The sequence below is a fragment of the Primulina tabacum genome, chromosome 8 (assembly GCF_025594145.1).
Source record: "Primulina tabacum isolate GXHZ01 chromosome 8, ASM2559414v2, whole genome shotgun sequence".
NCBI lineage: Eukaryota > Viridiplantae > Streptophyta > Magnoliopsida > Lamiales > Gesneriaceae > Primulina > Primulina tabacum.
Window position 1 is genome coordinate 38761767 of NC_134557.1, and position 72089 is coordinate 38833855.

Genomic DNA, 72089 nt, shown 5'->3' on the forward strand with positions numbered 1-72089 from the left:
TCAAGGAAATGTGGGCAGTACTTCAGGCAGTGGTGAAATATTATTCAGCGAAGCAGCAACTGTTGCGGAAAGCAGACACAAATTTTGTGACACATGGATTATGGATTCAGGAGCGACGTGGCACATGACGTCTCGGAGAGAATGGTTTGATCTTTATGAACCAGTCTCAGGAGGATCTGTATTCATGGAAAATGATCATGCCTTGGAAATCGCTGGGGTCGGTACTATCAAAATTAAAATGTTTGATGGCACCATTCGCACCATACAGGAGGTACGACATGTGAAGGGACTGACGAAAAATCTTTTGTCCTTGGGGCAATTGGATGATATCGGGTGCAAAACTCGGATCGAGAACGGGATCATGAAAATTGTGAAAGGCGCGCTTGTGGTTATGAAGGTGGAAAAAGTTGCGGCAGATATGTATGTTCTTTTGGGAGAAACACACAAAGAGGCAGAACTAGTTGTTGCATCAATTGATTCAGGAGAAGAATTAACAGTAGTGTTATGGCATAGAAAGCTCGGGCATATGTCAGAACGGGGGTTGAAAATTCTCTCAAAACGGAAGCTGCTGCCGGGACTTACAAAAGTGTCACTACCCTTTTGTGAGCACTGTGTTACCAGTAAACAACACAGATTAAAGTTTGACACTTCTACTGCCAGGAGCAAAAGCATATTGGAGCTGATTCATTCGGATGTTTGGCAAGCACCGGTTGTATCCCTAGGAGGAGCGAGATACTTTGTCTCGTTCAATTATGATTTCTCTAGGAGATGTTGGGTGTATCCAATCAAGAAGAAATCAGATGTTTTCCAAGTCTTCAAAGATTTTAAAGCGCGGGTTGAACTTGATTCTGAAAAGAAAATCAAGTGTTTGAAGACTGACAATGGAGGAGAATATACCAGTTACGAGTTTGATGTATTTTGTCAACATGAGGGCATCAAAAGACAGTTCACGACGGCTTACACACCTCAACAGAATAGAGTGGCGGAGCGAATGAATAGAACCTTGTTGGACAGAACAAGAGCTGTGTTGAGGACTGCGGGTCCAGACAAGTCATTTTGGGCGGAGGCAATCAAAACCGCTTGTTATATTATCAATCGTTCTCCTTCAGTGGCGATTGATCTGAAGACTCCGATGGAGATGTGGACCGGGAAGCCGACAGATTATTCTCATTTGCATACATTTGGAAGTCCTGTGTACGTTCTGTACAATGAGAAAGAAAGATCGAAGTTGGATTCAAAATCCAGAAAATGTATCTTCTTGGGTTATGCTGATGGAGTAAAGGGGTTTCGCTTGTGGGATCCTACTGTTCACAAGCTTGTCATCAGGAGGGATGTTATCTTCGAGGAAGATAAAGTAAAGGGATACAAAGGCACACCGAATTCAGAAACTACTATTTTTCAGGTGGAAAATAAGACGGACGAAAGTCAAGTTTCTTGTGAAGCAATACCAGAGCACGAAGAACAAGAACATGTTGAGTCTGAGGTTTCCAATGTGAGGCAGTCAACTCGAGACAGAAGACCATCAGGTTGGCTTTCAGAATATTTCAATGAAAGCAACATTGCATATTGTCTATTATCAGATGATGGTGAGCCATCGAGTTTCCACGAGGCTACTCAAAGCTCGGATGTATCCTTGTGGATGATAGCAATGCAAGAAGAGTTGGAGGCATTAGACAGAAATAAAACTTGGGATCTTGTTACACTACCACGAGGGAGGAAAGCCATTGGAAACAGATGGGTCTATAAGATCAAGCGTGATAGCACTAACCAAGTGGAGCGGTATCGTCCTAGATTGGTGGGAAAAGGGTATGCTCAGAAAGAAGGCATTGACTTCAATGAGATATTTTCTCCTGTGGTTCGACTTACAACAGTCAGAGTAGTGTTGGCGTTGTGTGCGGTGTTTGACCTACATCTAGAACAGTTAGATGTGAAAACGGCGTTTCTTCATGGAGATCTTGAAGAATAAATCTATATGCTCCAGCCAGAAGGTTTTGCGGAAAAAGGCAAAGAGAACTTGGTTTGCAGGTTGAACAAATCACTGTACGGTCTCAAACAGGCGCCGAGATGTTGGTACAAGAGATTTGATTCCTATATCATGAGCCTTGGATACAACAGATTGAGTGCATACCTTTGTACGTATTTCAAGAGCTCCGGTGATTAATATATCATTTTGCTGTTGTATATGGACGACATGTTGGTAGCAAGCCCCAACAAAGATCAGGTCCAAGGATTGAAGGCACAGTTGGCTAGGAAATTTGATATGAAGGACTTGGGGACAGCAAACAAGATTCTAGGGATGCAAGTTCACCGAGACTGAAGTAACAGAAAGATTTGGCTTTCCCAGAAAAATTATTTGAAGAAAGTCTTGCAACGCTTCAACATGCAAGATAGCAAGCCAATTTCGACCCCTCTTCCTATTAACTTCAAGTTATCCTCCGAAATGTGTCCTAGCAGTGAAGCAGAGAGGATGGAGATGTCTCAAGTACCGTATGCATCAGCAGTGGGAAGTTTGATGTTCGTCATGATCTGTACAAGACCGGACATTGCTCAAGCAGTGGGAGCAGTTAGTCGGTATATGGCGAATCCTGGACGAGAGCATTGGAGCACTGTTAAGAGGATCCTTCGATATATTAAGGGTACCTCGAATGCTGCATTATGTTATGGAGGTTCAGATCTTACACTCAGGGGCTATGTCGATTCAGATTATGCAGGTGATCCTGATAAGAGAAAATCTACTACTGGTTATGTGTTTACACTTGCAGGAGGAGCAGTAAGCTGGGTTTCAAAACTGCAGACAGTTGTGGCGTTATCTACAACAGAGGAAGAATATATGGCAGCTACTCAAGCTTGCAAGGAGGCAATATGGATTAAAAGGTTATTGGAGGAAATCGGACACAAACAAGAGAATGTTCCTTTGTTTTGTGACAGTCAGAGTGCCTTGCACATCGCAAGGAATCCAGCATTTCATTCCAGGACGAAACAAATTGGAGTTCAATTTCACTTTGTACGGGAAGTAGTAGAAGAAGGAAGCGTGGATATGCAGAAGATCCATACAAAAGATAACATAGCTGATTTTCTGACCAAGCCAGTGAACACTGATAAGTTTGAGTGGTGTAGATCCAAAAGTGACCTAGCAGAAACATAAGCAGCATGGACTGCGAGATTGAAAAGATTTGTGGAGATGTGTTTGATTCTCAATCAAATCTCCAAGTGGGAGAAACGTCGGCAATGTTAGTCAAAGAAAGTAGGGACAACAAGTTGCAAACAACAAGTTGCAGAATAAAAAACGTGGTTGCGGAAATTTCACGGAAATTTACGTGAGAAGACGGAAGACGCATTTTATATGCGTCTTCACACGGACAAGGGGCTTTAAAAATAGAGCTCCCCTCTTCATTCTGAAATCATCCCTTCTTCAATTTTTCTCTCATCTTATAAGCATTTGAGTGCTTAGTTCTATATTATTTGTGAGGTGTTTTGTTCTCCTGTATTAAGAGAGTGTGTGTGTCACGCCACGAAACTCGGGATTGACACCGGCGTTGTTTAACAATCACACAATCGAAACAACAAGCCTTTCGTAGCACAGTGTAAACCGAAACCAGTTTATAATTCATAATTTCCATGAAATAAACATTGTCTTTACAAAACCGAAATCTCAAAAAGACGACAGAGTTAATGCGGAAACGTAAACTGCGTAATAATAAACTTAATCTAATTTTTTGAATCATCACCACCCACAGAATTGTTCGGACTCTTCCTCCTCGAGTTCTTCTTCGGATTTCTCTAGGACAGATTGTAAGGGGGTGAGTATTTTGGGAATACTCAGCAAGAGGGGGAATATCGAGCACAATAACAACAACATGCATAAATTTCAGAACACATGACTTTCATACGTACTTCATAAACATGCATAACATTTACGAGCCACTGTGATTTATCCAACTTTCTATGGTTTACTGACGTCAGTCCCTAATTTTTACTCCTCTAAGGGGGCGAGGCCGTATAGCGGTTATATCCCCCACCGCGTAAGGGTACGTCATGGTTGGGATTCCCAGCCATATACAGTCGACTCCTCACAGTGCTTAAAACCGAATGACACAACACAAGAAAAGGAGTAGGAAAGAACATGTACTCGATCGTATTTTCAAAAAAAAAACCGAAAAGATCACATATGCATAACTGAAATTTTAAGATTTAAAAACAGCCCACTTACCGTATGTATTTATGCTAGAAACGTAGGTGTTTGGCTTCAAGAATTGGATCGCTTTTCCTTCTTGCTCGGACGGCGCTTCGGCTTCGATTTCTTGGACGACTTTGAGACGATTTTTGTGCAAAGTTTGGCTATGGAGAGCTGCAGAATTTCGAGATTTCTGCAAGGGGATTTTCGAAATTGTAGGTGCAAGAATGGCTAGGCTTGATGGTGTATTTATAGGTGAGGGAAAAGGGTCTAAATTTGGTACTCACATCCTACCAAAAATCATACCAAATCTCACAATTTTGACTCCAATCTCCCTTGCCAATTCCGAAAATTCATCTACCTAAACTGAGAGATTTAATCCTTGATTCCTTCCTCCTTGCTTGGCTCGAAAATCTAGGTGCAAGGGATGGGATGATTTTTGAGCAATTTAGTTGATTTGCTTCTAATTACCTTGAAAGCTTCCTTGTATTCAAGCATCACACCCATTAGGCATAGGATATCATAATATTTTGAAAATTTGATCACCATCTCATGCTTTAATCCTTTATATTCTTGTAGGATATCTTAATCTTGCAATATTTCCTACCTAATTTTCGAAAATATGCTTGCCTTGATGTATTATTATTGACTTGGCAAAACTATATCCAACGATTGATTCCCAAAGTGCATATCTTATTATTACTATTTTATATAAAGAATCAAATCCTACAAATTTCCTTACAATTTTATTAAATGCATTATTGAAAATTTTCGGTTCTCACATCCCTCCCTCCTTATGAAAAGTTTCGTCCTCGAAACTTGGGTTGGCTTGGTCTCCAAATAAGTAGGGATATTACATTCGTATCTTTTCTTCAACTTCCCAAGTCGCTTCTCGCTCGGTGTGGTTGGACCACTGCACTTTGACGTAGGGAATGATGCGTCGCCTGAGGACTTGTAACTTGGTGTCCACAATTCTGATAGGAACTTCTTCGTATTTCAGTCCTTCTCCCAAGTTTCCTTCGGTCAAGAGTGGTTCTACTTCTAAAACGTGACTTGGGTCTGGAATGTACCTCCTTTGTTGGGACACGTGGAACACGTTGTGGATTCTTGACATGTTTGGTGGCAGTGCCAGCCTGCATGCTAGCGTGCCCACTTTTTCCAAGATTTCAAAGGGTCCAACATACCGAGGGTTCAGCTTCCCGGCCTTATTGAATCGGACAACTCCTCTCATAGGCGAGACTTTCACATAAGCCTTCTCACCCACATTGAACTCTACAGGCCTTCTTTCAAGATCTGCCCAGCTCTTCTGTCGGTCTTGAGCTGCCTTGAGCTTTTCTCGGACGATTTTAACCTTGTCTACTGTCATCTGTACTAGCTCGGGTCCCACTAAGGCTTTCTCTCCCACTTCATCCCAGTAAAGTGGTGACCGACATTTCCTCCCATAAAGAGCTTCGTATGGAGCCATTACAATGCTGCTGTGATAGCTGTTGTTGTAAGAAAACTCAATTAAGGGTAGATGAGTGCTCCAATTGCTACTGAATTCAAGAGCGAATGCTCGCAGCATATCTTCTAAGGTTTGGATGGTTCTCTCCGTTCGCCCATCGGTTTGAGAATGATAGGCCGTACTTAGGGTCACTTTCGTTCCCATGGCCTCCTGAAAGCTCTTCCAAAAGCGCGAGACGAACCTCGGGTCTCTATCAGATAGGATGCTCACTGGCACTCCATGCAGTCTCACAATGTTGTCCATGTACAGCGAAGCCAACTTATCGAGATTGTAATTCATGCGGACGGGTAGGAAGTGTGCAGTCTTCGTGAGTCTGTCTACTATCACCCATATACCGTCATGGCTCTGCCTAGACTTTGGCAATCCTACCACAAAGTCCATGGAAATATGCTCCCACTTCCACTCGGGGATTTCCAGAGGTTGCAGTAATCCTCCAGGTCGCTGGTGTTCTACTTTGACCTGCTGACATACCTGACATCTGGAGACGAATTCAGCTACGTCTCTTTTCATGTCATTCCACCAGAAATTATTCTTGAGATCCCTGTACATTTTCGTACTGCCCGGGTGGATTGAGAATCTTGACTTGTGCGCCTCTGCCATTATCTCTTGTCGAAGGTTATCACTGTCGGGCACACATAGTCTCCCTTTCATCCATAAGATTCCCTTGTCATCAATCTGATGCTCCTAAGACTTCCCTTCTCTGACTTGCTCCTTAATTTTGGTCAGTACCGGGTCTCGATCTTGGTTTAACTTGACGGTCTCATGCAGACATGGCTGGGCCGAGAGGGAAGCTAGAGTCATCTTGCCTAGGCCCTTCCGACTTAGCGCATCAGCCACTTTGTTTGCTTTACCCGGATGATAACTTATGGTCAGGTCATAGTCCTTCAAAAGTTCTATCCATCGTCGTTGCCTCATATTCAGTTCTTTTTGGGTGAACAAGTACTTGAGGCTCTGATGGTCTGTGAAGATTTCACATTTTGCGCCACAGAGGTAGTGCCTCCAAATCTTTAAGGCGAAGACAACCGCTGCAAGTTCCAAATCATGAGTAGGGTAATTATGCTCGTGCGATTTCAACTGCCTTGATGCGTAGGCGATCACTCTTCCCTCCTGCATGAGTACACATCCTAAACCATCCTTAGATGCGTCACTGTAGATAGTGAAATCTTTATTTTCTGCGGGTAGGATTAACACTGGCGTAGATGCGAGTTTCTCTTTCAATGTCTGGAAACTCTTCTCACAACCGTCATCCCAGATGAACTTAGAATTCTTTCGTGTGAGCTTCGTCACTGGCACGGCTATCGAGGAAAACCCTTCGACAACTTCCGGTAGTAACCTGCCAATCCAAGAAAGCTTCTGATATCGGTGGCGTTCTTCGGTCTTGGCCACTCAGTAATCGCCTCTACCTTCCTTGGATCCACTGACACTCCTTCTCTCGAGATTATGTGTCCCAGAAATGACACACTCCTTAGCCAGAATTCACACTTGCTGAACTTAGCATAGAGCTTATTCTCTCTTAAGGTCTGCAGAGCAAGGTGAAGGTGCTCTTCATGGCTCGTCTCGTCAGGAGAATAGACGAGGATATCATCGATGAATACCACTATGAACTGATCCAAGAATGGCTTGAATACTCTGTTCATCAGATCCATGAATGCTGTCGGTGCGTTGGTCAGACCAAAAGGCATCACTGTGAATTCATAATGCTCATACCTGGTTCGAAAGGCTGTCTTGGGGATATCTTCAGCCCTGACCTTCAACTGGTGATAACCTGTCCTCAGATCCAATTTAGAAAAGACGGCGGCTCCTTTAAGCTGATCAAACAGATCGTCTATCCGAGGTGGAGGGTACCTGTTCTTGATTGTGAACTTGTTCAATTCTCTGTAGTCGATGCACAATCTCATACTCTCGTCTTTCTTCTTTACGAAGAGTACTGGAGCTCCCCAGGGGGACACACTTGGTCGAATTTGCCTTTTATCTAGCAATTCTTGGAGTTGTTCCTTTAGCTCCTTGAGTTCGGCTGGTGCCATTCTGTAGTGTGCTTTAGAGATTGGAGCAGCACCGGGAACCAGATTGATCTCGAACTCCACTTCGCGGTCCGGGACCGTCCCAGAGAGTTCTTCTGGAAAAACATCGGGGAACTCTCTCACTGTCGGAATGTCCTCAAGTTTCAGTTCGACTTCTCCTCTTACTGCACTGACCATAGCTAGGTAGATGTCTCCTCCGGATTTCATGGCTCTCCAAGCTTGAGATACGGAAAGTAGTGACTTCCGTTCCTTGGACTTGCCATGATACACGACTTCTTCCTGATCTGGGGTTCGGAGTTTGACTCTCTTTCCCTTACAATCTACCATCGCATTGTTTCTGGCTAACCAATCCATCCCTAAGATGATGTCGAAGTCGACCATGATCAACTGTATCAAGTCGGCACTAAAGGTCTGACCACTAATACTGATTTTACAATATCTGTGAATTTTGTGAGTTTCAATGGCCCTACTTGTAGGTGTGGCTAGACGAAAGGGCTCATTTAATTTTTCGGGCTTACAGCCTAACTTCTTAGCAAATCTTTTAGACATAAAGGAATGGGTAGCACCACAGTCAAATAATGTATAAGCAGGCACTTGCTGAATAAGTATGGTACCTGACATGACTTCATTGGCGTCGTCTGCCTCCTCCTGAGTCATGGCAAAGACCCTGGCATTGGGTTTGTCCTCCTTTGATTTGCTAGGTCCTGCTCCCGCATTTGGCCCAGTTCCTCTGTTCGGCCCTGCTGGTCGGTTGGCGGCGATAGGACACTCTGCAATTCTGTGCCCCGATTTTCCACATCCAAAGCATACACCGCTGGCCCTTCGGCATTCCCCGGAGTGCTTGAAGCCACAAGTTGGGCATGGCTTGAGTCCTTGATGGTTATTGGCGGGGAATTTCCTTGAGGTAGGTCCACCTGACTGATTGGGCCTCTTGAACACTGGTTTTCCCTTGGAAGGCTGGCTGACAGGGGGTCGCTTGTTCCTGTTTTCCCCTTTTCTCCGACAAATATCAGCTTCGGCTCGGATAGCCACACCCATCAGGTCTGAAAAGTTGGCAGTTTGGTAGACTGCTAGAGCTGATTGGATCCTGCTATTCAACCCCTTCTTAAGACGATGCAATTTCAGAACTTCATCCGCCATAATTGCTGGAGCATAAGATCTTAAGGCGTTGAACTGGGAGGTGTATTCCACAACTGACATGTCTGGAGCTTGGCTGAAATTTTCAAACTCACTTAGTTTCTGAAATCTGACCTCGGCTGGATAGTACTGTTTCAGAAAAGCTTCCTTAAAACGTTGCCACGTGATTGGTCCTGCAGTCGTCATGGCTGGCGAGATTGCTTCCCACCACTTGCCTGCTCGATCTTCCAGGAAGGGCACTATTACGTCCACTTTTAGTGCATCCGGGACTTCCAACAGCCGTAATTGAGTCTCCACGCTTTTTAGCCAACTCTGGCTAACTTCAGGGTCGGTAGCGCCACTGAAAGTTGGGCACCTGTTCTTGCGCAGTGACTCATAGTGGTACTTGACTCCGTGCTGCGGTGGAGGTGGTGGTGGTGGTTGATTGGCATTCGGGTTCACTAACCCTTGCAGTGTCGCTGCCACTATCGTGGCTATGGCCATCAGGTCGGCTTGATTAAGACTAAACTGTGGTGGAGGTACGTTGCCTTTTTCGTTGGCATTGCTGTTGTTGTTAGCATAACGAGGGTTGCGGTTTTGTCTTGGTGGTCTACCGGCCATTTCCTACAATTTAAACGCTTCTAAAAATTTGATGTGCATAATAACAGGATTGAATAATTAAGTTATGCTGGAACAACAGAGATAAATAAATAAACATAACTTTATTAATGTAGATGAACAACTGAATGTGACAAATAGTACTGAAAGAAAACAAATCGTACTGACTGAAATAAAATAGCAACAATGGAAAGATAAACTCCTAGTAATAAATAAAGGTAACTAAGAAACTCTAATCATCTATCTCTCCATCTCCTATGGCAGCTATAGGCTCGTCGATCTCTATCGGCTCATCCTCTTCCGGCTCCTCCTCTGGCTCTACCTCTTGAAGTATCTCCACCATATGGGTGAGCTGGGCGTTCTCTTCTGTGAGCTGTGTCACCTGTGACTTAAGTCCCTGAATTTCCGCCTCAGCCACTTCCATCTCGTCGTTCCAATGCTGCTGATACTGCAGATGATATTGTTTTTTTTGCTTGAGTTGGTCCTTAAGAGCTTCCACATGTTGGGTCAGACGTTGGCTCACATATGCGAGGCTGTTCATGGCCTCACACGAATTCTCCGCCTCCTCTTACCCTTGGCATTCTGCTGCTTCTCTTTCCCCAGCTCCTTGTGATAGCGTTTCGCATCCTCTCGTAGCTTCCCATGCTGATACTTGCACTGCTCTATGACATCTCTTAGATCCATGTTATCACCCCTAACTAGCTCGCCCTGATAGATAGACTGGTTAAGGCGGACCTGAATCTCCTCTTTCTCCGCGGCTAAGGTTTCGACCTCACTCCTCCTCTCACTCAATCTGGCTCTAAGTCGCCAGATCTGACGGGACTGATAGTGAAGAGCAAGCTCCTTCAGACGAATGGCAGCTTGGGCATGGGTGCAGGGTCGCATGGGGGTAGATGGAGCCATTTCCTGAAACCAAAAATGGAAATGCTCAGAATCCGAAATAGACAATATATAACAAAGGACAATATAAAATATATATAAATTTTTCGAAATTTAAATAAATATATTTTTTTCCAAAAATGGAAAGTTTGGAATTAGACATATGGGTTCGAAGCATATGTCGAGAGGATTCCAGAAAAATCGACGGAATCGAATTCTGAATTTCCTACGAGAAGTTATAGGGTCTACGAATATTTCCTAAAACGGCAAAAACGACGTTTCGGAGGTCTAAACGGAGGAATTTCGCGATTTCAGCTCCTACCTCACGACTTTAGGGTGGTGACTATCGATCGTTGGACCGTTTCGGAGGGAATAGCGTTGGCCTCGAGCAAAAATTCCACTGACTATTTTTTTTTTTTGAAAATCGATTTTTTTTCCCACTCGGATTATGAACCTGGCGGCTGTGATACCACTTAAATGTCACGCCCCGAAACTCGGGATTGACATCGGCGTTGTTTAATAATCACACAATCGAAACAACAAACCTTTCGTAGCACAGTGTAAACCGAAACCAGTTTATAATTCATAATTTCCATGAAATAAACATTGTCTTTACAAAACCGTAATCTCAAAAAGACGACAGAGTTAATGCGAAAACGTAAACTGCGTAATAATAAACTTAAACTTAATCTAATTTCTTGAATCATCACCACCCCCAGAATTGTTCGGACTCTTCCTCCTCGAGTTCTTCTTCGGATTTCTCTGGGACAGATTGTAAGGGGGGTGAGTATTTTTGGAATACTCAGCAAGCGGGGGAATATCGAGTACAATAACAACACCATGCATAAATTTCAAAACACATGACTTTCATACGTACTTCATAAACATGCATAACATTTACGAGCCACTGTGATTTATCCAACTTTCTATGGTTTACTGACGTCAGTCCCTAATTTTTACTCCTATAAGGGGGCGAGGCCGTATAGCGGTTATATCCCCCACCGCGTAAGGGTACGTCATGGTTGGGATTCCCAGCCATATACAGTCGACTCCTCACAGTGCTTAAAACCGAATGACACAACACAAGAAAAGGAGTAGGAAAGAACATGTACTCGATCGTATTTTCAAAAAAAAACCGAAAAGATCACATATGCATAACCGAAATTTTAAGATTTAAAAACAGTCCACTTACCGTATGTATTTATGCTAGAAACGTAGGTGTTTGGCTTCGAGAATTGGATCGCTTTTCCTTCTTGCTCGGACGGCGCTTCGGCTTCGATTTCTTGGACGACTTTGAGACGATTTTTGTGCAGAGTTTGGCTATGGAGAGCTGCTGAATTTCGAGATTTCAGCAAGGGGATTTTCGAAATTGTAGGTGCAAGAATGGGTAGGCTTGATGGTGTATTTATAGGTGAGGGAAAAAGGTTTAAATTTGATACTCACATCTTACCCTTAAATCATACCAAATCTCACAATTTTGACTCCAATCTCCCTTGCTAATTCCGAAAATTCATCTACCTAAATTGAGAGATTTAATCCTTGATTCATTCCTCATTGCTTGGCTCGAAAATCTAGATGCAAGGGATGGAATGATTTTTGAGCAATTTAGTTGATTTGCTTCTAATTACCTTGAAAGCTTCCTTGTATTCAAGCATCACACCCATTAGGCATAGGATATCATAATATTTCGAAAATTTGATCACCATCTCATGCTTTAATCCTTTAGATTCTTGTAGGATATCTCAATCTTGCAATATTTCTTACCTAATTTTCGAAAATATGCTTGCCTTGATGTATTATTATTGACTTGGCAAAACTATATCCAACGATTGATTCCCAAAGTGCATATCTTATTATTACTATTTTATACAAAGAATCGAATCCTACAAATTTCCTTACAATTTTATTAAATGCATTATTGAAAATTTTCGGTTCTCACAGTGTGTTCTCTTTGGAAACACAGTGAGTGAATTGTACACCACAAAATATTATAGTGAAATTCTTTTTATCTTGTCCGTGGTTTTTACCCTAATAATTTCTAGGGGTTTTCCACGTAAATCTCGATGTCCAGTTTATTCTTTATTTTCGGGTTTTATTATCTCAAATTCCGCACATGGGACCAACAAAATTTTCATTGATTGATCCGACATATTTCAGAAATCATGTGAAATATTTGTAAAAGATTCAATTATGTCTAAAAAAATTTGCAAAAGATAATATACTTGAATCGAATCTGTAAGGAATCTGGCAAATTCTTGACCGTAAAAAAAACAAAATTATTGACTTGCATCGATACATCAAGTAAACACAATCAACTTGTCTTGTCTTTTTCTTTTCTTCAGAAAGTCGAAGGGGCTCAGAAATTAGTATGGCTTTGAGATAATTGTCAAGTTGTCATATCTTTCGCGTAGAGATGGATTTGCACTTGGAAGACACTCCGATCACAATCAACATCGATGCACAAGTCGAATGTTTCAGCCCTCCTCGTCCAAGTCCTAGGCTGCCTCTCCTCTCCATTCTTTTCTGAATTTTTTTATTTTTTTTTTACGTGAATGTGGTTGGGGAGAGGTTTTTCTCCTTTTATTCCGATTTTAAAAGTGCTAATTTAACTTAAAAATGTTAATTCCCTCACTTTAAAAGTGCTAAAGTCGAAATAAAAATTGTTATTTTATCCTAAAAAATGTCGCAAGTTTTGAATAAATTCTGACTTTAAAAAAAGTGCTAATTAACTTTTAACATTACATTAAAAAAATTCTAAACAACTCTCAAAAGTGAAGTTTTAATTAAAAATCAAAGTGTCGGAGCTTTAACCCCCATGAAATAATAAAATCAACTATTTTTTTTCCACAAAAATATTACAATGATCGATTTATTTCAAGTATTTTTCTCGTAAATTTCTAGCATGCAACTTTCATTGTATGCGTCTATCTTCATCCGATAATCTATCTCAAATCAATCTCGCCTAAAAAGTTGCATATTTGACTAATCTCTTAGCTTCTTCCATTTCTTTTTCTTTTTTTGCCCTTTTGTGAAGTCAAATTTGACTGGGCAATTAACGTTCCAAGAAGTTTCAAATATCGGCCGCCTCCAAGAAATGCAGCATTTAGTCGAGTTTTAGTCTATATATCGCCTTTAATTTGTAGATAAAACTTGAGGGAGATCAAGGACCAAACGGTTTTGGAACCCAAAAAAATTGTGATTTTTCTGTTAAAGGTACATCTTTCTTTTTTTGCCAAATTTTCTTTTAAAATTCATAAGTACAATTTCAAGGTAAAAACTTGTGTGAGACTGTCTCACTGGTCGTATTTTGTGAGACGGATCTCTTATTTGGGTCATCCATGAAAAAATATTATTTTTTATGCAAAAATTATTACTTTTTATTGTGAATATCGGTAGGGTTGACCCTTCTTACAGATAAAAATTCGTGAGACCGTCTCACAAGAGACATACTCCAATTTCAATACATGACAAATAAGAGGTATGGGTATATATTTAGGCTCAAAATAACCCATTTATAGAAAAATTTGAAAATGTTGGAAATCGAGAATTAAGGTATGTATAATTGAAAAACACAAAAAAATTCATAAAACGTTTTCACGAATTAATTTAGTGATATAAATCTTTTATTTGAGTCACTCGTAGATTTTTTTACTTCACATATCAAAATTATTACTTATGATTTTAAATATAGACAAAATTTGATTGTCTCGTCTCACAAGAGACCTAGCAATAGACAAAATATTATTCGAGAGTGGATGATGTTATTATATAAGTGTAATTTTTTGTTTGTTGCAATTGAATTTGAAACTTGAAAATTGTTCCAAATATTTTGAATGTTAGTGTAATATGTACGATGTTATTTTTATATGACAAAAATTTGTGTGAGACGATCTCACGGATCGGTGGTATTTGTGAGACGGGTCTCTTATTTGGGTCATCAATGAAAAAATATTATTTTTTATGCTAAGAGTATTACTTTTTATTTTGAATATTTGTAGGATTGACTCGTCTCACATATTGAAATCCGTGAAACGGTGTCACACTCTTTTATGTATGAATGCGTCATCATGTATACAACGGAAAGATGACTGGATTTTGCAAATTCTTAGTTGGAATTAAAGTAAATGCACTGCGCCTAGTGTACGGGACCCACTCCAACCTTCATTATACAAAACAAAATAGTTCCCACAAGCCCTTCGATAACGTCTCTCTAATTCTCTCTGCTCACTTTCGAACCCCGCTGAGCCCGAGGAAGGAGCAATCCTTTGACGGAGGGAGAAACTAAGCCGAGGTCATGAGTTACTACAACCAGAATCAACCCCCGGTTGGTGTTCCTCCCCCACAAGGTTAGGGAAAAGATGATCCGATCTTCGATTTTTCTTTCTTTTTCCTGTTGGATGGAAGAATTTTTACTTGATTTTCTTAAGTGGGTTTTTTATTTACAGGATATCCACCGGAGGGGTATCCGAAGGATGCGTATCCGCCGGCGGGTTACCCTCCGCAAGGCTATCCACCCCAGCAGGGCTACCCGCCCCAGGGGTATCCGCCACAGTACGCACCTCAGTACGGTGCGCCTCCTCCTGATCAGAAGCAATCCGGCAGTGCCGGGTTCATGGAAGGATGGTACGTAAATGGATCCGATCGTGTCAATTTTGTTCAGATTTGCTCAATTTAATTTAATTTAATTTTTTTCGTGAGCGTTCCATTGACTGGCGTATTTGCCTTGTGTTCAGATCTGGGTGATTTGGGGTTTTTATTTTAGGTTATTTTCTATAATTTTTTGGGTTTTTCGATGAGTTGACCACTGGGTCTCTTCCAGGCTGTCAAAGGCTCCGATGACAATTAGGCTCTCTTTTTCAGGGATTATAATATATAAATTATTATAGTTGGATATGTGGATATCATATTGCCCCATTTTTTAAATTTATTATTATTATTTGCTTAGTCTATCTATTATTTTAAAAAAATTATAAAATTAAATTTTAGTTCATAAGATTTACAGTTTGAAATCCAATCTCAAATTTTAACTACAAAAATTTATATGAGGATTAATTAAATATATTGCTTTGGTGAAATGTATTTTTCATGCATAACTTTCTTTGATTTTTTTTATAGTACTATGCATAGGATAATGTTTAGAACTAAGTAGGATAATGTTTGTGAACTGAGAAGTTTGTGTATCGAAATTTTTGGAAAATAAAGGTTAAATATCTTGATTTCCCCTATTTTTTTAGGAGCAAAAACTTGTGTTTTGTAAGATAAATCTCTTATTTAGGTCATCCATGAAAAAATATTATTTTTATGTTAAAAGTATTATTTTTTATTTATTGTGAATATCAATAGGGTTGACCCGTCTCACATATAAAGATTCGTGAGACCCGTCTCAGATTGGTGAGACCGTTTCACAAGAGGTCTACTCTTTTTTAAGAGCATACTCACGAAATTGATGATTTTGGTAATTCCACGCGAGTCTGGACTTTTGTTCATTTTTCGTCATAACAGTATCTCGGTGTTTGCGGCGATATGGAAATGTGAATAAATTGAAATATTATTGGTGCAGTTTGGCTGCTCTGTGCTGCTGTTGTCTGCTGGACGCATGCTTCTGATGAAGAAAGGAAGGAACATTGTAAAATGGATATCTCTTCCCCATGAGTCTTCCATTTGAGGGTTGCTAATGCTTGTCATTTGTGTGTGAAGGTTGCCCTTTGAAAATAATATTGGACTGGTTTCTTGAAATTCCACTCTCCTTTTTATTATGCTTTTTGTTGCTAAATTTCTTGGCTGGTTTTGGCTTTTGAGTATATAGTACATCAGCTCAATGTGTTTTCATGCTATTTATCTCTTCATACACTCCACGAAGTTTAATTTTGGAAATGATGACAAAAATAAATTTTACCGGTTACAAGGAACTTATTGAAAACTGGATCGAAAGAAAAATATTGTATCATTAGGAATAATTTCATAATTTCTATCAAACTACAATGTATTTGAAAGCATTGATTTAAAATCTAGTCAAAAACTTGTGTGAGACGGTCTTATGGGTCGTATTTTGTGAGACATATTTTTTATTTGGGTCATCCATGAAAAAGTATTATTTTTTATGCTAAGAGTATTATTTTTTATTGTGAATATCGGTAGGGTTGATCCGTCTCACAGATAAATTATCCATTATTTTGTTACTTTGATTGCTCACTACTCGTTAGTTTCCAGAGGAATTTGAAGTTGGAGTGGATATGGAATGGGTGGCTTCAATTTTAATTTCTTTCAAATAAAATTTGGAATTTATAAATTACCTGACCAATTTTGTTTAATTATAATGGATATGCATTGTGACGGGGAATATTCCAAATAATTGGGCACATGTTCCACGAAAAATTTGTGATTATTACGAATTTTAAGTTAAATTTATAATATATAATTCAATAATAGTTAAATCATTAATTTCACAAAATAAAACAAACAAAACGTGGACGAGTAACACTTGGCATGAAAGCCCCAAGAATTTTCACATGGCAAGTTGCGAGTTTTCACGTGAACTCGATGTTTGTTTTTTTGGTACACAATTGACTTTTTTTTTCTTTTGTTCATAAAAAAATATTATGATTACCACCAATTGATGTGATATTCGAAATTCTTTCTATACTACATTGAATATTAATTAATTAACTAATTAAATAATAGCAAAAACTTGTGTGACACAGTTTCATGTGTCGTATTTTGTGATACAGATCTCTTATTTGGGTATCAATGAAAAAGTATTACTTTTTATGCTAAGGGTATTACTTTTTATTGTGAATATTGGTTGATCTGTCTCACAAATAAAGATTCGTGAGTCCGTCTCACAAATAAAGATTCGTGAGTCCGTCTCACAAGAGATATACTCTTAATTAATATCCTCAAAATAAATGTAGAAAATATATCGATTAATGTGTTCCAACAGATTCGAATATCTCCGAGATCTTTAATACTCCGATTAGATCTATGATCTCGAGAAATTTATTTTTGACATTTTTCGGTTAATCCTAGTGAGTTTTTATCTTTATTGATACTGTTATAATTATGAGTAAGATAATTATTATTATTATTGATGATCTTATTAAGATTTAAATTTTAATGGAGTATATAAAAAAATTGATTGTCTTAGTCCAATTTTTAAGAAATATAATATAACAATGGTGTGTGAATAAAAAGCGACGGAGAAAGGGTTGTAAATAACATTATAAAACAAATATATATTCAGGCTCTTTATCAATAGATGAGGGCATTTGGTCTAGTGGTATGATTCTCGCTTTGGGTGCGAGAGGTCCCGAGTTCGATTCTCGGAATGCCCCGACTTTTGTTGGATTTTAAAATCAGGCAAAAAATTTAAAATCGAACAATTATTACCATTTATCAGTCCAAACATGATAATTTTCTTACATAATTTGCAAATTACAATAAAATGTAGCTTAAAAAATGTACATAAAATTTAATATAAAATATTAGGGAAGACTAACGAACTTCAAACTAAAATAAATCCATGCCAATCCAATAGTAAAAACACCCAATTAGCCAAATACAAAAATAAAAATAAAAAATTATAGTGTCACACGACCTTCCAATGAAAAATATTATTTTATATGTAAAAAAATATTACTTATTATTGTAAACTAGTATTTCACACGTGCGATGGACGCACATTTATTTTATGAAATTAACGATGAAAATTAGTAAGTATTAACATTTGAATAAATAATTAAAATACAAATAAATTAAATATATTATACAGTGTATAATTAATATAAAAAACTAATTTATAAATTTTGATTTTTTTAAAATACAACGTTCGTCGTTGAATATTTTTAGTTGTTATCAATAACACATATCAAAATTTTAAGACCCTTGGGAATCACGAATCAGGATACAGCAGCATAAAACTGACAATGAATTAAAACCCTACAAAATATAGAAATAGTAAATATTTGTACTTTATAACAATAATCAGCCCTTTTACAATTAAAGATGTTGCAAGCTAAAATCTCAATTGTTTTTATATGCAGGTAAATAGGAATAACAAACTAATCGAAGTTTCAGCGTCCAATAAATTTTCGAAGGGTCGATCTCTCGGATGACACTAAACAGATAAGCCATTTTTATTTTGTCTAAAGTGAGGGATGCAAGATATTAAAAATTATTTCTTTCGAAAGAATGTCGTACTTATTTATATTTTCGAATTCAAATTATATTCAGCACAACCTAGTTGGTATGAGTTGTATGATGGAACCAATATATTAAATCAGGTTATGGAACCGAGATCAAACCTTTGAATGCTTTTTTTTAGACTCATCTATCAAAAAATATTATTTTTTATGCAAAAAATATTACTTATTATTGTAAATATAGACATGATTGACCCGTCTAACAGATAAAAATTCATAAGATCATTCAGTTCTCATTCAACGCTAGTTTTATTTCACTTTGAAACTAAAATAAAAATTTATTTTAAAAATAAAACTTTTAAAATTTAACCACTACGTACGTAAGATATCCAAATAAATAACTTGGTCTCTAAAACAAATCATTAGTGTCAAAATATTCATTATCCATATTACTCTTATTTTTACTTGAAATTAAAATTCTGACGATCCATTTTCAATCAAAAAACTAAAAACAATGGTGGTCCATCGATCATTACCTAAATTTTGGAGGATCCACATATCTTACTATTTATTAAGTTTTGGTATAATATAGTCAAAACACTTATTGTCATGACCTGTTGTTGTTTTTTATAAAAAAAATATATTTCAAAATTACACTTTAATCTCTCATGAATTTTCATAATTATATTATAATCCTAATTTAAATATAATCAAATCAAATTACAGTATATAAATTTCAAATTAGAGTATGAAACGTCATTAATTTTTACAATTATGATAGTAGTTATATTTGAATATAGCGATCTACAAAGTGTTATTTTATGTAATTAATGATTAAATTTAGTAAATATTAGCGTTTCAATAATTATTAAAATTATTGATATAATATAATGAATATATTTAAATTTTAAATATTATAAAAAAATAATGTATACAAAATGTTTATATCTTTTGAGATAACAATTAAATTATGATAATAATTTTTTGCTGCTAGATTGACTTTTTTATCTTGTCCGAGTGCAAATTTTACAAATAAAAAATAGAAAAACATATCTAATATATATATATATATATATATATATATCTATATATATATATATTATTGTGTCTATCAAAATTTTAAATAATAAATAAACATTTTTCAAAAGGTTAAAATTTTTGTCATTTATTAAATAGATAAATTTTGATTAAAAATTTTATTTGTTTTTTAGAACATGTTAAAGATATTTATATTGAAGTTCTAATTACAATACATAATAATAATAATAATAATAATAATAATAATAATAGTTATTTATAGTCAATATACTAAAATTCACTATGACACTTTTTTTAAAAGTTGGAAAACATAATATTATGTAAAAATATATATTTTATTTAATATGATAGAGAATTTTGAGGACTAAATATAGAAAAGTACCACTCAAAATTATAACAGAAATTAAATCCTCAATTAAACGAAATAATATAATCAATTGTAGAGATTTAAACGTAGTTTATAGTTTCAAGAGACATCAAATGAAAATTTGAAAATTTTGAATTTTAAAAAAAATTGGAAAGATTTCACATTTAATTACGTATTTATTTTTAAATATTTTATTATGATATATGAATACATTAATACTAATAAATAATTTTTTTTACAACAATTATTTTTCCTCGAACTTTCAAAATATTGAAAAGCTCTGTTTTTATATAAACTAGCCACCGAGGCACACGCGTTGCGTCTGTAATGAATATATAAGACAGATATATTAAACCTTCATGAGTTTACAACACCATGACTGTCAAAAAATTTGTACTTGATCCATAAAAAGCAAGGTATTCCAAAGCTTAAATAAATATGCCAAAATCAATTTGTTACCTCACATGATATAAGTGTTGATCATAAAAAAAATCATATTTTTTGAAGCCTTAATATCATCTAATGTGAACTTCAACATAAAATAAATAGACAAATAGTCAAAAAATTGTCTAAAAAATATGAGAATATCATTAAAATTTCAGATTTTGACATCAGAACTCTGCTAGATCTTTCAAATTTGAGTTTAAAATCTACCAACCAAAATGTAAATTTGTCTGTAAAAATTATAATAAAAAAATGTTTAAGAAGCCCTAATATAATGATTTAGTGAATCTGTTGAGAATATGTGAGAGATTACTTCATAAGATCTTGAAGCTCATAAAAATATATTATCTCACCTGCAAGATCAAAACGAACAAACGAATTTGATATAACCACTAATATAAAGTAACATAATAAATCATAGACCATAAACTAATTCATTGTTAAAAACAAACAAGATGGGGGTGAATAGATCTGATCCGTTGAATTGACTATGTCATTTATACAAATACTTTGTTTGCAACCAATATCCTTCAATTTTTGAGAAAAAAACACAAAGGCAATTCAAAATCAGCAAAAAAATTCAACTTAAACCAACAATCAAAAAATCATAGAAAGTATAGTAGCAATGCCAAAAATGGTTATTCGGGAGGAGTGATAAAGATAGATGATGAGAAATAGATAATCATGGGCAGAGATAAAAACATGGACATAATACATGATTTCACATATAGCTGAACGTTGTTGAAAAGAGATAATGAAATTTATTAACATCCCTCAAATTCTAACGTTGAAACATGTAGCATGTACTTAATGATTATTGTAATTATTTGTACATAATGTTTTTTTTTAAAAAAAAGAAAAAATAGACTTGACATACTCACAATCAATTATTATCTATTAGGTAGGAGTATGTCTTTGAAAATCATGTTTCTTGAATTGAGTACGCCATTTCTTCAAATACTTTGTTCACAACCTGTTAAGAAAAGATTATTCTCAAGAATTTTGGTGTATGACAAAAACAAGTATTCAGCTGCGGTTCGTATATCAGATATGCAGCAATCCAACCGCTCAGAGCTCAAAGCAGTTTCAACCGCTCACTTCAGACCGTTATCAGAACCGGTCATTAAAGAGAACTAGTTATTACTCAAAGACATTCTCTGACCGGCTTAAATACATTCAAGTATTACACCGCTTTGAAGTCAACATATTCTTACATCAGTTCCAAGATTGATCTACATTTAATTATCTTTCCCAGAAAAAGGAAGACCAAGGATAGACCTAAATTTCTGTTGCCCAAAACAGTTTCCTTAAAAGGAACTCCTCAAGAAAAGCGCTTCAGACTTACGCTGAGCAAAAAAAATTTTTAAATGCATCAATAAATGCTCATTAAGGCGACAGCGACACATCTATTCAGGAGGATCAGGTTTACGTTAATTGTCCTTCTCGACCGTTAAGTCATTCGGCTATATCAACAGAGAAGAAGGCAAGTCAGAGACAAGCAAGCATTACTAATCTCTCTCACAGCTGAAAAACTTTTAGCTTGTATACTTGAAGATCTCAGAGCGCTCAAAAGGATTCATACATTCTCTTCGCTCTATCAGCACGCCTTGAACAGAAATACATTCGATCATCTCAGGATCTTTTTTTTTTGTGCTACTCAAACAAAATCACTTTTACATATCAGTAACATGTTGGTTATTTGATTAAATCGTGGTGTCTGGTGAACTAAGTGTTCTTAATATCCAGAAGTGTAAAGTGATCACTAAAAGTTCCAATACAGGCAGTATGATAAGTCCTGGTTGAAGTGGGCTGTTGCAAATATTTTGTAAAGTCAAATTCTTTTAGTGGAAGAGTCCACAAGTAAGAAATCGGCTGAGCAATTAAGCAATGAATCCATGTCCCTCTTTGTTAAGAAATTCAGTAAATTTATGCGCAAAAATCAGTCTCAAATAAATAAACCTTATTTCAAAAAAGATCATACTGAGGATGGTCAGGCCTGTTTTAACTGTGGAAAGAAGGGACATTTTATTGCAGATTGCAACAGGCCAAGGAAGGACGAAAAGAAAAAGGGTGACAGAAGAAGATCTAAAGACAACAAGAAATTCATCAAAAAGAAGAATCAGCGAGTTTTAGTTGCAGAAGAAGACAAAAGCAAGTGGGCTGAATCAGAATCAGAGAAATCCATCTCTGAAGAATCTACAAGTGAAAGCGAAGATGAGACAGTAGAATGTCTCATGGCCAAAGAAGATCAAGAATCTACAGATGAGATGGTATTTGATTTTAACTCTGAAGAATTTACACGAGAAGATCTTGTCACTGCACTACACGACATGGTAAATGAGTTTAAAGGACTATCACAGCAATTCGATGAAGCCAAAGCAGAAAAACAAGACTTGAAAAGCAAGTTGACTCTCTCTAACTGATCGCAGCAAAAAGAGGTTGACAGCTTAAAAGTAAAGTTAAGTCTGCTAGCGGCCAAGAATGATGATCTGCGAAGATTGTTCCATGCCACGTTAAAAGAAAACAAACGGTTGATGAATACTGTCAACACATGGAACAACTCCTCTACTTCTCTTAACAGGATGCACGAAATGCAAAAACCAGCCGGAGACAGAACCGGGCTAGGTTATAGCATAAATGAATGCAACACCTCAGAAGCTTCAACTCAACCATTACTAGAGAAAGACAGTTTAAAATCAATTAAATTTGTCAGATCTAGTACGGTATATGAACATGATAAGCCTGAAGTTCAGGGCACTAAAAATGTGAATCTTGAGAACAATGGTAGGCGGCGTGGTTTGGGTTATGTCGAAGTTCAGAGTGATAAATCCAACCGGTATTGGCACAAACCCAGGCCAAATTCAACTGTTCACAGCGGTTCTCACAGAAGGTCAAGTTCAACTGGATATCACTCAAAAACTAGACTTAACCGTTACTACAACAGCCGACCTGTTCAAAAGAGGTACAGATTGACTGACAGTGACCAAAGGCCGAAACAACATGTATCGCACACACCATCTGATTATGCACCTAATCATGCTCACCTTGGGACACGCCATGAAAAATCCTTTAGGATAATTCAGGTATGGATTCCTAAGGGTCTAATCAATTCAGGACCTAAATAGAAAAGAGTACCAATTTTCTTATTTCAATAATTTCAGGTATTAAAGAAGAAGAACTTGGAAGAATCAACCTGGTTTCTGGATAGCGGATGCTCTAGACACATGACTGAAAATAAAGATCTTTTATCAGAAGTAGTCAACTTCAGAGGACCGACAATCACCTTTGGTGACAATTCTAAAGGTAAAGCTGTGGGTAAAGGTAAGATTATCCACGACAAAATTATTATTAGAGATGTACTTCTTGTGGAAAATCTGTGTTATAACCTGATAAGCATAAGTCAGTTCTGTGACAATGGTTACACCGTGGAATTTCAAAAACATATATGCACTGTCAAAACCACCGCAGGTAATATCATGTTAACTGGTCACAGAGAGCAAAATACATACAAAGTTAAATGGAATGATGAATGTCTCATTGCACCTAATTGTTTCATTGCATTAAATGGAAACAAAAATTGGCTTTGGCATAAGCGTCTCAATCATCTAAATTTCAAATCCATTGCTACTATTAGTAAGCTTAATTTGGTATCAGGATTGCCTAACATTGACACTGCCAAAGATAGAATATGCAATGGGTGTCAACTAGGTAAACAGGTCCACTCAACATTCAAAAACAAGGGAAGAAACTCATCAGCAAGGTGTCTGGAACTTCTTCATATGGATTTGTTTGGACCTATACCGGTAATGAGCTTAGGGGGAAGGAAATACACCCTTGTGGTAATTGATGATTTCTCCAGATTTACATGGGTATCTTTCCTAAGCTCCAAAGATCAAACCGCTGGTCAATTAATCAAGCTGCTCAAAAGACTTCAAAATGAGAAAGGGGTAGCATTTGACAGAATCAGGAGTGACAGAGGAACTGAATTTATGAACCAATACCTGTCATCTTATCTTGAAGATCATGGCATAAAGCATGAGTTGTCAACTGCAAGATCTCCTCAACAAAACGGAGTGACTAAAAGGAGAAACCGCACACTGAAAGAAGCAGCTAGAACCATGCTAGCTGAATCAAGTATCTCACAACGATTTTGGGCTAAAGCTATCAACACAGCTTGTTATACTCAAAACCGGTTCATGATCAATAAGAATCATGAAAATACTCCATATGAAATCTGGACAGGCAAACAGCCTGAAGTCGGATATTTTCGCATATTTGGTTATAAGTGTTTCATTCACATAAATGGTAAGACACATCTTACTGCATTTGATGCAAAAGCTGAAAATGGAATATTTCTGGGATATTCAGCAGTTAACAAAGCATACATAGTTTACAATCAAAAAATTCTCACTGTTGAAGAATCCATACATGTTGTGTTTGATTAATCATCTATATGTCATGATTATAGTAATAGTAGCATGCATGATTTAATAAATAATCTTGAAGCTGCTAACCTTGAAGCTAGCAGTGACGATGAGATAAATCTAAGAAGAACATGTGAAATCATCTCCAAAGAAAATCCAACCGGACAAGAACAAAGTCAACAGATGAATGAACCGGAAGACAATCATCAACCGCCGAATGCACAAATGGAAGAAGAAGCACCGGAACAAGAAGAAGACACTAATCAACCAACTGAGCCAAATCCATATGGACCGTGTCTCCGGTGGAAAAAGGATCATCCACTCGAGCTGGTCATCGGTAACCCTACTGCTCCTCTTAGAACAAGAAATCAAATGATAAATGAATTTATGCATGCTGCTTTTGTCTCCCAGTTAGAACCTAAGAAGATTGATGATGCATTGCTAGACACAAATTGGATAGAGGCTATGCAAGAAGAACTTAATCAGTTTGAAATAAATAGAGTTTGGCATTTAGTCCCTCGACCTAATAATATTCATGTAATTGGAACTAGGTGGGTTTATAGAAACAAGATGAATGAAAGTGGCTTAATCATTAGAAACAATGCTCGATTAGTAGCTCAAGTGTATAGACAGGAGGAAGGAATAGATTTTGATGAATCATTTGCTCCCGTTGCTAGGTTAGAAGCTATTAGAATATTTCTAGCTTTTGCAGCATGTAAGGATTTCAAAGTATATCAAATGGATGTCAAATCTGCATTCTTGAATGTTTTGTTAAATGAGGAAGTTCATGTAGAACAACCACCCGGTTTTGTTAACCACGCTTTCCCTGATCATGTTTACAAACTCAACAAAGCTCTATATGGACTGAAGCAAGCCCCGAGAGCATGGTATGATACTCTAACCAAATTCTTGATTGAACATTGTTTTTCTATTGGAACGGTCGATAAAACCCTGTTTAAATTCTCAAAAAACAAGCATTCACTTTTCGTTCAAATATATGTAGACGATATCATTTTTGGATCAACTAACCCTAAGCTATGTGAAAGATTCTCCAAGATGATGCAAGAATAGTTTGAAATGAATATGATGGGGGAATTGAATTACTTTTTAGGGCTGCAAGTCAAGCAGTCAGAAAATGGTATATTCATTAATCAAGCCAAATACACTCAAGATATGCTAAAGAAATTCGGCATGGAAAATTGCTCCCAAGCTACCACCCAATGAGCTATTCAATCAAACTGGACAAAGACGAAAGGGGAATCTCTGTGGATGCGAAAATGTACAGAGGGTTAATTGGTTCCTTATTATATTTGACCGCAAGCCGACAGGATATTATGTTTGCTGTATGTCTATGTGCATGGTTTCAAGCTAAACCTATGCAATCTCATTTTACCGCTTCTAAACGTATACTTAAATATTTGAAAGGTATTGCTAATGTGGGTCTTTGGTGTCCCAAAGATTCAAGTTTTAATCTTGTAGGTTATTCAGACGCAAATTATGCTGGATGCAAGATTGATCGAAAAAGCACGAGCGGCTCATGTCAATTTTTGGGTGATAGACTAATATCATGGACCAGAAAGAAACAAACGTCAATTTCTAAATCAACTGCTGAAGCTGAATACTTAGCGGCTGGAAATTGTTGCGGTCAGATGCTATGAATACATCAGCAATTAAAATATTATGGAATTCAAGCTACTGAATCTCCTATATTCTGCGACAACACTAGCGCAATAGCTATCACATACAACTCTGTCATGCACTCTCGGACCAAACACATTGATATCAGACACCATTTTATCTGAGAACATGTCTTGAAAAAGGAAATACGTCTGGAATATGTTCATACGGATCAACAGACGGCCGATATTTTCACAAAACCACTACCCAAGGCTAAGTTATCTCATTTTTGTAGGTTTGATTGACTTATCGTGATAAGGATATTTCTTTTTTTTGTTCGGTTTGTTTTGCAGGAAATAAAACGAGAATGTAAAGAAAAATTCAGTAACATAAAATAAAAAATATTTTATTAAAACAGCTTGCATCGTAGATCCCTTATTTCCTCGTCTACCGCCATCGACCATGTGCGCAACCAAGAGGTCAGCTCACCGATGGAGGTACATAAAAAGTCATCTGAGGAAGCAATCTTCCTCAGAATCCTCTGCTCTTCTAAGAGCATGAGGAGGTAAACACCATCATCAGAGAAGACGTATGATGCGTCAGCTACATAAATGAGTCGCTGATATTTCATCAGGAGTGACGTTTCCTTGTCAGTAAGGCCCCGTCCTCCATCAATGGAGGACCAAAGCCCTTCAATCTTTGTCCAGACTGCCAGCGTCTTCTCCAACACGATCTCTTCAAAAGTTGCCTTTCGGGAATCTATCATTGAGGCTATGAATTCCCTCAAAAGATCTGGCTCACTTGAACTGCCTGCCTTCGCCATTTTGATATTTTTTTTTTTGCAACTAACCTATCTACATGTATTTATAGATGAAAGGATCCCTCGCATATGGACAGTCACTAGGAGTTAAAGAGGCTCTCTGTCCAAGCTTTCAACGGTTTATTATCCTGGATTAGTCTTTAATCCACATGCTTAGGGGGAAAAATGGTTAAGTCATTAATTCAATAGACTTCTCAACCATTTCCTCCTAACTACATTACTGATACGGTTCATTTTACTTGGGCAGAATTCCTCCACGTCATTGCGTAAAAATTACTCAATCCTTTTAACTGCTTTTGACTGACGTGACAGCTGTTATTTTTGAAATTACAAAATTACTTATTTTACCGCCGCCCAAGATTTTCAAAATTTACAAAACTTCTCTCCACTAACAGTCCTCCACGTGGACTGACTAGTGCTGAATTCAAACTCTCTCTGTAAATCAAGATAATGGCTGCCTCTATCACTCAGAACACTGTCGCGGTTAACTTCGCATCCATCTTTGCCATGCCCAACAAATCAATGAAATCTATGTTTCGAGATATAGAACACTCTGGGCTTCGCTCATTTCTAGGCTGCAGCTATAAATATTCCGACACACTGCTGAAGGAGTTTTTCGAGTCAGCACATATGAAGAACGACGAAATTATATGTGTCGTCCAAAACAAAAACCTTCTGTTCACACAGAAGATGTTTGCTGAATTGTTCAACCTACCAACTGAAGGAGTGACTGATTTCTCCACACTGCCAAATGGAAATATTGATATCTGTCGCCGTACTTTCTCAGACACAGACTCTCCAATCTCTCATCCAACTTGTCAAAAACGGGACTTAAAGATTGAATTCAGACTTCTGGCAGATATCGTTGCCAAAGGATTTCTCGCCAAAGCTGGAGCTTATGATAAAATCACCATGGAAAAATTTCTTGTTATGGCTATTATCTCCTCCAAATTACGAGTAAACTGGCCTGGTGGCCATGTCAACAAGGAAAATCAATCGCAAGGTTTTGCGGTTCAAATATGTCCATATGCTGACTGATGTCGGGATTCAACCAGTTGATATGATAGATGTTGGCAAAACTAAACTCTTCACCTGGGTGTCGGTTGAAAAATTCATTAAAAAGAATCGGCCGATAGATGAAGTGTTGGTCTCAATCAAGACGGAAGCCGGGGAAGAGTTTGTGAAACAAAAGAAATCATCAAAAATCGGTTTGACCGCCAAGGCAACTAAAACGAAGCTGGTTCTAAAGACCAGCTCTGATGAAGAGTCCACAGATAACGTTCCAGTTGCTCAGGTCTTTATGAAAAAGAGAACTAAACAACCAGCTAAGATCAAGCTGGTCAAGCATCTTTCGGCACCATTGGTTTCTGCCCCAATTCCTGCAATCGCAATCACTAAGCTAAAGGGAATTCAAATTGCAGAACTAGAAATTCAGTCATCTTATTCTGGAATTCCAATCATTTTATCCTCAGATAAAGGCAAACAGGTCTTGATTGAAAATCCACAGCAAAACAATGTAGTTCATACAGCCATAGTACTCGCAAGCGAGCGTGTAAATGAGGCTGTTCAGAAAAAGATCAAGATGTTTGATACATGCGTTCAGTACCGGATGGCTATAACTTTTGATTCGCTACTTAAATCTGGAAAAATAAAGGCAGCCGCTAAACTTCAGCGGTCCATTTTGGAATGGGCAGAAACGGCTGATATTCAAACCGCCCTTCATCGACGAAACTTTCTGGAACTTCAAATGAAGGAAAGCACTCTCCGAATCATTATTCAGCTGAAAAGGCAAAATTTTGATCATGTTAGTCCTACTGCCATGGATGATTCTGCAGTAATATCTCAAATTGAGATGGATGCTTTGGGACTTGCTACGAGAGTCGCTCAGATGCGTCAGGATCTCAATCTTCCAGCTACTGCAGAACAGGGCAAGTTTGATTCTGTGATGCAAATTAATGAAGAATTGAGTTCAGAACAGTTTCAAACCATCCCTTCTAAAAAGAGTTCTTCATCTACATCTCTCGGTACATAACCCTCTTCACCAGTACTTACAATGTCAGCTCAACCGGATGATGAAGAAACCACTGTACCTCCTTCTGAACAACCCAGGTCTGAAGACTTATTAAGCACTGAATTACAGAGCCATCTGATTGACATTGATATTCCATCTAAGTCTCCAACTGTCTCTGTCATGGAGATGTCTACCCAACTGCCTCATCCTGATTTTTCAGCTGCTCAAATTGTTTCTACTGATGAGGCAGAAAAGTTTTTATTCGACTTTGATCAAGTTGTCAATTTTCAGGATCAAACAGTTTTTCCACCAAGCTCTCCCACCAAAAATGATTCAACAATTCTTCAAGAACAATTGTTGACATCTCCAAAAGAAGTACAGGACACCGAGCTGATCACATCTTCACTGCCTGCTCAATCTCCTCCAACCAGTCCTTCATCAACAAAACTGGATCAACCAATTGTAACCAGCACTAAAATCTTGACTTTCACTGATGATATTGATAAAATCATTGAGAACATCACTGTTGAACTTCATGAGCCTGAACAATCAAACATTGCTGAGAAGTGCTCTTCCTCTGAACTGATTCTTCTCAAAGACAGATCACTATCAGAAGAAGGACAACTTGAAGAAGAAGAAGATCTAGAAACAAGTCGTCAACAACAAATTTTGACTAAGTTGAGTACTATGGATCAATCAATTTTGGCTCTCACTCAAAAACAACTTGATCTCCAAGAAGACCTTCGATCAGTCAAGTTGGCTCTCCGAAATGATTTCTCCACCATGGAAACCGGTTTCTCGATCAAGCAAGCTCAGCACAACGCTAAACATATTAACATGTCCCTCGGCCTCTCGGAGCAAATGAACAGTCTTCAGACAAATTTAGAACAACGCCTCGATGCCCAAGGTGCTCAGCTTGTGGAAATCATGACTTTCCTCGTACATGGTGATGTCAAAAAGGGGGAAAGAGAGCGTCAAAAGGCTATTCAAGCTGCTGAAATATCGGTCATGAAGGAATTGCACAAGTTAAAAGAAAAGGGAGATGAGGCGAAAAGTAGTGGAACGAAGTAAAAGGTCCATAGTAACTTTTCTTGCAAATTTACGAATTACAGCCAGTTACTCTGTTAATTGTAATTTCATTCACTTAATGAAATACAATTTTTCTCGCTCTTATATATCTTCGTGTATATCTTAATGTTTCCTGAGCAATACAGCTAAGTTTTGTCATCACCAAAAAGGGAGAAATTGTTAAGAAAAGATTATTCCCAAGAATTTTGGTGTATGACAAAAACAATTATTCAGCTGCGGTTCGTGTATTAGATATGCAGCAGTCCAACCGCTCAGAGCTCAAAGCAGTTTCAACCGCTCACTTCAGACCGATATCAAAACCGATCATTAAAGAGAACTAGTTATTACTCAAAGACATTCTCTGACCGGCTTAAATACATTCAAATATTACACCGCTTTGAAGTCAACATATTATTACATCAGTTCCAAGATTGATCTACATTTAATTATCTTTCCCAGAAAAAGGAAGACCAAGCATAGACCTAAAGTTCTGTTGCCCAAAACAGTTTCCTTAAAAGGAACTCCTCAAGAAAAGCGCTTCAGACTTACGGTGAGCAAAAAAACGTTTAAATGCATCAATAAATGCTCATTAAGGCGACAGCGACACATATATTCAGGAGGATCAGGTTTACGTTAATTGTTCTTCTCGACCGTTAAGTCATTCGGCTATATTAACAGAGAAGAAGGCAAGTCAGAGACAATCAAGCATTACTAATCTTTCTCACAGCTGAAAAACTTTTAGCTTGCATACTTGAAGATCTCATAGCGCTCAAAAAGATTCATACATTCTCTTCGCTCTATCAGCACGCCTTGAACAGAAATACATTCGATCATCTCAGGATTTTTTTTTTGTGCTACTCAAACAAAATCACTTTTACATATCAGTAACTTGTTGGTTATTTGATTAAGTCGTGCTGTCTGGTAAACTAAGTGTTCTTAATATCCAGAAGTGTAAAGTGATCACTAAGAGTTCCAATACAGGCAGTGTGATAAGTCCTGATTGGAGTGGGCTGTTGCAAATATTTTGCAAAGTCAAAGTCTTTTAGTGGAATCATTCCTGAAAGAGAAAGAAGGGGTGACATAGGAGTATTCAATCTCGGAACATCCATAAAAATTCTGTGTCATTTACTTCTCGCAAATTTCATATTGCTCAACTGCATTTTGTTGTCAAGTTTGCTATAGTGTGTGAACTGTCATCCGAGAACTGTGAACCATTTTCCGCACTTATTAGTGGTTCACGTTTTCGACCGTTTGAGAAAGAATTTTTCAACCTCCTGAAAACGGTTGAAAACAAATTATAAAACAAGAAAATTTGAAAGAGTTCATTCACCCCCCCTTTAAACTCTTTCTCGATCCCAACACAACCAGTATCATTCAGGTTTTGAGAAAAAAACACAAAGACAACTCATATTTAGCAAAAAATTCAACTTAAACCAACAAACAAAAAATCATAAATAATATGTTAATTCATTAGGCACTACCCAAGTACTGTTTAAAGTTGATTTAATAAATATAGAAAGTTTAGTACCCATGCCAGAAATGGTTATGCGGGAGACGTGATAAGATAGAAGATGAGAAATAGAGAATCATGGGCAGAGATAAATACATGGACATAATACATGGTGCCACATATAGCTGACTGTGGTTGAACAGAGATAATGGAATTTATCAGCACCCCCCAAATTATAACGTTGAAACATGTAGCATGTATTTTACGATTATCTTTTACTATTTGTACATAATGTTTTTTTTTTTGAAAAAAATTACAATAAATTATTCACATACAATATCTTGAAAGACAAAATAATTAGGACTTTCATCAATTTAAGCTAAAAATCTAACAAAAGAAAGAAAAAACAATTTTCGAGATCTGGCATATTGAGGGAAGGGAGAAAAATGTAAGTTGATGGAAATATAATTACTTAACATGGGTCTTTGAGAAAAACTCTTATTGTTCTTTTGAATTCAGAAGCAACCATATATAAGATTCTCCTAAAAAAGTAACGTATAATATTTGAAAATCAGATAAACTAAAAAAAAAACACCACCAAAAACATCATCTTTATAAAGAACCCAACTTTACATTAAATATTTGTAGCTTGTAAGAAAGAAAGCCATGAGAATCCATTAACCACAATTTTCAAGATCTGGCATATTGAGGGAAGGGAGAAAAAGGTAAGTTGGTGGAAATTTAATTACTTAAAATGGGTCTTTGATAAAAAAATTATTGTTTTGTTGAATTCAGAAGCAACCATACGTAGATGAAATGCAGCTAATTGATGAGAATAAATTGACGGTGCTTATAAAAAAATATAAGAACACCGAATAATGAATATGAAAAAATATTACAGAGTAAATAATTGTACAAAAAATAAAACCTTGATTAGAATAAAGTAATTGGAAATCATTCCTACGGGGAAAATTGAAACTAACATTCATAGGGGAGAAATCGAAACTAACATATAATGAATTTGAGATGTGAAAATGTGATAATCTTTCTTTTGATCTCTGTCCGTGCATTCCCTTTCTTAAAAATTTTTACCCAAATAAACAGCTCTTAACATGTTAAAAAATTCAAAAAGAAAATGATACACATGGTTTCTCTACTTTTGTGTTTGAATAGATACTTTTTAAATTTTTTCGATGAACAAATTAACTGATAAATGTTTGGAAATGGGAGCTTAATGAGAAAACATGAATGTTGGTTTGGGTGTCAGCTGAAAACGGTGTTTTTATTATATAAATTATAATAGGCATACCATGTGGAGTAGTAGATAAATTAGAGGATGTAACCAAAAAAGTCGAATTTCCTGAATTGCATTTTCCAATAATAATTTGTCCGAGTGTGTCAATTCCTGCCTCTCACAACAATGTCCAGAACACACTCAGACCAAAAGTGGAGCACATAAGCAAGCTGGAAGTAAAAGTCTTAACAATTATATTGGAATCGCAGCAAAAGGGACACCTTTAAATTGAGGTGTTCCTTCGAACAGATCCAATAAAGAACTTGATCATATCAAAGGATTTATGAAGTGGGGGACTGATTACTTCCTCAAGACTTTTGACAACACTGCTGATACCATAGATAGAATTGTGACTCAGGTAATGCACAAAGTACTTATTGGCCTTGATATTCTAAAGGATTTGAAGTACTAAGTATATATAGGCGATCCCATGGGACGAACGTTGATCATTACTGTTGGGACTCGCCCAAAAGACATTGATTATGATTAACCAGTTAACCGAATGCCATAGGTGCTCGGATCTTGCCGCTGAAATGGCTACTGCTTTGGCCTCTTCGTCCGTTGTTTTCAGGGACAAAAAGGCGTACTCGGAAAAGATTGTCCATGGTGCCAAAACTCTGCTTAAATTCTCTAGGAGGCAGCATGGTAAATTCAAATGAGGCGAAGGTTTTCTATAATTTCACCGGTTACTGGAGCATTCATGTGCTCATTCTTACCAGATATCTCAAAGTTCAACCGAACAAAAGGTGCAAAAACTTTACTTTCAACACATCAACAATAAAGAATCCTCTAAATTGTCAAATTCAAAAAATTGGCTAAAAAATGAAGGCAAACCAAATAAGATACCTGTTCCAAATTTTTCAGAAACTGATCGGATTTTTGATGTATTCAACGGGCCGGTGTTTTTGTTGTTCTTCACACGACAATTGTGTGTGTCATTTCAGGAATTTTAGTAGAATCTAAAAAACAGACCAGTCGCCACTATTTCTCCGTCCTACAATCACCGATCATTCAATCCAAATTGGAGAAAAAGTAGAATTCAATACCTTTCAGTACGTTTACAAATGTATAGCTCAGCTTCAGGAGACATTGCCCTCTTCCTCGTGCCCATAATCCACAATAACAACCGTTTCCTTCGCATCCTCTTCGAGCACCTATATATGATATGAAGTTCATATTTCAAGAATAAATTTTTCCCACGAAGCCAGAAAATTCGAAGACCAGGTATTGTTTCTTCTTTCTTTAACAAGTGCACGCAGTGATTAATTGGCTGGTTGGAATGATTATTGAGTTGCATTGTTCAAAATTTTCTGTGGAGTAGTTCTTTTCTTTGTCCATGGTGGATGAAATGGAATGATTTTGGTTGAATACAGTGGAATTTATTCAACAGGTTTGATATTTGTATTTCTTGTATGGGTCCTCAGTTTAAACTTAACGGTGGGTTCCTTTCATTGACCTCTTTATTGGTATATTTATTTGTAATTTTGTTTCTTTTTCATTGTTTGTTGTTATTTTGGTTTGGTCTTGGACTTGGGTGGATTCATAAATGGGGCGGTTGGTTACAAAATTAATCAAGAATGGTGTAGAAGGCCGGGAGTGTCGAATAGGCAGGTTGAATTCTTTTTAAAAAAAAAAATTCGAAAAATATTTTGTTTTGCTGGTTAAGACTTAGCAATATCTTCTTAGAATACGTGTCCACTAAACCAATTTGTGACTTGGGCTTGTTGACTCGTTTGTAAAAATGTTGTATCAAATTATAACATTTATTTTATATTTATATCCATGTAAGCTGCATAGATAAACTCTTTGAATATGGAAATGGTACAATTAGTTTTGCCTCTCAATATAAGATCATGAAACTCATTAGGAAGTGTACTGTATATTCTAAACAAGTTCTTAGTCGAATCGACTACTTAAAATAAGGATGAAGTTCAATTGAGGTTGAGATTAACATATATGATGTACACGTCGTATTTCATTGGTAAGAGCATGAATATGTCTATTCATACATATTAGTAATCATTTGATGATGCAATGAATAACCCTCACTCGGATTGTCCAACTGATTATCACTTATTGAGTGAAATATTATGCGGTTATGGTTGTACATCATTAGTCTTTTAATTCGGGACAACGTAGAGGCTCTACGTACTAACATGCAATCTGGTCTGTTTACCGACTCCATTGAAGGTCATCAGGTGACGATGTTGAATGTAGTTTCGAAATATGTAAGACCAAATGTATTCTAGCCGAGGATTCACCGTTTACCTACGGGTGAAGATATCCTATGTGATCTGGTGAGTTAATAGTGCAAAGAGTTTCTGGCAAGAGCAATAAATGTGTTTAAGGGAAATGTGTCTTCCTAGTTGCACATACGATATCACTATTATTACTCAAAGATACATCACATCATTATCGAATTCATATGCAACTCTCGATATATCAATGGTTGCAGATTCGATCGGGATATATGAGTTGAACGGACCATACTGTAAGTTAATAATAACTTAAGGTTGTTGCAGGCACTATCAGTGATACAGAGGGATCATAGGGCGATGCTACCATACGCTCTTACCGTGATCCGGTGGGTGTAATAAGACTTGAGTTCTGACATTCTTGATCAAAGTGTTAATGAAAAGAATGATGCTAATTAGGATAAGCCCGAATAAGAATAAATATTATTCTGAATCACATGAAGTTGTGAACTCACGACTAGCTATATCTCTGAATCATTGAGAGTTCACACAATTATCGGATTCTGTGTTCTTGTCGAGATAGTCAAGTTCAAGGAGTTGAATTTGACGACTTTAGTTTGATGGAAATCAAACAGATTGCTTATAAAGGAGTTTATAAGTGTATTTTATATATTGGAAGTTGTGGAAGTTACCTCAACTGTTAATTAAGTGAGAATAATGGGAATGAGTGTTTTGGTGAAGGAATTACAAAACTAGCAGGGGTAAAAACGGATCAATCTTCAAAATTTTCAATTTTCATTATATGAATAAGATTTGTACCCTTGATACATCATCGCTGTCTAATCGTCGATCAATGTTATAATAAGTTCACAATTATTTATTTAGTAATTTAGAATCTACTAATTAAATAATAATGTTAATAATAGTGATTACTATATGTACATAATTTTCATGGAATATTTTAGAATGATATAAAATTGATTAATTAATTTACTAACAATTAATTAAGAAATTAATAATTGTTATTTTATTTTACATATATGTCTATACATGCACATATGATATATATATATACACACACATATATATAATGCATTATCAAGAGTTGACTTTGCATGATATAAACATGAGAATTTAAATTAATTAATGAATAAGATTAAGATTATGAATCATAAATTCATAATATAAGCGAGATTCTTGATGGAATCAGGATTCAAAGCTTATAAATAAGGTAATATGAAATAACACAATTTTACACAAAATTTTGAAGATCTCCTCCACATAGAAAAATCTGCCATCTAGAATTTTCACAAGAAAATTTTCACGACCAAGCCACCGTAAGATTTTTGATTGGTTTGGTATCCAGCGTTGAATAAGCAAAGGTAAATTAACTAAAACATTTTATGAATTGTTATAAATCATACGATAAAATTTTGAACGAAATTAAAATTTTTAAACTTTTCAGTTTTGAACTAAATTAAAATTTTGGAACTTTTGTTGTGCTTAAGTTCAAGAAAACTGTATTCCAAAATATATGTGCTGGACAAACTTTGTTTAAGCAATATAACTTTGCGGGAGGCCTGAATCAAAGTCTGGTGGAGGCAGAATTAAATGCCTGAAATCAATCGGGATTCGAGGCTGTGTAATCCTCTACGTTCTTCTCTTCTTTTGGTTCGTGAGGAATCTTCTTCTGTAATTCCTAGTCTAAATTCATGTATGTCTACACTATTCGGATTCTGTAGAGAACTGTCCTCAAATTGTACAAATATATTTCTTAGAAAATATACGATTGCTTCAGTGTTTTTACTTTTTAGTCTTCTAGATTCGACAGATCATTACCCGATTGACTGAAAATTCTCTTTACTGTCTAGACTAGAGTTTGTTAAGTTCCTGTGGTAATATGCTAAGATCTCTGTTATTCCTTGAGTCTAGACTCTGGTTTAATCAAATTATTGAACATTTTCACTTAGCTGAATCCACAATTCCCCTTGAGTGTTCTCTTGATTGTCCATAATTTCTCTTTGCCCTTTTCACATTCTTTCCCTTTTGGCCATTGAAACAAAATTTCAATTCCTTAATCTTAAGAGGGTCTCCATATTGCGTTGTAACTTTCAGTTTCAAGAACCCATTTGTTTGTTTTTTTCTCATTTATTGATACTTTTTGTTCTTTTTTCGTTGTTTCTTATTCCCTTAGTTTTTTCTTGTACTTTCTTGAATGAATTAGTTAATGGGTTATTTTGTTTTGTTGCTTTCAATTCCAAGGACTCCTTTTTTATCTGTTTATAATTTAATGTTTGTTTGTTTTTATGGCCGCTGTAAGTTCTTGTTACTGTGTGCCTTTCCCCAAAAAACTTCAGACCAGATGACTGTTATTTAAGACAACATGAGTCCCAAATGCAAAAATGGGCTTGAGATAAATACAAAGTGAAGAGCGTTTCTAAAATCCATAAAATAGTTAGACTGTTACATCCACAAATCAAGAACTCAAATTAGATTGCAAATAGAATAGAAATATTTTCCCAGAGATGATCTATGTGCACAAACCCATAGCCAAATGCTAGTATTTCCCTAGCTAAGCTAGTTACAACTCTCAAAACAAAACAACCTAATGACCATAATAACTCCCTCCCTCGCATATTTATTCCTTCCTTTCTTTCTAGACTCTTGTAAGGATTTATAACTCATGAGCTTGTTTTATCCTAGGCCCACTACACATAGGGCTTGGGCCGTAACACAAACACATCAAATTTGACGTGGACGCACAATCTTGGTCATTGTCAAACTTTTAGAGTATGTTTGGTTTTGTTTTCATTGTTTCCCAGGGTTTTATGACTTTTAGAGTATGTTTGGTTTTGTTCTCACTGTTTCCCAAGGTTTTATGGAAATGTGAATTATCAACTATATATCCATGTTTTTTGCAGGTCTTCGCTGCAGCAGATTTGTTGCATGTCATTCCAATAATAATTTATGCTGAATTAAACAAACTTGTGCTCTACACCAATGGATCGGGTTTTGGATGATTTACTCCACAAAAGGTGCCACCGTCTTGTTTGACTTATAAATTTTGCTTCTCATTATTTTCAAGTTCTTTGATGACCTATCTAGTATACTTTGTGAAGGGGATCAACAAGGGAGGGAGCACTATCTTCGATTATTGACAGCTTTACTGTTAAATGTCGCAGCCAAATTGCTGGAAAAAAGTAAGCAAGTGCACTGCATTCTTGATCGGTTTCTGAATTAGCATTCATTTCAGCACTTTTTGCTTGATGATTCATGAACTTGAACAGCTATATGATTTAATAACGGTGTGCTTCTTTACCTGGATGTTTTAGTGAAGAGACTAACTATGTTCCTTCACAAAAAAAAAACAATTTTTACTTTGCAAGCCTCTCAAGAAAGCCTTGACACCGTATCCAATAGACTTTTGGTGCTCTGTTTCCTTTCTCACTTTGTTAAAGATGCCCATGTGGCTAGTTGTGTACAAAACTTTGTTAAAGATGCCTGTGTGGCTAGTTGTGTAAAAAACTTTGAGATGAATTACTCTTGATCTTCTGCAGCTTTGCGACATTAATGTATAGATGCTTGAACTCTTTCAAGAAGGCGTCTTCCAAAGAGATTGTTTTAGCTTCTCGTGTCCTCGGTTATTCTCCATCCTTAGCAACACATTTTGGTAGAAATTCTCTTTTGAAATAGCAGCTGCTTATACATAATTTAATGCAGGACTCTTGGCAATAACAATAGGTTGTGGGGATAATGCACACGAACTTTACAAGGAGTCAGTTCCCATAATCTCACAAACATTCAGTTCTAGGAATGAAACATTTTTATTATCTGTATGTATGATTCTCAATTATGGATTTGCAGTCTAGAAGTTGAATTACTCATTTTTGTCTCAATATTAATGCTAAAGGAAGTATCCCTCCATCTTCATCTTTTTGTTCATTATTTGAGTTATACTGTTATGTTGTCTGCAGGTGATCGACTGTTTGTCAATCATCACATTTGTTGGTGGAAATGATTTTGAGGAAACTGAAGCTTCCATGCAGATAATGTGGAACTTCATTAATTCGAGACCCATCGAAAATGTATGTGCACCCATGTTTGAATATGTTTAAACTATGACGCACTATTATGCCATAAGATAACATGACATTTCTCAAAATATTTTATTATTGCCAAATGTGGTGCGTGATTCAATAGAGTTACGGTGAACTTTGTCAAGATCATTTGTAAACTTCAGTATGCGGATTCTATTTTGTTAAGATTTGTTAAAATTTGTTGAGACAGAACACAATATTTTAACAATAAAAAACATGAATGCTTGTAATGCCCACTGAAGGTATGATTAGTTTGCTGTAGCTTCAATATTTTTCTCAGTTGTTTATCTCATGTATTGATTGGTGATAACCGAGTGATGTCCATTTGGGAAAAAACTAGTCCAGAGAGAAAGGGAACTATCGACGAGACAAATCCAATTGTGATTCTTATTCATTTTGTTACTTAGTTAAATGCATTCCTAATGAAGGTGCCTCTTAGAGGTCTTGATGACCAGACTGTAATTTAGAAGCTATGACTTATGATTTCTAGACCATATATATTTTACATCATGATTCTACCTGATATTTTCTCGCTGATTCGACATTTCTGAATTTTCTCTTTCATTTCTGTTTTAATCTCAGGTTGTAGAAAGAAAACATTCAGATTCTATTCTGTCTGCAGCCATTTCTGCTTGGTCGATTCTTCTGACGACAGTTAATGGCTGGAACATCAATCACAATCGCTGGAGAGGGTAAAGTAAATGCTCACAAATGATTAAAATTCCAGCATATGATTAGCAGTATATTTAGCAAAGAATACTCGTGTATCTGTGAAGCATTTGCTAATGTTCCCTGCTTGTACCAGAAAAAAATATCATTGCCTAAAAAGCGTATTCTTCAATGTCACTTAACAGGGCAATACGTTTTTTCATGTATCTACTAGAAGTGGAGGATCGATCCATTTCTATGGCAGCTCTGGAAGCCCTGGCTTTAATATGTGAAGTGGGATGTCTTGAGAAATTTGACAGTGATTCTTCTGCTGAAATAGATAAAGAAAAGAACATATCAAATCAGTGTTCCTCTAAGCATGAGTTGCAACAAATTGTATCTAATCACGCCAAGAGACTTGTAAGACTAAGTGCCCTCGACAGTTCAGCTACTAAAATTCTGAAGACGAACTTTTCATGGGACGTTTTGAAAGTTTTGGAGGTATTAATTTATATTCTTCTGCACTGACGGTAAATTCATCTATCAAGTATCTAATTTCTTCAAGCTTTTCAGGAAAGTCGTTTTCATAAAACTACTTTGAAGATTGGTAAACATAGCATGCAGTTACATACACTGTCCCAATTGCTGCAGGTATATACTTTTATATGATCTGCTATTCTTCATGTCTTTGATGCTTAGGCCACTCTAATTTTTTTTTTGTGTGCTTTTCCAGGTCAAATTTCTCAGACATTACCTGGAACGTGGATTCATAACGCACATGCTGGTTCCTTTCATACTTCTTAGTATTGTTTAATACTCTGGTGTGACAATTCTTTGCTTTTATTATATTTAATGATAATAATGTTTATACAGGAAAATGAGTTTCTACATGATGTTTTCAACTTCACACCCAGAAAACAAACAGCAGATGCTGGACTGTACACTTCTGAAAGAGAAGAGGTTCGCCCCCACCCCCCTCTTTTTGGGTACTTTTTGAGTAACATGAAAGAGAGTTACCTTACTTTTTGCATAAGAATTGGTTTATTTATCCGATTTTATTTAAATATAGGTTGTTATCCGGGTTTTTGTGCCTGAACATAGACAAAGTGACTCTGAAGATGACTCGCCAGTAAGTTTCTCAATCTTATCTTAACAGTATCACGTTCTTAAATTTCAACTTTGTTTCATCATATGCTGTTTTCCTGTAAAAATGTATTTGCTGTCACGGATTAGGTGTTATTTTCGAGTTTCTTTCGCTGCGCAGAGAGGTAACAGGCCATTGGACTCAGCTCTCCGCAAAGCAAAGACTCGGTTATTAAACAAGCAGCGGATGCTAAAAGGTTCCACAGCCTCATTCTTTTTCCAATGTCATTGAACTTTGTTGAGATTAAAAATATCGAGGACCAATATTATACAAGCATTCGTGGTTTCCGTTTCCTCAATTAATTTTTCATCCTTTATTGGCATACCATGGGTAAATAGCTCCTACGTAGGTCAAAGCTCAATTTTAGTCAAGCTTAACTCGTTAGTTTTCTTCTAAATTTGAGCCTTTATAATCCAAGCCTTGAGAGCTCCAAGATTGAGTCATCTTGAATCCTTTCATATTTATCGATTCTGATAACTGATTTTAGAAGATTAACCATTACTGACTTGTTTCCTGCTTTTTGAAAAATTGAGTTGTTTTAGCTTGAGCTAACTTGAAAGACGTCCGAGATAAGTTGTCCCAATCGACTGCTAGATCATTTTCTTGTCGAATTCGAATTATAAGATCCCCATGTATCACTTGACAATATTAGGAGCATAATGCGAACATATAATACTAAGAAAGCTTTTTCTGGTTCATCAGGCAATGAACTTGCAATATTCGATGATTAATGTTGGGATGAAGCTGCAGCAGTCTTTGATTCTTAACTCTAGGAGCTGTTGTTTCGGTTCAGTGGCAGACAGTATGGCGGTAGCTAACTATCTTACCTTGAGATCTTGATTGGCTTGCATAATACACAAGCTCGCCTTGATACGATTGTAGACTACTAATTCGACAGCTTTGGGAGTTTTTTTTCTCCCTGTTCCTCATTTGTTTGGCTCGTATTTCGGGCTAATTTCTATGAATTCGCCATGTGTAGTTGGTTAACAAGCACTATGAGAACCCGGAACACTGTGTAGGGCTCTCTAAAAACACACAAAGGTCCCACATGATCTAATGACTCTCGGCCTCGGGTGAAATCACCCTATGATGGAAGCAAATCCAGTATTTGGCCACATTTATCACCAGTTGATTGTGTCAATTTGATTTAGCCATCTTATTTTTTACAATCAAAACATTTTTTTCCCCGATACTTTGAGGACTGCTAGAACTTTCCCATAAAACGTTGAACTTTGTATAAAGCATGATGCTTGCTTCCATATTCTTGGCTGCTTTTTTCCAAGTCTATTTTACCTTGACATGATTTTCTTTGACCAGCTGATTTTTTTCCCCCATTTCTGGAGTACGTCTCGGATTCGACGACTGTTCTCATTATAAAAATAAGTATTTTCAGCGTGTTTATGTCCTCACTTACACACACTTTAGAAAACTTCAAAGGAGATCAATTATCATAGAATTGCTCTAAGTCAAGCACGCTTAACTTCTTATGTGATGAGCTCTCGAAAAGGTAAGGATGTGAGAACGCTGAAAAGACTCGTCTTGGTACAGGGAAGAAAATCGTTGAATTCGGGACGTTAGAGTGTGGGCCGGAAATATTATTTGAGGAATCAGATTTTTGAAAGTGGATTTTATTTAAATTTTCATTAGTAAGGAAATCAGATTTTTGAAATAAATTTAAAACATGTGTCTCTAAAAATGATTGATCTGTGAATGAGAACATGGTACTAGTTAGTGGATTTGATCGCGATTTTCTTGGAATCGAAATCAAATTTGTATTAATAGTTTTGGTTTCAAAATCGAAAGTGTATAGATTCCGGTTTCGACTGAAATCTTGTTGAATCTTAGCCAAAACTATGTGAATTTGTAATAAAAAATTTATAAATTAATATTAAAATTTTAATTTATCTCCCTGAAAAATAAAGTTCTTTGATATTTGTAGACAATTTAATTTAAGTTATTAAGGTATGACTTGATGTAAATTAATTAGATGTATTCATATTTTAACCCTTTGTAATAAAAAAATAAATATTTAATATTTTTTGAAATAGAATTGTTAAATAATTAATTTTAATTTGTTTGATTAACTTATGATGCGTACTTTTGCATCATTGTAAAAAAATAATATTAAAAATACAACAAATATTTCGTACAATAATATTTACAATAATTATATCGTAAGATTTTGTTATCTCTTGAGATTTTGTATTTAATTTATCATGAGATTTTAATAAATAAAAAAAAGTAAGAAATCGCATAATCTTTATGAGTTATCTATTGTGAGACGATTTCACATATCTATTTTCATGTGACGAGTAAACTCGATCCATAATTAAAATAAAAAATAATATTTTTTAGTGTAAAATGTTATATTTTTGAATAATTTGGATTTGGTTAAATATCTGTCTCACAAAATTGGATTTATGAAATTGTATCGCGTGAGTTTTTGTTTATTTTACGGACGAAACTAGAATGATCGAGTTGCTTCTTGCAACAACTCTAACTTTTTCTGTTTTAATAGTGACATTGATTGTCAAAGGAAGAACCTTCACCCAATTCCAAGTGCATTGAAGCCTCTTTCCGACTTTTTAACGAGGTGCGGCATCGGATATTATTGTTTGATCTTTTTCTATATTTCTTGGTTTGCTTTTGCAAGTAGTTTCATTTTCCAAATGTAGGGGCTAAAATTTTGCAATTTTAGATACAAAAATCTCTTGTTTTTATTAAAAAAATAGCAATATATATAGATATATCTTTCTTGATGCAATTTTCGATTAAAAAAATAAAAATTTGGTTCTCATATTTTTTTTAAAAAAAATAAAATACTCAAAAAAGTGTCGATGTTCTTTGCACATTTAGATTGTACATGGGTATTTAATTCTCTTACAGTGTCGATGTTCTTTGCACATTTAGATTGTACATGGGTATTTAATTCTCTTACAATACAAGCAACGTGTCCAAGCACCACGTTAGTCAATTCAACTCCCCTTGCCAAATTCCACGTCTTCCATGGTCAAACAGCCCAAATCTCACGCATGAACCTCATACATTTGAGTGCTTGTTTCATTTGAATCAACACCCGGAAGAACTGCACAGACGTAAGAAATAACCCGAGAGTAGAAAATCTCGATTCTTCAAAGATTCTTTGAAATTTCTAGCAGATGGGGTGTTCCACAAGATCAAAGGTAGAATCTTGCTGGGGATTTTGCTTCTGATTTTCTCAGAATTCGTTGTGGGTCGGTTCGTGGTGGAGAAGAACAGTTTAAGGGTGACTTCACCGGACAGGATAAAGGGTATACATGACAGTGCCATTGGCAACTTCGGGATTCCACAATATGGTGGGAGCTTGGCTGGAACTGCGGTGTATCCAAAAGAGAATAAGAAAGGGTGTAGAAGTTTTGATGATTTTGGGATTTCTTTCAAGGACAAGGCTGGAGCTTTGCCTAACTTTGTTCTTGTTGATCGTGGAGGTATGTACTCTTTTGGAGAAACCCCTTTTTTTGGTGTCTTGTCTAATTTCTCTGTTTCACACTAGATATGATGTTATTCTAATCTGGGATTTGTCATTTGGGTGCCATTTTCTGATAAGATTCTATAATCTACGCTGTATATTATTTTTCTGATCCAATATGGCACTTCTGCTTTTTATAGAAATAATCTAATCTGAGATCTTTCATTTGGATGCGATTTTATTCTATATAATCTACGCTGTATCTTCTTGTATGAAATCAAATCTGGTATATTTACCTCTTTTGGAAATAACTTGATTTGATAGATGGTGGTTGGGTTTGAAGTCGTTCCTTTTGAAGTCTAATTGTTTGTTATGGATACGCTTTCGGTTTATTCTCCCTCATAGCTAAAATAGCCTTGGCAACGGAAACCTGGCTGTTTAGATAGGGCTCAAATTATTTTTTTGATTTACTTTTTTCTACGCGTGATCTTCTCATTAGCAAAAATCACATTGCCGCCTTCCTGAAACAATGCTTCAAAAAAATTAACGCACAGAACCAACTATCCTGATAATTTTTAAAAATTGAAGAGGTCGTATGTCAAAAATGTTAGTCAAACAAAGGTTAAATAGCTAAGTTTATTTTCGGAGATCAGGTACAGGTAGAAGGAGACAGTCTATGACTGATGTGGGAATTGCTTAAAAGTTTGTGGATTTTAGACATAGTCACTGGTAGTGCCAGTTGAGAGGTTTGAAAAAAAGAATAATCATGTTACTTTTAATTGATAATGAAGCTTTTAGCCGGGTCGGAGTCTGATCTTATTGTTTCATCTGGGTGTCATGGTTGCTGATAGTAATCACAACATTGATTTTTGAATCTTTATATTATATTTAGCAACTTTTGTAACTACGGGAAGTGCTAAAAAAGCTTAGAGAATTATGATTTATCTGTTTGATTTTCTGTAAGAGGTTGACTCCGTTAATAATTTGGCTCCATGCCGCAGATTGCTTTTTTGCTTTAAAGGTTTGGAATGCTCAGAATGCCGGTGCAGCTGCAGTTCTAGTTGCTGATAACATTGATGAACCATTGATAACCATGAACTCACCTGAAGAAGCTGGTGCATCCGCAAAATATATTTCGAACATAACAATACCGTCTGCGCTGATCGATAAAAGTTTTGGTGAGAATTTAAAGAATGCAATCAGCAGCGGCGACATGGTGAACGTGAATCTTGACTGGAGAGAAGCTGTTCCCCATCCAGACGATCGAGTGGAATATGAACTGTGGACTAACAGCAACGATGATTGTGGAGTTAAGTGTGATATGATGATCGAGTTTGTGAAGGATTTTAAGGGTGTGGCTCAAGTCCTTGAAAAAGGTGGTTACACTAAATTTACGCCTCATTATATAACTTGGTATTGTCCTCAGGCGTTCACAATAAGTAGGCAGTGTAAGTCTCAGTGCATCAACCAAGGACGATATTGTGCTCCAGATCCTGAACAAGATTTTAGCTCTGGTTATGAAGGAAAAGACGTTGTTCTTGAAAACTTGAGACAGCTATGTGTGTTTAGATTGGCCAATGAGACCCAAAAGCCGTGGTTATGGTGGAACTATGTTAATGATTTCCAAATTAGATGCCCCATGAAGGAAAAAAAATACAACAAGGAATGTGCTGACAGTGTTATCAGCTCATTAGGTAAACGTACATGTGTTTCATCACAAATTATCTGTCTTCATGTCATGTTTATTTTGTTCCATTTTTGGTGCATACCAGGGCTTGATCTTAAAAAGATTGAAAAATGCATGGGTGACTCTAATGCTGATTCGGACAATCCTGTTTTAAAAGAAGAGCAAGATGCTCAAGTACGTTATATCTTGATGCTATGTTTGTCTGTGATGATAATCATGTAAAATGTCTGAGAAGTAAAAGTTCTATAGGTTGGAAAAGGGTCCCGTGGTGATGTAACCATATTGCCTACCCTAATGGTGAATGATCGGCAATATCGAGGTCTGTTTCTTGGGTAACATAAGTTCCATAATCCATCAATCAATCTAGGTACTATCTTATCCAATGTGTTTATATTTCAGGTAAACTGGAGAAAGGCGCAGTTTTGAAGGCTATATGTTCCGGTTTCGAGGAGACTACAGAGCCGTCTGTTTGTTTGAGTGGTGGTAAGTTAATCCAATTGATCGACGACTTTAGATCAATCAATTGTTTATAACAAGAAATTGAAGCTGATGTTGTCTTGCCTGCAGATGTTGAAACAAATGAGTGCTTAGATAATAATGGTGGCTGCTGGCAAGACAAGACGTCTAATTTTACTGCTTGCAAGGTTCTTTCTGCTTTAATTTATGGATTTTTATCTAGCTTCTTCAACTTCTTCTGATAATATTTGTGTATGCATATTTAGGACACATTTCGAGGAAGGGTGTGTGAATGCCCTATCGTGAATGGTGTGCAGTTTAAGGGTGATGGCTACAACTCTTGCGTTGGTATGTTTAATGATATAATTTAATTTTCAGTTTGTTCGTTTGAGTGGTGGGTAGTTTCTGCGAAAGATGTGAAAAGGCCTACTGGAAATAGTTATTTGTAGGAGTACCTTGTGACTTTGTATTAATTTGTTATGCTTGTTTTAGCGTGTTTATTGTTGATTATTATATCTCATCTTATCTTTAGAATAGAAAGATTAATATAAATTTTGTTTCTTTCTTTCACAAACATTTTGACCCCCGAGGTACAGTAATTTAACTTGATCTGATTTTTTTGTATGCAGCAAGTGGCCCTGGGAGGTGCAAGTTGGGCAATGGAGGCTGTTGGCACGAAAACAGAAATGGAATCACTTTCTCTGCTTGTGTGGTTAGTGATTCTTTTTAAGTTTCTCTTCATCTTTTTTCCGAGCTAAAACTTGAATAAAATGGAAATTATTGTATATTTTGATGTCAGGATAACGAGGATGGAAAATGCGCGTGTCCTTCAGGGTTTAAAGGAGATGGTGTTAAAAGCTGTGAAGGTAAGAAATATATGTGTTTCACTTTTTTTAAACTTAGATCCATCCAGAATAATAAAATTATTTTGGTAACTTTTTGAATACCATATTATAATTGTTGCTAGACACATTTCCATCCCATATCATTCTCAGCTTAGTTTTTACCATATACCACACCCGTGGTTGACGTCATGCGGTAACACCATGATACGAACATGAGGCAGCATTGGTAAAAGTTTAAGGATTATATCTCTACCCTTAAATGGTAGTTACAATAGTTAGTTAGTTGCAACCAATCTATATATATATATACCTATAAAAGTGTGTATAAAGAGCATTGTTTTCAATTGTGCAATGACAAAATTAACCTTCTATACACACTTCAAGAATAGAATGTAACTCGTATATTAATTTTATCAAATTATTCATCTTTATACCACATTTAAATGTTTTATCTTTTTAATTTTCTCTCTACATATTTTTTTCCAATGATTTTATTGTAATTTTGTAATTATATTTCTAGTGCAATTTCTAATTAAGTAATAAATTATAGTATCACAAAAAGATATATAAAAGTTTATTTCTTTTGTTATATTTCAAATTTTAATGGTAAAAATCATACCAATGGTTTAAAATTTATATTTAATAATTATTATATGAGTTGATTTGATATTTACCAGTATAATCTTATTTGAATGTGCATTTCTTTACATATGTTAGATTTATTTATTATTTTAAAACTTATTTGACAAGAAATTAATAGTCATCAATGTTAGTCTACGAAAGATCGATATATAGAATTTATTATCCATGATATAGAATTGTAAAAATAAAAAGTAAAAAAATTCTTTAGAAGGTTAAATTAAATATTATGAGTTATTACTATCAATATTACTATTTCATTTGTTTTAATATTGTTTTTATGAGTTAGTCACATTGATTTTAAATTGATATTTATTTGTTTTTAGTATGCTTCACTTTTGTAGATTATGATTTATACATTGATAAAATCCATAATTTGGTTGATTTTTAGGTTATTATGCTTTATACGTGGTGTTTAAATATATAATTTTTTTAAAAAATTGTTTCAATTCATTTTGTTCTATATATTATGTTCATTACAATTTATTATATAACATAAAATCAACAGCTTGAATTTTAATTTAGGAAACAATTTTTAAAGTAAGATATATAAGTTCTTATAAATCATTTAATATGATAAGAAATTAAGCTAGATAAATAACAAAATTATTCAAATTGTTTTTTAGAAAATCAATTTTTTTTAAAATTTTTATAATATAATTGATATTATAGCGTGCAAAAGTAAGAGTTTTATCAACAAGGAAACCTCACATTATCTAGAAATGAAAAACCATAATTAAATATTCAAAATCATATCAACAAGGAAAAATTGATAAATAAATTTAATACGGAAATTTGAAGTAGAAGACATTAACCCATACCCGATCGTAGTTTTGAAATCGATGGGGAATCTTTCACGTGAGCTTCTATAGATGATGATGAGCCAGCCAAATATAAAGAGATAATTACTTCAACAAATTCGTAAGAGTGGATAGCTGGTATGAACGATGAAATTAGCTCAATGGCTAAGAATCATGTCTGGGAGCTAGTTGAATAAAAGGGATACAAGAGACTTGGTTGTATTCATTCAAAAATTGCATAATAAAAATTCTCTCTCAATTCCCTTTGAAATTCTCTTGTTCTTCTTTGTTCTTCGTCCTCATTCTTAGCAGTCCGGCTGACTCGAACTAGCCAACCTATCAATTGGTGCTCTTGTTGATTCCATCCTATGGCAGACAACACGAGTCAAGCAAAACTCGATGAAATTCTTGCCAAACTCACGTCATTACACGTAACTCAAATGCTCTTGATCGATAAGCAGAGTACCAGTATGGATTTGATTACTGATTCGATAAAGAAATTTACAGATGGCTTAGTGTAATCTGAATTCATTTGCCGACAGTCTACCATCTTCTCCGATAAACCTTAATTTTTGCAGCAGTGGAATCCCAAATTGAGTGTGCAAACTACTCAACTTGATTCCATGCCCTTAAAAGTGCCTTGCTAGTCGCTTCTGAGGTGACAATTCCACAGCTTGGATTGCTTACATACAAAGGTACTTTGATCATTATAATACTCTGGATTCCCGACGATTGAAAAATGCTTCATTTTATTTGGATGGTATTGCATTAATTGGTATGATTGGATGAGCTGCAACCCTTTCATTTCTTGTTGGAAGGAATTTTTGGTAGCATTAGAAACGATATTTGGTCCTTATGGCCCCATTTTTGGCAACATCAACAAGGTGTTCGAAGAAAAACACCAAGGGGGATAGGGGAGGCGCAGGGAACAGGTATGAATATCCTGCCTTTGGGCTTGAGGAGAAGAAGAGTGCTGGTAATTTTCAGAAAGTTACTAAAGTTGTGCATGAGAAACCTGCTGATTTTTTGTTTGGTGAGTTGGCCGACAGTTCCAAAAGTGACAATGATAATGCAATTAATTCCAAGACAAGTGACTCCTTTTCCATGGGAGCTGAATTAGTTTCTAACTACAATAAGTATCAGATTTTTCTTGACGAAGATACAAGTGGATTCATAGGAGCACCTGCCCTATCTGTCCAGTATAATGATGCTTCTATTGATTATGGAAAAATTATCAAGATTTCTGATTGGAATTCACTAACTGAGAGAGAGTTAACTAGCGTGGCAACCACCAACACTCAAGTTCCGACCTACATCTTCACACAAAACCCAGGCTTAATGCATCAATTGGTGGGGGAGAGGAAAGGGTTGTTTGCAGAATATTTCAAGCAAGATGTCGAGGATGAGGGCGTGCTGCTGGTCAAAGAGCACTGGCAAGATAGTGATGGATTGAGAGAAACACTGAGAAAGGTTGAAAGTGTTGCTCTTGAGGGAGTCGCTTACACCGGACAGAGTTCAAAACAGGCGCTGCATATCATCAGAGTGACGTCCAATTTGGTGGAAAAAACCTTGGTAATAGGGACTGAAATAAGAATGACACTGGAGCAGAGCATCAATTTGCTAGAAATTAAGTATGTTGATGAGGAGGGGCCGCAGATCTTCTGGGTCAAATGGATTAGAAAGGAAGTTCCTTACATGAATTGGGGGTGGTGTCAGGTAGGATTATTTCACAGGTACAGTGGTCGTAAAGCCTTGCATGATGGTTTAATGGGGTTCATAGAAAATTTTCTGGTTTCAGTTGCTGAGTTTGAAGGTCCAGAATATGTTCCAATATTCCAATTTCCAGCGGCTTCAATTGTAAATCAACGGCTTCAATTGTAAATCAAGTGGTGTCCACTCTTCTTATCATTTTTAAATACCCGAAAATAAAATAACACAAAAGAAATTCATACGTTGATCGCTCAAATATTGGTTCAGAGGGACGGGTGCCGTTGGAAGAAATTGGTTTCTTTCATGGCACATGTCCAGCTTTCACCTTGAGGACAAGGTATTTTCTGAACGAGTGGATAATGATACGAACATAAGGCAACGTTGGCAGTGGCGGAGCCAGGAATCCGAGTATACCCGGGCTAGAATTTTAAACTCTAAATCCTTTAATATTTTAAATTGATCTACCCGGGCTAATATCAAATTTATCCAAAATTATAAAAAATTACATAAAAATTTTTAAAAAAAATTTTGGAACACTCGGGCTACAGCCCGGGTGAATGATAGTGTGCCTCCGCCCCTTAACGTTGGTAAAAGTTCAAGGATTATATATCTCCTCTTAAATGGTAGTTACAATAGTTAGTTAGTTACAACCAATTGTATAAAAGAGATATAAGATACTTGATTGTATTCATTCAATATATGCATAATAAGAATTCCCTCTCGATTCCCATTGAAATTATCTCGTTCTTCATGCTTATTTTTAGGAGTCAGGTCGAATTAGCCATCCTATCACACCGTTACCAAGTTGAGGGAACATAGAAGAGGAATTACGCATAATATCGAGTTACCAATTCAGAAAACGTGTGAATTGGTTACTCTTTATCTTTTGCATCAAGAATGTGAATGTGTAGCTAAACGATCAAGTGCTATTTGTTCCTAGATGCAGTTTGCTTGTTTAACTTTTGTTCTCATATATTTCATCTCTTTTAACACACAGATATTGACGAATGCCTGGAGAAGAAAGCTTGTCAATGCCCTGAATGCAGCTGCAAGAATACGTGGGGAAGTTACGAATGCACTTGTGGCAAAGATCTTTTGTATATCAGGGACCATGATACCTGCATAAGTTAGTTCACTCCTAAATGTTTTGTTGTTTGTATGTATGGGTACATTCATAAATCTTCGGAGTTATTTCTATGATGTTTCTTGTACAGGTAAGAGGGCTACTGGTGGGAAGTTTTCCTGGGTGGCCGTTTGGCTTATTTTGATTGCATTGGCCATGGCTGCCGGTGGAGCATATCTTGTTTACCGATATAGGTGGAGGGTAAGTTTTCTACGCTTAAATGCTGTCTTTCCTTGCATGCAAACTGCCAAAAAGAAAGGAGTTTGTTTGAGAGCAACGACAATAATAGGCACTTATATTTGTTTCATCAACATGTTCTACAAATTATTAGAGCCCTACGACATTTTTTATCCACATGTATCGACTTATCATCTCTATATTATGCATTCTCTATCATCTCATCTCACGAACCGAACCATGTCTAGAAAACTTACTACTAAGCTCAATACCAAGTCCAAAGTGGAGGTAAGGAGGAAACTGAAGGGTTAACCGTATCAGTAGAGTCTGCAAGTTTACAAGAACACTCGCACACTATATCATTTCTAAGCCATCCACTGGAAGATCCATTTTCTTACATCTTACCATTTCTTTTTCTGTGCGCCCATTTTCAGTCGTATATGGACTCGGAGGTAAGGGCTATAATGGCGCAATACATGCCTCTAGACAGCCAGCACGAAATTCCAAGTCACCAAAAATGAAGGCAGTGCTTGGAAATGAAACTGACTTGGATCTTTTTCTGGACAATGGTGATACACCGGGCGCGACTTGCTGTCCCGAAACCGAGGTTTTGAAGGTAGATACATACACAAGACGAGAATTGTCCTAATCTCTGCATTTCTTTCAATGCACAATGTATGGGTGTTGATCACATTTATTCTTTTAGTAATATAGATAAAACAACAAAGCTTTCAACTCTATTAGTAGATATACGTACATTAAAAATTTATTATGTGTTTTTAGTCAAATACTAATGCTTCTTCGTATTATTAAAAAATTAAAATAGAATTATACATTAAATTTATAGATGAAGTATTGTATTTCGTTAAATTCAAGCCTTTTCTTGTTGGATATAATTTTATATATATATTATGCATGCTAATTATAAATTAAATTACACTTTTTGTAGGTGCTACGTATTTATATATATATATATATATATATATATACACACACATATATATACATATATATATTTAAATTTAAAGTATTAAAAATTGATTTTGGAAAAAATAACATTGATTTTTGGATCTATATATATTTAATAATTTTGTCTCATATATATTTGTTACTGAATTACAATATTTAGAGTGACTTGAAATTATAGCCAAAACTTAATTGCTAAATAAACATTAAATAACATATTACGGCCATTATTTTGATTGTGGTTGAAATCCTTCGTCTGTCTGTCGATCGATTTCTACTCGATTATTGTGTTGATAGACAAATTAATTCATACTAAATTGTCTTAAATAAATTCATACTAATTAATATTTACTACATTTACGAAACTTCACAAATTTTCTCTTGCTTGCTTTTATAAATTTATTATTCTTGCTTTACTTAAATATCTTTATTTGTTCACAAAACAAAATAATGGGAAAATGCGTAAATTAAAGAGAAAAAAGAAGTTCATAGAGGTTGGAGAGGTACACGTCCTCTCGATCTTGATAATCATGCTAGATTGCATATATAACACAGTTGCATGTTTTTTTAGACCAATTCATAGATTTTATATACATGAGACAGGTCGATGGCATAATGGCCGAAGCCATCTCCACGACTCCTTATTAGTTGGCTCTAAACTATCCGATCAATCCCTGTAACACAACACCTCCTCTCTGATTATAACCGAAGCTCATGGAGGATGATGTCCACAGAAGACTCTTTGCAACTTAAATTAAATAAATTACAACTCAATAATCTTTTATTAGATAAATACTAGTGCCCATCGCATGCATGTGTATATTATAAATTACATTAAAATTTTAAACTTTTAAAATGTTATTTTATAATAGTTTTTTGTTATTATAAATTGGATATATATATATATATATATATATATATACTATATTATTAAGTATGAAGACATGATAATAACTACCTAGAGAGGACATCAATTTTTTCTTCCAATTTTAGCCTTATATGATACTAATATTACACTTTTGTTTTTTGTTTTTTTTTTTCAATTTCAACACACTTTTATTTTTATTTTTTTTATTTCAACAATTCAAATATCAATTTAGTCCCTCCATAATTTGTCAAATTTCACTTTAGTCCATCGATAATGATAAAAAATATTGTACACACACGCATCGTGTGTGCAGAGTAACTATATATATATATATATATAATGCATACAAATTATAAATGAAATTAGACTTTTTGTAGGAATCGCATATTGAATATAGTAAAAAACTTGTGTGAGACGGTCTCATGGGTCGTATTTTGTAAGACAGATCTCTTATTTGGGTCATCTATGAAAAGATATTATTTTTTATGTTAAGAGTATTACTTTTTATTGTGAATATCAATAAAATTGACGAGTTTCACAGATAAAAATTCGTGAGACCATCTAACAAGAGACCTACTCTTGAATATATTTAGAGTTGAAGTATTGAAATTGGTTTTTAAAAAATAACAATCTACCAAAACATTACTTGAATATAGATTTGTTACCATTTTTTTTACGGAAGATAAACTTTTTCCCTTATAATATTTACAGTATTTATAGCAATAACAATAATGAATATCTGTATTGTAACTATTTTAATTAAATAATAGTAATTATATTAATAATATTAAATACATCTTAATTACAATTCACAGTACTAATTCAACATGATTAATATATTAATGTAACCAAAAGATTTTTTTATTAAAATTATAATTAATGCTTGAAAAAAATTTATCTGCCTTGCTAAAATTTCTACAAATATATATTTGGTATAAAATATCTCAAATATCATAATCATTGTACAGAGCTGATTTGAGTTTTGCATCATCACACCAAAAAGGATAAAAAAAAAATCGATATGGATTACAACGGAAGACTTGTTAATGTAAACCAGCAGCCCTGATATGACGATCATTGCACAATCAAGAGTACGTGTACAGAGTAATCCAAGGCATTTTCGGGTTTTCTTGTTTACCTAAATCCGGAGGGGGATGCCTGAGGACCAACCGCGGCTGCTCTTCTCATTGCCAACAATTCGTCATAGTTCTGATGACGACAGAAAGAGTTAAATAAACCAAAATGTGCCAAGGCGAGAGTGTTAAAAGTAGACATTTGACATATTGTAGAAAGAAATACCCGTTTCTCAAATGCAGCATCTTCAGAGTCGATGATCTTGTCAGCAATGCCATAGTTGATAGCCTCCTGCGCTCGGAAATACTTTGGGCGTTGGATGTCCTTCTCAAGTTCTTCTTTTGGCTTTCCAATCCCCTTGGCTAAAAGCTCGAGGTAGGATTCTGTGTTTGCGTCTAGCTCTTTGGCCTAAGGCAGTGCAGAGGATATAAACGTGATGTGAACAGAGACTATGACGTAAATATAGGCATTAGAGAGAGAGTGAGACCTTAAGCCACATATCTATGACGGATCCACTTGATTTGCTGACTTTAGGAAGATATAATTTTGCTGCAGAATACAAATTAAAACAGTAAACAGCCAAACAATGGATTGAAAGTGTGAGGAAATTCAAATGAAAACAGTAAACAGCCAAACAACGGATAGAAAGTGTGAACAAATTTCCCTTTGGTTTGATATCTAAGATATAACTCAGGCCTTTTCAGGGTAAAATGTAGAAGCTGCTTTCCGAACAAAAATTGCTCTTCGTATCCTTTTTTATTGTGAAACTAAGTGAATAAATTGTTCTTGGTATCTTAAGACCATAAACCTTTAATACCGGACAAAAAAGGATTCTTCAGCATGCCCTAAAGAAATTTTTGACACCACAGAACAAAAAGCCCAAACTGAAATTTAAATTACGCTGTAGCACGACTTGGCTCAAATCTTCTGAATAAAAGTTCATAGAGACAAAAGTTCTTCTGTTGAAGGAAGAACTGGTGTGCAAGATTTATGGCTCTGACCCCTTACTGAATCAATGCCCCTAAACAACCAAGTCCAAGCAAATATTACATTACGTAGATCAGTAGATGACTGGAGAAAATTTCTCTTTGGACCAACGAAGAAAGCATACACATCACGTGTGGCAAAATGTTCTAATATCTAAAAGAAAATATTATGTTACAACATCATACAGCAATCTATAATAAATTAAAAAAATGATAAAGTGAAATTAAATAACAAATTTTTTAAGTCTAGTGACTTATATTAAGTAAAATGAAAAAATAGACAAATTATCTTAACAAATGTAGTAACATTAAACTTTCATGCTTGAACTATTCACAAAAATCATACACAATAAACAAATTATTGAAAAAAGAAATGCACTGCATCTCGTACATCACAATACAGCGGCAAATTATGGCGCTAAAGTTTAAAATAATTCGTAATTGAAATTTTTATAAATTATGTAGGGATATTTTTGGCATTGTACCTTTAATACATCAAATAATTTTTCTACCTCATAACGTTTAGCAAACAATAACAGATAACAATAGTAGATAAATGTGTAAAGATATCATATTTCCAAAACTACAAAATACAACATTCTCTTTTGGTTGATGTTAAGCCATTTTCGGTATTGCACATTTGGAGCCCCAAAACCATTTGCATGAGGTATTCTCCCTTAATAATTAGAGAGAGATGCTAAAAGATGAGTCAAAATGCGTGTATTCACTAATTAATTCAAATGTGCTAGCCATAGTATCATAAATTGAATATCAATATTTGAAATAAAGCTAAGTAGGACGAAAGTGAACAAAGTCTTACTGGATGAATTCGGTTGTAATGCTCGATATCCTTTTGCTCCAAGAGATAAAAGCATCGCTGCTTGACCATATGCCATTCCACAGTTTACGGTATAGACATCTGCTTTACAGTACTGTAAATGCAAGGAAAAAAGGTTGGGCTGGAAGTTAAAAAGCTATCAGAAACCAAAACATCAAGGCGGTATATGTGTAGATAGGCTAATCTTAATAATATGTTTTTGTTTCATCTCATGATTATTGTAATGTATTTCAAATACAAGATGTGAATCAACTCAGATCTTTTTTCTTTTACTTCACTTAAGTTTTCAATACATTTCATAAATCAATGAATTAAATTCTATGCCATATGCCATACTCAGGGGCTTACTGCCATGGTGTCAGCAATTGCGTAGGCCTCAGTTTCTGATCCAACAGTTTCCATCTTTTCATCCTATGTGAACATACAGGGGCATCAGATGTTGATTAAACATATGCATAAGATGGACAATTAGGATAAACTTGTATATTGATTCAAACAAAATGCAATTAGTTGTAATATGGATCGCAGGAGAAAGATTAAATAACAAAGAGAGAAAAAATGAGTGCATACTGCATAGATTAAAAGATCACCTGGGTTCCTGATGAATTGATGTATAGATAAATTGGCTTTGTTGGGCTGTCATAATCTAACCACATAAACTGTGCAACGATAAGCTCGGTAACAGCAGGTACAATCTGCAAATCGAAGAATACCATGACATGAATAAAAAAGCAAAATGAAAAAGAAATGAAAAAAAAAAAGAATAGAAGAAAAGGCGATAATAGAAACAGATGATATACTGGCATGCCCAGATACACAATTCGAGCATCTAAAAGTAACGAAGGCAAGTCAGGAGGAGCAGTTCTAGGCCTTCCAGATCCTCTACCACCTCCACGGTACATGCTGACAGACATGCTGTATTTTGAGGGACCTCTTTCATCAGTACCACTCAAACTCCACATTCCGCCATTATTCAAATAATTGCAGGCTGATGAAATACTTTCCTGAAGCACAATGACAATCAAACATCTTCCATTAAAATAATATTCTCAGCTGACAAAAAAATATAACTTTTTAGTGCGCAGAGATATTGCAATAGAGATTTTTCCATTCAAATTATCATCTTGATGCTTACTATCTGAATAAGAGAAAAATGTATCTAAACCATAGTTAATCCCAATAAGAAGGCCCGTACCCAAAAAAACAGAAACAAATTTCCATCCATTTTCATGAATAAACTTAGCCAATTGCTCACTGTTAAAACTTGGAAAAGATGAAAATCTTGAAAAGAATCAGACCTCCGTGACTTTTTCAGCCTGCCGGCGGACAGGACTATCTTCGGTCATGAACATGTCCATCTGTGAAGTTGTGAGGCCATAAAGATACTGAGGTGTGTTTTTGTAATTCTCCATCACTACAGAGTACAGCATAGGTGGCAGATTAATATCCAGCTAAATAACAAAATGAGAAACAATTTTAAAGATAAACCAGAAATGAGAAAACGAGCAACCTCCCATAATTTATGTTCCCTACAATCTTAAACTACTAGTAACCCTATCTGATAGTCCAAATCAGAGCCATTGCCATACATTCTAACAAGAAAACATTCAAATACAGAGTCCTACTTCTGTTCCAACTGAAAAGAAACCAGATCGAGTAATAAAATTTTCCATAGACAAACCTAGTAGAGCACAAATCATGCGAGCCCATCAACAGAAACATCGCAACATACTTTCGAAAACCTATCTTTTGTTCAGTTTAATTTTCACTTATTATACAAAAACACAGTTTTTTCATCCAAAGAAAAACATCTTTACATTATTATTCAAATATCTGAGAGAACTAAGTCGGCATACACCATAAACAAGAAAAACAAAGGACCAACAAATTTCACAAAGATGGTAGCTAAATCCCAAAATCCCAACAACAGTTACACACCGAAATCCTTAAAAAGGGCAAAAGGATAAATGTTCCTCACATCCATCCTTGATATTTTCTTGTCTGAACTGTTTAGGTATGTGGTCGTACGATTTCTGCGCCACCGGGGACATGAACCCGCATCTCCTCGAGGCGGCCCTTCTTGGCTTGGCAGCGAATACGACCTTCGAATTACGCAGAAAAGAGGCAGCACAGTTGCTAAACAAATCTCGATTTTCGATGGCTGTGGATGAAATAGGGGACATCAGTACAGAAGATGAAGCAGCCATGAGAAACTCAGTATGAATCCAATTTTCAAGAAAATATTTTGCTAGTTTGAGGAGAGGGGAGGTTGGATGATACAAATCAGTTGCTTCGGCAAACTATTGGGCCTGACTCTACTTTTATTGGGCTGCTTTTGCACTTCATTAAATGGGCTGGATTAATTGGTTTAGGCCACAATTTGGTGACCCGAAATGCTAAATGGGCAAATTGCACGGGTTCGAGGAGGCATCCATTAACTCAACGATGGTTAATAAAATCGAAAAACGATGTGCTAATGTATTCCAAATTCTCATAAAGCATTATTATTCATTAAAATTTTCAAGTAGAATATTTGATTAACCAATACATGATCGGATTATTTAAAATATCCAGATGGCTAGACAATGTTAATTCTTTTTTAAAAAATTATTTATAATCTTATTTGAGTATTTTTTTTAATGAATAGGTATCAAGGTCTCAACTATATATATATATCGGTGAGACGGGATGAGCCAATCAATATTTAGAATAGACAATAATACTTTTGGCATAAAAGTAATATTTTTTCATGTGCCAGTTGGGTAGAAAATTTGGATCACAAAATTGAACCATGAAACGATCTTACATAAGTTTTTGCGTTTTTTATTCACGGCTTCTTGTAAATTTACAAAAAATGAATAATGTCGATGACTTATAACTCATGTAACATCAATGTCTCATCATTAGACTAGGTCTCAAGTACATGACCGGATTATACACACACATACACATATATATACATATATTTACATATATATGTACATGGTTTTCTTTTGAAACTTAAAGTTTTTAGTTCCAAAAGGAAAAAATCTTGTTAGTGGATACATGGCTTTCCCCAATAAGGAAGTTTCTTGGCTTACAAGTTTAATATAATTATCATGACCTGAGATAATTAACCGCATGCATGCATACCCAATTTTAATTAGAAACCACTTATTGCATTTTATCACTAAACACAATTCATACAAAATCGTGAGATTCAATTATTTGTCTTATTTCATATATGTTTTCCATCTATAATCGCTAGCAAATAAATAGTAAAAATATTTCAATTTTTAAACGTAAGAGTCCTATAAATAGAAATAATTGAAGTTGATCCCATTCTTGAAAACCCTTCCTGATTTTCTTGAATTCTTTTCGCATTCCCTAATCTTCCAGGCAGTGTTGTTTGGATACATATGGCGTCTCGCCAAGAATCTGATTCTTTTTCCTCCTTGATTCTGGCGGCAGCACCACCACCACCCATGGTGGCTCCCAATTTGGAAGAGTTTAGAGATCAACCGTGTTTGTCGAGGAAAGCCCGGCGCACGGCGCATGGACATCGTCGCAACTGCGATTATTATACTGAAGAAGAACTTGAAACGGCTGATGCCCTAATATTGCTCTCACTCAGTCGTGGTGGTGTCTTAGTCTCTTCCTCCACTGCCGCCGAATCTGCATCAGATATCGACTCGGGAGATACCGGAAATAATGCTACTGCTCATACAACCACCATATCAAATGACAACAAAAACCCTCTTTTGCAACGTATAAAAGTATCGGGAAAGGAGAAAACCCGCATCTTACACAAGTCATGTGTTAGGGAATTATCATCGCCTCAAACACTTAGGGGGCACGAAACTGGTCATCGCCCCGCCGCTGAGTCTAATTCAGTACCTGATCTGAACGTAACTTTGAGGGTTTTCGAGTGCTCGATATGCCACAATGTTTACGACTCCGGTCCGGCTTTGGGTGGCCACAAAAGGAAGCACTATAGTCTGTATAAAGCATCTGCCTCATTTCATACAGCCACTAATTCCCGATGTGGAATCGACTTGAATCTTCCACCAGTGCTTGTTAACGATGATTAAGAATCGATATATATTGTAAAGTAGTAAATAAACCAGTTTGTTAGGGATCCATTGGTTGATTGAAACTTCACAATTCTAAATAATAATTTCTTGTGTTATATGCTTGGTTGTTCTTCTTTGACGAATTAATTTAGTTTTGCATCAATTTTCTTGTGTATCATAATTCTTTGATAATGGGTCTTTTTTCATGAGTTATATTTCAAATATATTTGTAGAGATTATTTAAAAAAAAAAAATGAAGGACCAGATCCATTTTCCCAAATATTCCAATCCGGGTAGTGAGCAGTTTTCTTCTAATATAAAGTTTCCCAATTCAGGATTTAAAAAAACAAAGCGCTCTTACGTTTCAAGAAAATCTCCAAATTGATCGACTTGTTTGATTTTCTTGGATTTGTGTAATAATAATTCAAATAAAATCTCCAAATTCATCATCTAAAATATTCAATATGAAATTCAGATATTTGTTAGAAGCTAGCATATTTTAGACACAATTACTAGATTTATTTAGTTTGAAACATTACAAAGGGATAGTGTGTGGCGCTTCTGCTGAATGAACCACCGCCGAAAAAGAGAGAGCAATATTAGGGCATAATCTGCTTTGAGTTCGTCAGATTTTTAAGTATACGGCGTAATTATCTCATAAATTTGGGGTTAGAGTTGGTATCACAGGTTTTGCAGGTAATTTTATGGTTAGGAGTAATTAAAATATTATCACACATAAATCCAAGAAAATCCAAACAAATCGATCAATTGGTAGATTTTCTAAGAAAACTTTATTTTACAAGAAAACTGCTCACTACCGGAGTTGTCTATTTAATTTTTTTAATAAAACTTGTCCCATTGTTTTTTTTATTAAAAAAAATGAAAAACTGAATTTTGGTTATTTATAATTTTTATTTCGCTTTTCATTCTCTATATAATCAAATTTTAGTCTTGATCCGTTATAATTATTGTTTTGACAATATTAATCCCTTTTCGAATGTGTCAATCATGTCGTTGACGTGCATAGTGTCACATCAGTCTTCCCAATGATAAATGCTTAAAATGTAAAAAAGGAAAGTTACTAGACTATTATATCTATAATTTTAAATAATTATTCAAACACTAATACTTACTAATTTTAATCATTAATTATATAAAATAAAATTTGAGCATCGCACGGGTGAAATATTAGTTTTTTTAAACGTAAAGTTTCATTATTGTTAGGGTTCGAAAAAATCTCTAATTGATTAACCGGAAGGATTTTCTTGAATCTAGATGATAAAATTTCAACTCCCAATTTGTAGAAACTATATATCATATATTAATCGGTTATATCTTAGATTCTCAAGATTGCCATTGAAACCTCAAACTTATGTAGTCCTGACATATATATTCCATGAAAGTTTAAACAGATATTTTTATAATTTAATGCAGTGAGTGAATGATCAATCAGTGGAGCAACAAATAATTTTTCAAAACCAAAGCACATATCAAATTAAAGAGCTATATTATTCAACAAAACATATAGATATTCAAAGATTTTTTGTCATTGAAACACATATATCCTAAAGAATTATTATCCACAACTATTATTATGATGTAGAACTTGCATGCTTAATTTATCTGGACGTTAAACTGAAAAGCTTCCTTTTGTTGCCGCCCAAAGTCGGACCTCGTCAGTTTGTGCTCCAGTATGATCTCCCTTTTTTTGTCCAGAATGGATAGCGACCTCCAACGCCAGACTATATTCTGCAACGAGATTCTTATAGTAGGCCAAATCAGCCTTGGCTTGAAGAATCTTTGCAAGAGCATGATCGATATGGACTAAGATGGCAACATTGGAAATCATCACATATCTTGTGGGTGTGTGAGTATCAGGAGTATCTTGAAGGGCATCAGAGAGTACGAGAATCGGACCATGGAAGGTCTATCTTTCGATTGCCTTTGAGAAGGGCAGGAGTAATTTTTAGTAGCTCACCTGCGTCAGACATTTGTTCTTCAATATCTCTAACGAATCCTTGAGACTCAAGGATCTGATAAATCAGTGAGGGGAACGGAAGCTCAGACAATTTTAGTCCTTCAAAATTTCCTACAATACACATAAAAATATGTGGTCAATAAATGAATTAATGATCATGTGTGTTCAAGAGCAAGGAAGGTTGTTAATGAAAACGAGTGATAATGTTTTTATGACTACACAAAAAAGTATAAGAAGCAAACCAAAGTCAAGGGAAAAGCAATGTGGAAAATAGATTAAGATCATGAGAACCGATAGAGGTAGAAAATATTACGGTAGATACAATGAGAAAGGACACACCTGGTCTATTTGTGAAGTTTCTCCAAGAGCATGTGATTGTTGCCCAATATACTATGCCTGGTTCTCCGGACCAAAATGGCGTAGCTGAGAGAAGAAACCAAACATTATTGGACATGGTGAGGAGCATGTTTAGTAGCTTTAAACTTCCTAAATCCTTGTGGACTAATCCACTTAAGACAGTTGTTATATATTAAATCGAGTTCCAACTAAGGCTGTCCCAAAGACGCCATTTGAATTATTTAAGGGTTGGAAACCGAGTTTGCAGTATATACTCATTTGGGGTTATCCTTCAGAAATAAGAGTTTACAACCCACGTGAAAAGAAACTGGACCCAATAACTATAAGTAGATATTTCATCGGGTATGCAGAAAAATCCAAAAGGTATAGATTCTATTGTCCATCTCACAACACTAGAATTGTGGAATCAAGAAATGCAAAATTTCTTGAGAATGATCTAATTATTGGGATTGATCATTCAAACGACATAGTTCTTGAGAAAAATAACATTAATTCACAACCATCTTATTCAAATGATAGATTGATAGTTATTTACACCCCTCAAGACCAAACGGGTATTAGGAAATCAGTTAATAAAGTTCCACAAATCGCTGATGAAAATCCAGTAGATCAAGTTCTTAATGAAGAACAACAAGAAATTGTTGATAAATCAAACAACCTAAGGAGATCTACTATAATAAGAAGATCAGCTATATATAGTTATTATGTTGTGTATTTACAACGTTTTTACTAACCATGAGTTGTAATGAGTCAAAATTATGGATTAATGCTATGAAAGAAGAGATGAATTCTATGACATTTAATGGAGTCTGAGATCTTGTTCAGTTGCTTGATGGTGTAAAAGACATTGGATGTAAATGAGTTTTCAAAACAATGAAAGATTCATTAGACAACATTGAAATATATAAAGCAAGACTCGTAGCTAAAAAATTCACTAAGGAGGAAGGAATCGACTACAAGGAGGATTTTCTCTTTTATCTAAGAAAGATTCTCTCCGTATCATTCTAGCATTAGTTGCACATTTTGACTTAGATTTACGATATAGGAGGATTTTACTTGTTTTTCATATCATGTTATGTCGCATTGTGTTGCATTTATCATTTAGATTGCATGCATTTTGTGTTGTTTTAGCATAATTTATGTTTTCTTGTTGCGCATGTGTTTAGTTGGTGAAAATGCAGGAATTTCGTGCATAAACTGAAGAAATGCGAAAGTCATCCGCCCGGGCGCACATTCACATCCGCCCGGGCGCTCCAAGGTATGAGAAAGAGATGTTTTTGCGAAAGTCATCCGCCCGGGCGCACATTCACATCCGCCCGGGCGCTCCAAGGTATGAGAAAGAGATGTTTTTGCGAAAGTAATCCGCCCGGGCGGAAACTTATGTCTGCCCGGGCGCGTCAAAGAAACAGGGAAAAACAAATCTACGCAATTCATCCGCCCGGGCGGAAACTTATGTCCGCCCGGGCGCGTTTGAAATTTAGGACAGATTTTTTGGGCGATTTTTTTCCTTAATTCGGAAGGTGGAGGATATGGTAGGGGGTTGAGGCACGAAATCAGGGATCATTCATCATTATTCAGCAGCCACCACAAGCCTTGGAGAGGATTTCGCGCTTGGATTGAAGATTCGAAGATTTCTGGGCATCGTCTTTGCGTTTTTCGTCAAATCTAGTATTTCTAACTTAGTTTTTATCCTTTAAACATTGTGTTATCTTTATTTCTACCATGAATTCTAGTAGCTAAACTAAAATATTTGTTGGGATTTAAGGGGATCCTACCCCAAACTTTGATTTAATTAATTTATATTTCGATTGTTGCTTTGTTCTTGAATGTGCTACTGTTTTTCATTGTGTTGTTAGAGCGTAGCTAACTTTAACAACGTTTTATATTGCGAGTGAGTTCGAGAGAATAGCTTGTGATAGGAACAAGTAGCATAGTCCGTGGATCTACAATTTACATAGATATATGAAATTGGATACGCGCCGATAGTCATAGTCCGGTAGGACGAAAACTAGGAGATTTCAGATATCGACATGCGATTCACTCTTGATAAATAATTAAAGATGTTTAATTATTTCACTGAGTAGAATTAGTTTGGCATAGCTCGAGAGAATGTATTCAATTGAATAGGAAATCCTGTCGGAAGCGTAAATCACTGTCAAACGAATTAATTAATTAAAAAGAGGGTAGGTGAACCGATATTCCCAACAAATTCATTTCTTATTGAATTTTAAATCAACCATTCTAGATATTAAATCTCATTATTTAAGTCTTAAATCTTTTTAATTGCATATTTATTTAATGTTAGTAGTAATAATTAATCAATCAATTTTTCGTTGCTAAAGATTTGATAACTAGAAATAATAATTGTCAAATACAGTCTTCAGTAGAACGATACTCGTACTCACGTACATTATACTATTACTTGACATCGTGCACTTGCGATTAATTTTGAGCATACAAAACCATATTTTTATTAAGGATTCCATAGTGCAAGTTTTGCTCGATCAATTTACAATAAATGGATGTGAAAACAGCTTTTCTCAACGGAGAATTAGAAGAAGAGATTTATATGAAACAACCTGAAGGATTCTTCTCTAGTAATGGTGAGCACTTGGTATGTAAGCTTAAGAAATCTATATGGATTGAAACAAGTTTCCCTTCAATGGTACTTGAAATTTCATGATTTTATATCTTCGTTCGGATTCGTAGAGAACATAATGGATCAATGTATATACCAGAAGGTAAATGGGAGTAAGATTTGTTTCTTTATTCTATATGTTGATATATTACTTGCAACCAATGACAAGGGTTTGTTATATGAGGTGAAACAGTTTTTCTCTAAAAACTTTGATATGAAGTATATGAATGATGCATCTTATGTCATTGGAATTAAGATACATAGAGACCGATTTAAATGTATTCTAGGTCTGTCTCAAGAAACCTATATCAACAAAGTTTTGGAGAGATATCGGATGAAAGATTGTTCACCAAGTATAGCTCACATTGTAAAAGGAGATAAGTTCAATTTAAGCCAATGCCCAGATAATGATCTAGAGTGGAATAAATGAAAAACATATTCCTTATATTTCTGCTGTCGGAAGCTTGATGTATGATCAGGTTTGCATTAGACCTGACATTGCATTTGTTATTGGAAAGTTATCATAGTAATTCAGGTTTATACCATTGGAAAACTGCAAAGAAAGTGATGAGGTACCTTCAAAGGACCAAAAATTATATGCTTATATTCAGACGAACTGAGAATTTGGAAGTAGTTGACTACTCGGATTTAGACTATGATGGCTGCATTGATTCAAGAAAATCCACTTCAGAATATATTTTTATACTAGCTGGTAGAGCTGTATCTTGGAGGAGTGCAAAACAAACATTGACTGCTACTTCCACTGTGGAAGCTGAGTTCGTAGCTTGTTTTGAGGCAACCTCATATAGTGTATGGTTGAAAAGTTTCATTTCGAGGCTTAGAATTATGGATTCTATATCTATGTCATTAAGAATATATTGTGACAATTCATATGTTGTTTTTGTGGCTAAAAAAACAAAAGTGGTAATCGAAGCAAGAACATCGACATTAAGTATTTAGCCATAAGAGAATTTGTTAAAGATAAAAAAAATTAATTATCGAGCACAATAGCACTGAATTGATGATTGCAGATCATTTGACTAAGGGCATGCCACTATTAAAATTCAAGGATCATACAAAAAAAATGGGACATGATTCTTTTATGTAATTTTGTTTTAAGAACAAATTAATAAAACTATGATGTGATATTTTCTCATATTTGTTGTGCACACATTCATTGATTCGAGAAATATTAATAAAGGTGGACCTCAAATAAACATAAGATTTATTCATTAAGTAATACACATTTGAGATACATAATGCATTGTAATGCATTGAAGATAATATTGGTTTTAAGATTATCTATCGTCATTATTCATGTATTTTGCTTTCTCCTATGGTAAAAAAGATATATGGGCCAAGTGGGAGAATGTAAGAAAAAGTGACCCATATCAGAAGTAGAATAAACGTGTAGGAAATGACGATGACCATAACCTACAATTTAGAAAAAACAGTACATGCACCTCTTCAACTTCAGAAAATTGTAATGCGCATGCGCCTCTTCTTTTGACAATAAGACTCCCGCAATCACTCATTGATGGTATGATAAATCATATAAATAGCAGTGATTGAGGTGTCCCTAAGCACACACTTCATAAGAAAAAAATACATAATCTACAGAGAGTGTTGGAGTGCTTAGAAGGCTTCAATCGGAGGAAAATCAGAGAACTTATAAATTATTCAATGACCAGAGGTAATACTCGAGCTGCTTCCGCATATTGTTTATCATGTTTATGAATGTGTAGAAACATGAATTTTGAGAAGAAAAAAAAATTTTGTAACAAAGTAACCTTTCAAAAATGAGAGATTGAGCTGATAATGACCTCCATGTGCCGCATCTTGTGCATCTAGGGCCGATCCTAACAATATTTGAGCCTGAGTCTAACTTTTAAAAAGAGGCATCTGAATCATAATGTGTGTTCATATTTTTTTTAGTTCCATAGCAATTTTTCAAATTAAATTAATACGTTAAAGACAATATAAAAAATTAAATGAATAAAAATATCAAACATGTCCAAAATGATCACTAAAAAACAACCCGCCTAACAGTTTTAGAGCTAAAAATACTAATCAAATCTGTATAATCAAGTTGTTCAGTAATTCTTTCTCAATCGATAACATAGCCAATTCATTCAATCTTTCTTGTGACTTAGTTGATCGGAGAAAAGTTTTGATGAGCTTTAACTTTGAGAAACGTCGCTCTGTACTTGCTACTGTGATCGGGACAGTCAACAAGATTTTATAAGTAATATGAGCATTTGAGATTAAATAAAATCATTATTCATATGAGTATCACATAAAAAGACGTTGGTGATCAAACGCAAACAATCTTTTGCCACATTAATAGCTTGAATGAATCTCCCGCTTTTTACACAACTAAATAACTGGGAAAGGCTGTCTTACTCACCAACCGAATTCAACATCAGATATATATATCAGTTACATCCAATCACCACACATTCTTGATACGCCCCACATACACATTTTCAACCTTTCACTTTGAATTTTGATCTTAGCTGGACCTGATATGGTGAACGAATGGATTGATTCAATGGGGCCTTTAGGGTTTTCAATTTTTCATCTCGTTATACTTTATATATATCGATATTTGAAATTTTGAATACATATTTTAAGAAATATTTGGGTTTTTTCTATGCACTCTCAAGCAAAGTTTCATAGCAGGAGATTTCATGATTTGGAAACTTTCTCGTGTATATATTATAAAAGCAAAAACAAAAGGAAAGTCTCAAATCTTGAATCCCCGCCTCAGAAAGAGTGAATAAATCATTAATTCGAAGGTAATATATAATTGATTCTCTTTTTCTGATTTTTTCCGATTTTTATACTTGTCCTTAATCCGCCATGCTTCCCACCATTACTCCACCCCGATAAGAAAACTAGACCGGTTTGGTAAATCATACCAACAACTTATTGCCAGCTAGATTAATTCATCCACTCCTGACTTTGATTTCGAAGAGGACCGATAATTTCTTAAAATATTACGAGTGATTTTTTTAATAATAAAATTCATGTTTCGGCCGCACTAATTCTTCACAAACTGGATTTTCCTTTCACTTCCATAGATGCATATGTGGGGGCTATCTAGTATTATATATCAAAAATTTTAAAAAAAAATTTGGGTCCCAAAAAAAGATGGGCCTGAATCATTGGACTCATTTGACTCCAAATAAGCACGGCCCTGTGTGCATCCTTCATCCACTGGTGAGAAAACACCGCTGCATTTTGTGTCAACTCCAGAAACTGTAAGAAAAAAAAAATGAGTCAAACAAACCAAAACAATACACAAATTAAGTCTTTTATGGGTTTTTCATCAATCATATGCAAGCAAAGCTATATTTAGAATTACAAGTTGGTTCCTATAAACAATTTTAAAAAAAAATTATAAAAAAATACTAAAATATCGAAATTACTCATCATATATCTTTAATTTATTAATATATTATACACATATAAAATTCATGGCAATTAATGTAAAGACCATAAACAAAAAAACATGTTTTACCTTAACTCAGGATTTTTATTTCTGCCAAAGTCTATATTTTATCTCAATGTTCATCAAGTTGCCCTCTTGAAAGATCAAGTATCCCAAACATTACCATTCTCACTAGAATGGATCGGTCATCTTGGAGATCGCATGGATGGAAGCAATCTTTTGTAAACAGTGCAGCAAACAAGTCTTTTACAGCTCAAAACACCAAAAAATAAAAATAAAAATAAAAAAAATCAAGTGTTCTTGGCTTCAAATCTGTGATTTAAGACACTGCACAAACTTGTTATTTTTGAGTGATCAGAAGCTACGCCTCTCGACCTTTTAAGATTTATAAATAAAACACCATGAACGCTGAGGTATAAGAATAAACTAAATTTTTGTAAACATAGAGTTTGGGCAAAAAAATCTTTGAAATTCTACAAACAGATACATATTAAATCTATAACTAAAAAAAAAAAAAAAAAACAGAAATAAAAAACCTAGTAGATAGGAAGTAGGAACCAATGAAAAGCAAACAAATTGTAAAAACTCAACTACAATAATCCATAAGCACATTAATCATTCATTCTCATTCCCATACATTTTGCCATCAAATAATTTAAAATATCACAAACCACTGCTCACAATATCAACAACTCAACCAAACTAACTATAAAGATTTGTCATTGGACTGTCCACATCAAACAAACCTAAAGAGTTAAAAAAAAAGTTAATGATTTAGAACTCAACTTTGATGAGTTAGACAATAACTAAAACCCAAAATAGTTAGAAGACTGAATTGGCCAATATACAGAGAATAATACATTCTTAAATAATAATAAAAAAATAAAAAAATTTAACTTTTAGGATTTTTAATTTAAAAGTTAAAAAAATTTAAAATTTACAAAACTCACTTTAAAATTTTGTATTTTTAAAATTCGCTTGACTAATTTTCATATAAAAACTTTAAATAACTAAATTTCAAAATCTTGTCTAAAATTTGGATTTCAATTATACTGAGTTCAAATTTTTTTTTAATGCACTAAATTTTAATTTATGGCTATTAAGGTTCCAATGCCGACGTGGTTTCGGAAATTGGCAATTTCTAATGGCACATCAGCAACTCCTAGTTTCACGTCAGTATTTTTTGGTTCCACGTTAGCATTTCAAACGGTAGGACAAAATAATCAAAGTTACTACACTAAAACCAAATTTTCAGTACTTACTGGACAAAATGACAAATAGTGGATTAAAATGGGAAAAAAAAAGAAGTAACAAAGAACTTATTAGACTAAAGAACTTATTAGACTAACTATAATTTTCGATTATTTTGGTCCAATTGTTGATGTCTATATCACAACAATTTCGGTCTACAATGTCAAAATTCTCAGATTAAGTCTTTCCCATGCAACATTCATTTTATATATATATAAAAATTAAAACAAAAATAACAGGATAAAGTTAAATCTCTATATCTATCGCATTGAAATATAATCGTTATTGTATTAAGAATCGATATATATTGTGAATTTGTAAAACTTCAAAATTTTAAATAATAATTTATTGCATTAATATGTTTGATTCTCTTCTATGACGAATTAATTTAGTTTTGAATATACCCGTTTTCTTGTATATCATAATTCTTTTTTGAGCATTTTTACGATGGGCTATATCTCAGATTCTGAAGATAATTAATTTCAAATGGACAATTTCTGGTAGTTAGCAGTTCTCTTGCTTGTGTATTGTAAAATTTTTTATTTTCCAATTGATTAAAAAATCGCTCTTATGTTCCAAGAAAATATACGAATTGATCGATTGGCTTGTTTGATTTTCTTATATTTGCGTAAAGAAAATCTCCAAATTCGAAGGAAAATCTATCAAAAACTAAACTAACAGATGCAACCATTACGCGCTTATCCAAGATTTTGTGTCATTGAAACACATATATCCTTAGCAATTATTATAACGTAGAACATGCATGCTTATTTATCTGGTCTTTGAACTGTAGTGCTTCCTTTTATGGCCACCCAAAGCCGGACCAGAGTCGTAAACTTCGCCGCATATCGAGCACTCGAAGACCCTCGCAGGTACATTCGAATCAGGGATTTCGGTGGTTTTCTTCTGGCGATGACTGGTTTTGTGCCCCCCGAGTGCTTGAGGTGACGAGAACTCTCTACCGCATGTATCGCACTTGTACGTGGTTTTTTTCGCCTTGGGTTGCAGTTTTATGAGTAGCAAAAGTGAGTTTTTCTCGTCTCTTGATATTGATATCGCACGTGGTGTTGTCTCAGTAGCATTACTTTCACTGTCTCTAGAGTTGACATCTGACGACATAGAATCCGCGACAGCGGAGGGGGAAACGCAGAAGCCGCCGCCGCTGAGTGACAGCAATACTAGGGCATCAGCCGCTTCGAGTTCGTCAGCATCATAGTCTCGGCAGCGTCCTTGCTCCGTCCGCCGAACTTTCCTCGACGAACAAAGTTGATCATCATCCCCAAACTCTTCCAATCTTGGGATCACAGTGTGTGGCGCTTCTGCTGTCGGAATCAGCGCCGAAAAAACATTAAATTCTTGCTCTTGAGGCGCCGTATACATTGAAGAAGATGATAGATCGATCGAAGAGAGAGTTTTTGAAGTACTATATGAATAAAAGTTGGTGCGCGTATCAGAAATATGTTTACTGAGGGAGTGAGACGGTACAGTAGGTTCCTAGCTAAACGAAATAGGAGAATTTTATCTACACAATAATGTGGATAAGCTTATAGGATTGTATTTATTTGTTTTACGTATAAAAAAGGAAAAAATTTAAATTCAGTATATACATAAGTGATTAGATAAAAAAATTTAAATATAGCTGATCACTTTTAAAATATAATTTAAAATCACACCA

At 35.3% G+C, this 72089-nt stretch overlaps 6 protein-coding genes, 1 non-coding gene and 1 pseudogene across 17 annotated transcripts; 5 read left to right on the top strand and 3 right to left on the bottom strand.

Annotated features, from left to right (window-relative positions):
* Positions 1 to 5027: 5027 nt before the first annotated feature.
* Positions 5028 to 5639, bottom strand: LOC142554763 (uncharacterized). The gene has a single exon (XM_075665440.1). The coding sequence runs from the start codon at positions 5637 to 5639 to the stop codon at positions 5028 to 5030; it is 612 nt and encodes a 203-aa protein (XP_075521555.1).
* Positions 5640 to 6685: 1046 nt separating this feature from the next.
* On the bottom strand, positions 6686 to 9436 carry LOC142554764 (uncharacterized). The gene is made up of 4 exons (XM_075665441.1): positions 7758 to 9436; positions 7386 to 7523; positions 6798 to 7011; positions 6686 to 6703 (listed from the first exon to the last, which is right to left on the bottom strand). The coding sequence occupies exons 1-4, from the start codon at positions 9434 to 9436 to the stop codon at positions 6686 to 6688; spliced, it is 2049 nt and encodes a 682-aa protein (XP_075521556.1).
* Positions 9437 to 14440: 5004 nt separating this feature from the next.
* On the top strand, positions 14441 to 16068 carry LOC142554073 (protein CYSTEINE-RICH TRANSMEMBRANE MODULE 13-like). Its single transcript, XM_075664691.1, has 3 exons — positions 14441 to 14658; positions 14758 to 14935; positions 15873 to 16068. The coding sequence occupies exons 1-3, from the start codon at positions 14607 to 14609 to the stop codon at positions 15916 to 15918; spliced, it is 276 nt and encodes a 91-aa protein (XP_075520806.1). The 5' UTR covers positions 14441 to 14606; the 3' UTR covers positions 15919 to 16068.
* A 1503-nt stretch (positions 16069 to 17571) lies between these two features.
* TRNAP-UGG (transfer RNA proline (anticodon UGG)) lies at positions 17572 to 17643 on the top strand. The gene has a single exon. It is a non-coding gene; the product is annotated as a tRNA-Pro (tRNA).
* Positions 17644 to 34110: 16467 nt separating this feature from the next.
* LOC142554074 (uncharacterized) lies at positions 34111 to 42328 on the top strand. Of its 11 annotated transcripts, none has more exons than XM_075664694.1 (14): positions 34111 to 34207; positions 38100 to 38213; positions 38298 to 38378; positions 38736 to 38818; positions 38899 to 39011; positions 39153 to 39263; positions 39858 to 39967; positions 40130 to 40424; positions 40497 to 40574; positions 40657 to 40707; positions 40797 to 40883; positions 40993 to 41052; positions 41188 to 41263; positions 41770 to 42328. In XM_075664694.1, the coding sequence occupies exons 2-14, from the start codon at positions 38179 to 38181 to the stop codon at positions 41796 to 41798; spliced, it is 1209 nt and encodes a 402-aa protein (XP_075520809.1). In that variant the 5' UTR covers positions 34111 to 34207; positions 38100 to 38178; the 3' UTR covers positions 41799 to 42328. The 11 variants fall into 11 exon arrangements, 10 of the variants coding, with proteins under 10 accessions (XP_075520809.1, XP_075520812.1, XP_075520811.1 ...); XM_075664697.1 differs by lacking the exon at positions 34111 to 34207 and adding an exon at positions 34321 to 34420; XM_075664696.1 differs by lacking the exon at positions 34111 to 34207 and adding an exon at positions 36459 to 36560.
* Positions 42329 to 44015: 1687 nt separating this feature from the next.
* Positions 44016 to 52692, top strand: LOC142554076 (vacuolar-sorting receptor 3-like; annotated as a pseudogene).
* A 1997-nt stretch (positions 52693 to 54689) lies between these two features.
* LOC142554077 (ATP-dependent Clp protease proteolytic subunit-related protein 1, chloroplastic) lies at positions 54690 to 58954 on the bottom strand. The gene is made up of 9 exons (XM_075664703.1): positions 58663 to 58954; positions 57983 to 58098; positions 57485 to 57688; positions 57275 to 57379; positions 57033 to 57095; positions 56667 to 56778; positions 55348 to 55409; positions 55086 to 55268; positions 54690 to 54995 (listed from the first exon to the last, which is right to left on the bottom strand). Exons 1-9 carry the CDS (start codon positions 58889 to 58891, stop codon positions 54921 to 54923), a joined length of 1149 nt encoding a protein of 382 aa, XP_075520818.1. The 5' UTR covers positions 58892 to 58954; the 3' UTR covers positions 54690 to 54920.
* Positions 58955 to 60082: 1128 nt separating this feature from the next.
* LOC142554765 (uncharacterized) lies at positions 60083 to 60754 on the top strand. The gene has a single exon (XM_075665442.1). The coding sequence runs from the start codon at positions 60083 to 60085 to the stop codon at positions 60752 to 60754; it is 672 nt and encodes a 223-aa protein (XP_075521557.1).
* Positions 60755 to 72089: the final 11335 nt, after the last annotated feature.

Coding starts and splice junctions, on each gene's coding strand:
- LOC142554763 (XM_075665440.1), bottom strand. CDS start 5,639: ATGGCTCCATACGAAGCTCTTTATGGGAGGAAATGTCGGTCACCACTT.
- LOC142554764 (XM_075665441.1), bottom strand. CDS start 9,436: ATGGCCGGTAGACCACCAAGACAAAACCGCAACCCTCGTTATGCTAAC. Junction 7,524..7,757: donor GTCCCGGACCGCGAAGTGGA/GTTCGAGATCAA, acceptor AATCAAGAACAG/GTACCCTCCACCTCGGATAG. Junction 7,012..7,385: donor AAGACAGCCTTTCGAACCAG/GTATGAGCATTA, acceptor TTGGATTGGCAG/GTTACTACCGGAAGTTGTCG.
- LOC142554073 (XM_075664691.1), top strand. CDS start 14,607: ATGAGTTACTACAACCAGAATCAACCCCCGGTTGGTGTTCCTCCCCCA. Junction 14,659..14,757: donor TGGTGTTCCTCCCCCACAAG/GTTAGGGAAAAG, acceptor TTTTATTTACAG/GATATCCACCGGAGGGGTAT. Junction 14,936..15,872: donor GCCGGGTTCATGGAAGGATG/GTACGTAAATGG, acceptor TTATTGGTGCAG/TTTGGCTGCTCTGTGCTGCT.
- LOC142554074 (XM_075664694.1), top strand. CDS start 38,179: ATGGATCGGGTTTTGGATGATTTACTCCACAAAAG. Junction 40,425..40,496: donor ACGTTTTGAAAGTTTTGGAG/GTATTAATTTAT, acceptor CAAGCTTTTCAG/GAAAGTCGTTTTCATAAAAC. Junction 41,264..41,769: donor CAAGCAGCGGATGCTAAAAG/GTTCCACAGCCT, acceptor CTGGTTCATCAG/GCAATGAACTTGCAATATTC.
- LOC142554077 (XM_075664703.1), bottom strand. CDS start 58,891: ATGGCTGCTTCATCTTCTGTACTGATGTCCCCTATTTCATCCACAGCC. Junction 58,099..58,662: donor AGAAAATATCAAGGATGGAT/GTGAGGAACATT, acceptor TGTACTCTGTAG/TGATGGAGAATTACAAAAAC. Junction 57,689..57,982: donor AGGCTGAAAAAGTCACGGAG/GTCTGATTCTTT, acceptor ATTGTGCTTCAG/GAAAGTATTTCATCAGCCTG.
- LOC142554765 (XM_075665442.1), top strand. CDS start 60,083: ATGGCGTCTCGCCAAGAATCTGATTCTTTTTCCTCCTTGATTCTGGCG.